At 32.4% G+C, this 72,089-nt stretch overlaps 1 protein-coding gene across 1 annotated transcript; it reads left to right on the top strand.

Moving 5' to 3' along the window:
- The first annotated feature begins 14,277 nt into the window (after positions 1–14,277).
- LOC129216958 (ras-related protein Rab-32-like) lies at positions 14,278–50,926 on the top strand. The gene is made up of 9 exons (XM_054851181.1): positions 14,278–14,397; positions 17,860–17,892; positions 20,419–20,515; positions 21,419–21,475; positions 21,568–21,600; positions 25,034–25,061; positions 28,245–28,319; positions 34,320–34,428; positions 46,462–50,926. The coding sequence occupies exons 1-9, from the start codon at positions 14,280–14,282 to the stop codon at positions 46,593–46,595; spliced, it is 684 nt and encodes a 227-aa protein (XP_054707156.1). The 5' UTR covers positions 14,278–14,279; the 3' UTR covers positions 46,596–50,926.
- Positions 50,927–72,089: the final 21,163 nt, after the last annotated feature.

The following is a 72,089-nucleotide window of genomic DNA, read 5'->3' as shown; positions in this document are numbered from 1 at the left end:
AACTCTTCACAAACTCTTTTATAATGTAGAATGTATATCAGGTTGTTATGTTCTGAAATAATGCTTAATAAACTAAACAAGAAAGAGCTCTTTGCAGATGCAAATTACATAGCCAAGCACAACCACTAATGCGTCTTCATTGATGTAACATATGCCAAATTCACCATAAGCTCCTTATAATAAGCAATATTCTTTCTTTGCATTGGTAGATTATTCAGCGGTTCGTCCGCCATACTTTTTCCGAAATATTACATCAGTTTGTAAGGCTTTAGCAGTTGTAAATCGCAAAAAACTTCAGAGAGAAAATTAAAATAAAATAAAAACGCTGAACGCAAACTTTCTCATTAAAGTAAATTTAAGTCAAATATACATTTTCTTCATTTCGCTTATGTTTTCCCCAAGGGAGGGATTTAACCCCTAAAACCCTCCCCTTGGATACGGCGCTGGTACAAACAACCTGCTTCTGATGTAACGTACGTCCCTCTAAAAGGTCGTCCTAGTCACATTACAACACTACAGTTTAGCTTGAAGTACCCTTCGACACACGTTTTCCCACTTGCAATCATAACCATCAGCGCATCTTGTATGCGCACAGCGCGCTTGCACTTTCCTTACTGACTCCGAAATTAAAATCATCACTTACCAAACTACATTCCTGCCGAGTTTGTTGGTTGCAGCTCAATTTATTCATGATGCATACATTTTTTTGTGACAAAGTGTACTTCAACCTTTGAAGACAGTTCAATTTTCGCTACTTAATCACTCCCAACAATTCAGATTTTCAGCTCAAAATTTAAATTTAAGTCCAAACATTAGAAAACGTTTAATGAGATTCAAAAATATCGGTAAAAAAAATAGTTGTTCTTTATTTCAAAGTCTGAAGCGCCCTCTATCGGCATTTTTTAAACTACATCCTCAAAATTTATTTCCAAGAAAATACTGACAAAAAGAAGAATTTTAGCGAAAACCGCAAACGAATTGAACATTTTTTCCAATTTTTTACGATCAATTGAAAATTTGGACCCTAAACTTTAATGGCGCCTATCTCCTTCGGAAAACGTTTGGGACCCCTATTTTTGGCTTTATCTTGTTTGTCCTGATATGTACTATCACCCCTTAAAGTTTTGCCCAAGAGTACAGAAACACCATGTATGGTTAAAATATTACTAGATAGCTGGTTTTAAAAGCAGAGCAAATATTTCACCATTTTGCTTTTCCCCGCTATTTCAGTTTGCCCCACATTCTCCTACAATGATATTGATTAGATATTTATTTCCTCACAATCCAAAAATAATATTATAATTTCAAAAATGTTCAGATTTCAGTCTGTATGTGGGGTGAGTATCGCTTAAGTCATTTTCTTTTGCACGATATATGAATATATTGTTCTACCCACATATGGCTAGATTACAGTGATAAACTAACAGATGAGCGAACACAACGAGCTCATATCACGAAGCTATCCAAATGGAGTCGCTTCCAAGGCTAATAATTCATTTCAGTTTATCACTTTGCATTGATTCTCAAACACGTCACTTGTTTCTCATTTCCCTAGATGGCAACGTGACTCATTTCTGTACTTATATATCGTCTCTTCAGAGCAACAGTAAGATATCCTAGTGTTATTTCTGGGTTTAAGTATCTTACTGTTGCTCTGAGGTGATGATATCATCAATGACAATACCTCCTCATCGCGTATTAAGTGCTTAAGTTTTATTCAATTACATATGTAAGTACTCATAAATAAGAGGTATTTTACTCTAACTTGTTTATCTACGGATTTTCGACTATCTTGTCAATATATTTATCTACCTGCGATATCCTCTTGCTTTGTTTCATTCCCAGCATCCCGGCTCTTATCTCTCAAAAGTTTAATGATACCATAACAAATATTTTGCTGTCCCGTCCTTCGCAGTGTGATGGAAAAACATATAGAGCATTGAAACGCATTTGTCTTCCGTATGTATTATTCCTTTCATTTTTAATACATTTTGATTCTTTAGGATATTTTTCTTATTTCTATCAATTTAACTAAATGGTTCCAAACCTCCATCCAATTCGGAGTATCAGGGGTACCCACAGGGAGTTATTATAGTACAAGTTGTGGCATCAAAAGTTTTGGTGGGAATTTTTTTAACTTTTTTATTTATTTATTTAAATTTATTTATTGATTTTTTTATTTTATTTATTTATTTTATTTTAATTTATTCTGTTTACATTTTATTTCATTTATTTATTTAGTTTATGTGTGTGTGTGTGTGTGTGTGTGTGTCATTGGCAAAACTGCGTTTTTAAGGTTCCAAATTTGAAAAAGAAATCCGGATATTTTTTCTGAACTCCCCAAAGTTTAAAAATGAGTTCTTAGGATTTCATCAGTTTAAAAAAAAAATACTAGTAGAACCTTCATACCCTTTTGTCCCTCCTTAAGTCAGAAGAAGAGAAATCTGAAATAACGATTTAAAAGAAGTTTAAAAAACATTTTAAGCTTTGCAAAACTTCGGGGAGTGAACCCCAAACCCCCTGCTCTAAGTTTGCTAAAGATGGCTTGAATTTGCGTCTTTAAGTCATCAGTTTAAGATTTTTTCCCTGATCCGCCTCCTTACCCTTACATTACCAAAGACAGTCCAAACTTCTTCGTTTTTATTATTAGTAGTAGTAGTAATTAGAGTTTATTTTAAAAAAAGTTAAGGAGACAACCCTGGAAACTCCTTTCCGTTCTCCAAACGTTGACAAAACTCTACAAAAAGAACGTTTTTAAAACTACAATTCCAAAACATTTACACGAAAGAACATCAGAAGCCCCCCCCCCTCCCCACAGTCACTCAAGATAGCCTAAAATAGCCTACAACTTCCTAAAAATATTTTGCCCACGCGCACTTTTAAGCCCCACTCGCCGCCTCTGAGAACATTCAACTTATTTATGCAGCTGATTTGAATACAGTTACGTAAAAGTTGAATTCTTGATTAAAATTTCAATTTGTATGCATGGGTTTATTTAGGTTTTTTTTTTTTTTTTTTTTTTTTTGATATTAGTAACCAAATTTCCCCGCGTTTATGCTTGCATCCAAATGAAAGCAGGGTTGGCAAGGTATTTACCGTGCTGTTCAAAATCCTTGTGTCCGGAAGTGTCTAAAACTACTTTTTGAGAAACTATGTTTTGTAAGAAAATATCAAGAACAGACCAAATGTGTCAAAATTATTTTTTTGACTATTTAATATATTTACTCAATGTGAACATTCAAGTATAAATTTTTATGTAACTTATTTATTCAGCTGATTTTAATCTAGTTACGTAGAAATTGAATTCCCAATTAAAAATTTCAATTTGAATGCAAGAGTTTTTTTTTTTCCATAAACCCCAAATTTTTGGACATTTATGCATGTGTGCAAAAGAAAGTTCAAAATATAGTGCAATAATTGACTTAAATGCAATAAATTTAAAAAATTTATAGTTACAGAATGTATTTTATCAAAAATATGAACTAAAAAAAGAATAGCAATGTTTTATAACGTAAGTTTTAATCATCAATTTCGTGTTCTTTAATCTATGATTTAAAAAATAATTTTCGTTAAAACATGATGTAAAACTTATATCCTTTGAGTTACAAATGGAACTGAAATTAATTCTCTTGGTAGTGTTGTGAATTTCCTTTCATAGCTCTACCAACTGTTACACAAGAAAGTTTTTATGTAATAGTTATTGGCAATTTTTTTCAGTAAAAAAATTTTTTAATGAACATTTTAGAGAAAAATGTTATCAAATACTAATCAACTAAACCTCATTAATATCTATATATTGATGTATTACTAATATTGCAGCAAATAAGAATTGATTAGATTACACCGCTTTAGCTTTAGCATAGTTTTGGACAGTTTAAGACAGCATCTGACAGTTTTAGACAGTTTTGGACGATAAAAACCACCTGTCCTGTCCTAAACCAGTTTTGTTCAGTACAAAACCCAACCCTGCAATAAAATGAATGATAACAATAATTAAAAATAAATAAGTGAACAAATAAATAAAAAACTTAAAAAAAAATTAATTAATAAAACATATTAAAAAATAAATAAAATAAAAAAGAGAGCTAGAAAATGAACAAGAAAAGGAGGATTGAAAAAAAAAATTTTGGAGAGGGGGGGAGATTTGCGCCATTGAACTTGGGGGAATGGGCACCCCTGCTGAGTAGTGGCGTAGTAAGGGAGGGGCGGAGGGGGCAGTCCGCCCCGGGCGGCACTTTTTGGGGGGTGGCAATTTCACACTTTTGATGCAAAAAATTCAATGTATTTTTCCAATAAGGAAATCAGACTTTTCATCTATTACTAAAGGAAAAAAAAGGCCGTTGAATTGTAAACTTTTGGTACGACTATGATAATAAAATTACTCCAATACAAAACATATGTTTTTCGTATGGACATCTCTGCACTATTCTTTGTTTTTTCTCTCCCTTCGTCTGAATATGCATACTGAGGGAAGCTGCAGTGTAAAATCAAAGTACCTAAGGTTTTTTTTTTTCACTCTAATGGTTTACTATCATAGGAAGAAGCAATAAATTTCATAGTCTTTCGTTATATGATTTATGTACCACTTAATGTTAAGAAAGTTCCTTGGAAACCACCTTGTTAGAAAAAAAAAATTAAAGGAAAGTGACAACAAGTGTGAGGGGAGAGAAGACTCAAATGGCGGGCAATTTACCGCTCAACTTCAGGATAACACTATCTATTTCGACAATTGCTTTGATTGATCCTTGATTACAAAATTTTCATCAAGACAGAATAAATTTTATGTTAACTTAAAAGCACTTATTCACAACTCAAATAATATGTAATGCTAATATTACTGTTTTGTATCAACAATATTCCTTTACGCAATGATTTTCACATTAATCATTTATTATAATGAAAAGTTTTTAATCAATAAAATGTCTAGGCAAAGCCTTTTACATTTAAATCAAAAGTAATGATTTTCGATGCACACCTATAGCCCCCTAAGAGCAAGGGGTGCACCCCTAAATATCGCGAAGACCCCCCAAAAGCAAGAGTCCCCCTAAAATTAAGAAAAATACCCCTCAAAAGACCCCCTCCTCTAAAAGTTTCAATGGCGCAGTCTGTGCTATGACATCCCCTAGGTGGGCATTGCACCCCTGTTTACTTCTCATAAATTACAGTATGGTTGATCGAATGTACAGGGCTTTTGTATCTTGTCATCCTCTATCAGTAAAGAAGAGAATCATCCAAATTTGGTAATATAGCAGTTCCGAATCTTAGTAAAGTATTCCTCGTAACCTGGGCGGCAACTTTTGAGTTTGTCAACATTAAGTGGTTCGTTCAAGCACGGATAAAAAAGTAACTATTCATAACTCCCTTTAAAAAACCAAAGAGACCCTAAAGTTGCGTTTCTAAAACTTAGGAAAATTTCCATGGCGAAGCCCCTTCCTTTACACTCCCTCCAACTGTCACAAAACTTCAAATGCATTTTCAAGACTTCAATTTGGAAAAACTTCAGGAGAACCACTTACTAGCCCTTCTCTCTTAACTTGACCAAACATAGCCTAAAATAGCATTTTGGGGGGATCTTTCAACCTCTACCCTCAGCCCCTTTGCAGTTTAACGTTTCCAAAGATAGCTTTAAAATGTGCTTTCAGACCGGCGAATTCTGATTCCTTCCCCTATAATAAAAATGAAGACAGCTTAAAATTGCGGTGTTAAAGTCTCAATAAATGTAACATTTTTCGGGGAGAGCAACCGAGCCTTCACATCCCTTTACGTCACCAAACAGCCTAAAAATGCAGTCTTAGACCTTCAATCCCAAAACATTTCTGTTTAAAACTTCAATATCAACAAATTCCTCAGAGCAGTCGAATTCTGACCGACCTGACCTTTCCTGTAACGTGATTAAAGATAGTGTAAAATGTGTGTTTAGGACATCAACTTCAAACTTTAAAAAACCCCATGTCATCCAATATCTTCAAAAAACGTATAAAGATGGGTTTTTGAAGCTTCAACTTCAGAAAAATGCTACGGAAGAGGCTCCAAATGTCCACGCAGTCACCTAACGTCACAAAAGCTGGCTCAAAATTTCGTTTTTAGAAATTTCTGAAGAAAGTCCGCGAAGTCTCCCCCCCCCCCCCCCCCCCCCCAATGAGGAAGAGATTAAAATGAACAATAATTTCAAGAAAGATTTCGGGTGGGAAACCTCCATTTCACTCATAACGTTGTATGTCAAACAACGCTTAAAACCGCGTTTTTAAGATTTCATTTGCAAAACGTTTGCAGGGGAGACAGAAGAGCCATCTCACTTTCCAACATCTTTAGAAACATTCAGAAACTCCCTAACGCTCACCAAAGATAGCCTACGATTGCATTTTTGAACTTCGGCAACGAAAAATTTCCAGATAGCTCCCCAAAAGTTCCCTATTATCCTTAGCGTCATCAAAGACTGCCAAAAATTGATTTTAAAATGATAATATTTCAGGAAGAAAATCCAGTGGGAAGCAATTACAACACTAAATACAGCATACATACACATTTGTGTTTTTCTCAGTCTAATCAAAAAACTTTTCTCCCCCGAACCTTCCCCAATCTCTTCACGCATCCAAAGATATCCTCAACTGTTTTTTTAACACCTCAATTTCTAAAAAATCCCCCTCGTCTAACGGCACCAAAAAAAGCCTAAAAAACTGATTTTTTTTTTTTTTTTTTGTCAAAATTAATCTAGAGGAAGCTCTAGCCTCTTTTCTGCATTACTAAAATTGCGAATTTCGAATTAACTTTTGGAACTTTTCGGTGAGGCCCTGCACTCTTTTTTTTCTTCTGCAAGAAAAATATGAAGGAAAAAAAATAGGTTCCCTTTATTCTTAATTAAGTTCTTATTTTTACTTTAAATACTTTTGACTTTTTAATGTATTAGCTATTTTTCATCAAATGGGCGGCAAATTGAGGAACCTCCCCGGACAACAGGAAGTGTAGCTACACCACTGCTGCTGAGTATTTCGAGCATCCAAGCAAGTCCACTGATGAGATGGAAAGGCGAACATCCGGTTTATACACGGGAGCAGGCACTATTTTTCATTGATACCAGTTTGCCGTTACAGAGGTGCGAGCTCCATCCATTTCGTCCTGTTTAGAAATTCTACAATGATTTCAAAATAAAATTTCAGATTAATATTTCGTATGAATTGAGTTTAGGGCAGAAATTCGAAGTAGGGTCGCATCGAAATGAACGAAACACGTGCATCAAAATCTCCTCACTATTTTCTATATCCCTGTCTAGACTCATCCAGATAAAATCCTCTGAGCTGCAGATTTGCCAATTTTCCACGGGAAACGTGTTTGGTCAGAAATAAGTACTTTGTCTAACCCTTTCGACATTAAACTTATCAACATGTATCGATGGTAGACACGAAGAAATACTTTGTCAATAAACGTCATCAATTATATTGTCATTCGTGTGATTATTATCAGTGTAAAACTGGTCCAAAACATTGAAAATTTTTAAGCAAGAAGATGATAAGTGACTTTTAAAAGAATAATGCATCTCCAATAATTTGAACTTCAATTAAATAAACGAGTTGATGTGTGCATCACATGACTTCCTTTTACTCCAATTTATGTCATTTCCCCATTATTGGCATTTTTAATGTGATTCAATAGTTTACTCTCCAAATATCACCAACAATGGCCAAATTGAAACCAGATTTTTAAAAAAAATCCGCCAAATTTGTCGCCAGGTTGGTGACTAAAATACTGGCGATATATTGCTTCTATTCTAATAACGACCTCATCCTGAATCATAAGCGGAATTTGTTGTCTCTCTTCGTATATGTATATTTCCGTTTGGAAAAGAAAAGAAAAGAAAGTGAGAAAAAAAAAAGAGGGTCATGAAAGTCAGACACCCTTTTTTAACCTTATATGATGCCCCCCCCCCTCAGTTTTTCAGAAATAGGGTCACCAATTTCATTTTAATGATGGGGGGGAAAACAGAAAGGAAACCTTCGTGATCTTACGAACATTGAATAGAAATAATAAGTGCACAAATAGAATAAGGGTGTTAAAAAGGGTTTTTTTTTTTTTCTGCGAAATTTTAAAGCAAATGCAATCTTTGAATATTATTTAGGAACACCCAAGGTTCTGAATCATAATTTACCCAACTGGAGTGCGCTCCAACCCAAACCCTCGAAAAACAGCCTGCCCCATCACTAAAGATAGTCTAAAATTCCGTTTTTCGGACCTACTTTAATGGATAGCAGCCGAGAGCGAAGACACATTGGCTCGTTTGGATAAAGCAGCATGCTAATGAGGGAAAGGGTGTAGTTTCAAATGTGGGCCGAAAAATAACGTTTTAATGGGATTTTTTCTTCAGCAGAATTTGTATCCAAGTTTCCATTAATATGCAAAATTATACTCATAGCAGAATTCTATGCTATATATGTGTTGTTGTTAAAATCAGTAAAAATAACATTGATTTTAACAAGATAAATCGCAGTTTAACTTTGTAGAGGCGTAAATTTCAATTTATTTTGCTGCTTTACTACGCATTGCTTTAGTCTATCTATAGCATCTCGAAGTTGCATTGGAATCAGAAAAGTCTTCCTTTGAGCGCGAATGATTCGTGCGGGTCAACTAGTCGTCTGAAATTACGTTTTTAGAATTTCAGTAACGGAAAATTGCTGAAGACGAGTTTCGAACCTCTCCTCCCAGTAACATCACCAAAGATCGATAAAAACTGCGTTTTAACAACTAACTTCGAAAATGTTATGAATGAGCGTCCGGCCCCTCCCCTCCTCCTTCGCCACTGTAATTTAAAATAGTTTTAAATTTCGTTTAAGGCCTTAAATTTCGAATAATTACTGGGGTAGAGCTCCCGGAAACTCGCCCCTAAAGCATCATTAAAAGTCGAATAAAATTGTTTTTGGAGTTCGAAAAAACAATCAAACAAAAAACGAAAAAACAAACAACGAAAACTTTCCGGTCCTCATTAACGATATCAAGATGGCCTTCAATTGCATTTTTTATATTGTTTACTTTCGAAAAATTTTCGTGGGGGGGGGGGGCGGATTTCTCCTATATGTAATGGTGTTTAAAACTTTTCAGAACAACAATTTGAAAAATTTTCGAGGAAGAACCCCCAAACCCACACTTTTTTAACATAATTAGAGAAAAATTAAAAAACTGTTTTTCAAGTTTCAATTTCGAAAAACGGTTGAGGAAAACGCCTCCAGACCGCTTTTTACCCTAGCAATAGCAAAGATCGTCTAGAATGCATTTTTAAGACCATACAAATTCGAAAAATTATACTCTTTTTGATTTTTGTGCTAATTTCTTTAAAATTCTGGGACAAAAGGTTAAGTGTCCAGCAAGTTGAGGGGGGCACGTGCCCCCTCCCCCCGACGCTATGCCTATGTGGGCCATGAATGAGATGCGTGAAATTCTTCCCCTTGAAAAAAATATTTTTAAGAGTTCCCTCACTCTTTGCTTTATACTATCTTTGGTGCCCTGCCATGCAAGTGAATCGGTAAGGCATTGGACTCGCAATCGAAAGGTCCCGGGTCGTTGCAACGCGGTCGAAGATACTCCGTGTTTATTATTGTTGCCAGGGCCGGCTAGTTTTTACCGCCCTAGGCGATATTGACAAGTGCCGCCCCCTCCCCCGATGTAGTGAATTATAGTGCTAATAATACTAATAATATAAAGTAATAATATATTAATGAAATAAAATAATAGTAAAGTGCTTAAAATTAAAGTGAGTTTCTAGTTAAACTCCAAACTGGATTTTGCATATCCAAGCACTGGTACACACTTTAAATTATCGTTTTCAGCTAGTGGCGTACCTAGCATGGGTGACAACCGGAGCGGCAATCCTTGGTGTCACCCCCTCCCCTCCCCTACAGACGCAATAGAAAAAAAAATTGTAAACATGAAATTCATGCAACAATTCAAAAACAACTACATTTGTGTTATAACGAAATTTTAAATCGGCTAATGTGCAAAAATCAGATAAAAGTAGGGGTTCCGTGGGTATACCTCCCGGAAAATTTTAAAATTTGTAGTCTTAAAAATGCATTTTAGCTTCATATTTTTCAAAAATTTGCAATTCTACTTAGGGTGTCACTCCCCAGACGGGTGAAACCTGGGGTGGCACTGAAACAAATATTCTTATGGCACTGAAACAGATTAATATTTTTAAAAAATCTTTAAATCACGCAATTTGCCGCCCCTAAAATTAAATTAAATTTCTAGTTAAATTACGAACTATGTCTTGCATATCCAAGCACTGGTACACACTCTAAATTATTATTATTTTTTTTAACATTGAGGCTGTGAATCTTATAGCACTGAAACAGATATTCATATTTTTAAAAAAAAATTCAACTTCGAAATTTTTCCCTTAAAATCTGCCGCCCTAGGCGGCCAGGTCGCCTACCCCTGGAGCCGGGCCTGAAGCTGGTTAAATATGTCGTGGTCATAAAGTCCTCCAGGTTCCCACTCAAAATCAATACCTCTAGGGGTGCTGAACCAGGGATTGCTCGGTTTCTGGTTCCCCCTAAAAACGGCTTAAAGTGGTTCTACAATTTCAATTCCGAATTTTTTCAGGGCGACTTCCACCGATGCCTCCCTACCTCCACCTGACGAAACCGGAGATATTTTTAAATTGGTGTTTCAAGACTTGTAACTTTTAGTACCCATTTTGCTCTAAAGAAAAAGTTGCACACACTTAAAGAATTTCTCGGTAATTGACTTTATCTTATTTTTTTTTATAATTATCCTCTTTTCTGAAATAAATAAAACTTTTGATGAAAAATATTGAAGGAATAGGGCGGCAGTATCACGTATTTGCCCCACTTTGGAAATGGCACTGCTGCTTCCCTCTCCGAAAAATTCAAATGACAAAAAAAAAGGGGGGGGGAGGTTGTATTGACCATCTCAATTCCAAAGATAAAAAACATATATACGCCAGCTATCAGCTCATCTTAATCAACCCGTTTCTCCAATTTTAAGCATCGAAGTTCGCAAGAATAAAAAATCTTTTCACAAAACACCCACATTCTTAAAACGAAACAAGAACCTTATGAATGAATATTGATTTTTTGCACTTTTTGGCAACATCGCGAAACTCAGGAAAATTTCGCACGATTTTTCAGAATTTCCGCGAATCGCTGGTGGCAATATGTGATGACTCATTCAGCAAGAACTTCCACTCTCCACAGTGCTATCGTGTTGTTATTGTTTGGACGCGAGCTATATAAAAGTTCCCCTAGAACCAAATGAGACTTTTAATTTATTGATTAAGGGAATTATTTCTGATCCGTCGTGAGTATTTCTACTTTTATTATATCTCTGGCGTTAGAGAGTTTCATAAAATAAATAAATGCCTTGAACTGTCAATCCAACATGTTGTTTTCCTTGTACGTCTTGGTACAGGCACATGAACAAGTTTTTACCAGCTTATTTTGAACACTTAACGCAGTAATATTTATGTTTATTTGTATGCTTAAAAGTTCAATATGATCTTCATATGTATTGTTGTTGATTGAAATGCATTTAAATAAAAACAATTTAATTTAAACAGTTTGTTTGAACGCTGCATTTTTTTCTATTTTAAATTCTGTCAAATGAATATTTGTTCAAATTTCTCTAATTTAGTAAATTTATCATCGAGACTTTATGTAGTTTGAAGCTCGATTTCTTCTTTCAACCTATTTTGATTATAAGCAATGTAGAATTGCATGTTTGTTTTAAAACTTATATTTTTAAGATAAAAGTGTTTAGGTATTTTTCTCAAAACACGGTTAAGAATAAAAATAGATTTTTTTTTCTATTTATTTGTTGAATGTGTTATAATTATTCTGCCGTGCTAAGCACAAATGTATCTGCACTTTTTATGTAAAGTGAGTTAAGGTTGCCAAGTGAATCTTTCATATTTTACCTAAATGCAATTTTTATTGTCATTTGTGAATGAGAAATATTTTTAAAAATATTCTGAAAAAGTTGCATTTGAATCAAATACACGGAAGCACAAAACATTAAACAGCAATTTCTCATTTTGAACTCGGCTGTGCATATGATTTTTGCGATTAGCATGACAGTATTGACATTCAACATTTGCCTTAATATCAACTACTAAGTACTAGAGCAGTACCGAGCACTCGCAACTACTTGGAACTCGGCGAATTCGCCGAGTACCAAGTAAATTCGCCGAGTACTCGGTACTCAGCCAAATTTTGATCAGATACTCGGCCAATACCAAGTAGTTGTAAAAAATTTAATATTGTTTGAAACAGATCTTACAAATAATAAAAAAAGTGCAAGCATATAACGTATTCCAATCATTTACAATTCAAGTTTAAATTTTGAGGATAATGAAGTATGCTTCAATGAAGTAAATCTTTATTTTAATGACCCCAAAGTTAATAAAACTTATTTATTAAAAATGGGCAAAAAAGGTAAGTATAGAAAATATGAAATTTTTATATTATAAATGGTTTTTTGCTACAAGCAAAAACTATCAGAAATATAAAAATACCTTAGTTTAAAAAATAAAAGCAAATTAACGTTGAAGGCACAAATGTGCAGGAACACTGCAGACACATGTTTTGGTGTTACAAGGAATGCCATTTTCAATGCACAAAATGTGAGCTTATGAAAGACGTTCCTTGTAACGCAGAAACATATGTCTACAGTGTTCCTACACATATGTGCTTTTAACTTTTTTTTTTTTTTTTTTTTGCTTTTAAAAACTATTTATGTTAGGTGGACTAGAGCTATGATTGATTAATCATACCTTTTATTCATTTGTTTATTTTAAATTTTAAAAATAACTTTTTTTGTAAAATTTTTGACACAAACAAGATCTTTTGAATAATGCATAATTAAATTTAATCTGAAATTTTGTTTTAAAAATTATTATGGTGTTATGAGGAGGTCTATACTACTATTCCAATAAGTTCAAAATTCATCGTGTGTGTGTGGGTGGTTCTCCTTAAAACATAACTGGTACTCGGTACTCAGTTGAGTAGTGAAAGGGCGAGTACTCGGCCAAAGTGCTACTCGGTACGTCTCTACCAAGTACCCTATTGTTTATCAATATTTTATGAATCAGATCAGTAATCTGAATTACTTGACACAACAGCTGCTGGCAGATAATGCTATTTTTCGATGTAAAAATGTGCAAATGATAGATTAAAAGTTTGCAAAATGATTCTTGTGGAGTACAAGTTAAAAGCACTAAATATTAACATGCTAGTTAAATCTTTATCAGCAAACATTTAAAAAAATTTAATAATAAAATGTAACATTTCAAATGAAGTAGGACAAAGGAATAAATTACTTGTACGTTAAAATACAATACAATATCAATTAAAATATTTTCGTAACATTGTTTAGTTTTCCACTTGAGTAATACAAAAACTTAGTAAGTAACATAATAATGTGAATCAGTAAGGATATGTTTATAATATTTTCCAAGCTATATGAAACAAAAAGAGGGAAAGAAAGGAAAAGAAACAAAAAGTTGTTTTGATTAGTAATGTTGCTTAGCTGAGTTTGGCCAAAACATTGAATATTAAGGCTTCGACTGCTATACATGTTGAATTTTAGTATTTAATGTACAATAAATGCGTAATATATTATAGGTACTCCATGTGGTTAAATATTCTTAGTTTCACACAACATTTTCAGCTTGCTGTGTATTTTTTAATTGAAATTACCAATTTAGATATTTTTAACAACCCATTTCATAGTAATTGTCTAAGTAGAACAAAATATGTGACAAAGTGTCCAAAGATACACAGCAAAAGTCATAGATGGTAAATTTTTTTAAAAAAACTTATCAACTACAGGCGTCCCTTGTGTAACACAGTTAATTCGTTCCATGTTGTACCGAAACCGTTTTGTACAAGACTTTTAAAAATAACTTTTTAACTTATTTTTGACACTAATTAATCATGTACATAATAAAAATCATGTCGATATGTACCATATTGTATCGAAACCGTGTTATACGAGACTTAGAAATAACATAAATCAAGGGATGTGTACTGTATTATATTGAAACCAAGTTTATTGAAAACAAAGTAAAAACTTATTACAGTTATCAAACATTCACAGAATGTATTAAACAAAAATGAAATTCCATCTGTTTTAAAGATAACATTTGTGTTATATCTAAACTATGAAGTATAAATACTACAATGAAGTAAGTTTTGTACCATGTAATATCTTAAAAAATATAAAGGATTTCTTTAAAAATATAGTATCATTATTCTTTGTTTGTAGGATTTAGAATGAATCACTATGTGCCTGCTTCTACTTATTCAGAGGATACAGAAGACCAAAATGGTTCCAGATATGAGATGAAGGAGCTGATGTTTAAAATATTAGTTATTGGTGACTATGGTGTTGGTGAGTTAAAGGGGAAATTTTTATTATATTTATTAACAAAAGATTGCTTTTCATCTCTTGTTACATGCAAATGTATTAGTATTAAAAGCTTTGCCTAGAGTCTGACCAAAATATATTTTCCAATGATCCCTTTTTCACTTTTTCATTATTTTTCATCAATGTCATGAAATTTATTTTTTATTTATATTAAAAAAATATATCCTAGTACAAAAATTAATATTTTTACGATGAGATAATAAAGGATTTTAGCCATTAACTGTTTTTATGTATCTAAATACTGTTAATTGTACGATGGATCCATGATTGCAATCTTGGATTTTACGAAGGATATATTTTGGGGTTTAGCTAGGGTCATAAATAGACTATTGAATATTAATACAGTAAAGTTGACCACCCTTGTAAATCACTTGTCTAAGTTGACCGCCTTTTTCAGGCACAGAATTAGCCTTTATCGTATAAATCAACCTCTATAAGTTGACCACCTGTTTAAGTTGACCAATAAAGTAGTGTACCGCAGGTAGTCAACTTACACAGGTTTCACTGTACAAGCTTTTAAAGTATCCTATTTGAACAGCTGTTCCTAACCTACAATCGGTGGACCTTAAGTGCCCTGCAAATCTGATCCAAGTGACTTGTTAAGTTAAATGCTACAAATCAAATACCATGTTCTAGAAGCTTTTTAAACAACCACAAAACTGTCTTTAGACAGTTTTAGCAACTTCTGGCTAATCACAGTCAATCAAATCACTTCTCATTGCTACTAGACTTTCTTTTTCTTATGTTTTCTTTTAGTTTCCCAGATGCAGCAAAAAAAGCACTATGTTACAAATTAAGAGCCAAGTATTTAAAAATTTGTTTTCCAAAAACAGTTAGGAACTTAATATTAATGAAATAAGCAAGTGACAGTATTTTCTCGTCCTGTTCCATGTTTTTTAGGGAAACGATTTAAATTTCATATGTTTTTGAATCCACGAGATTCTTCTTTATAAATATGAACATAGGCCCTACCGACAATGAAAGGTTGGGAACAACACTAGCTGCATCGCCCAGCTTTGCCCAGTCTGCCTCAAAAATAAAAGTTATGTCAAGTGACGCTTTTTCAACAATCTGTCTTAAATGAGCGAAAAAAGTAGTGTACATTTTCCCATGAGAATAATTAAAACAGCCCCATAAAATCCCTATTTAAGTTTAGACATTGATGTCAAAAATTTCCCTTACGAAAAGGAAACTTCATAAAGTTAACACTTCCCTAAAAATCTCAATTCCTGACAGATCTCAATCGTTGTATTGATCCATGCTGAGAAAAAAAACTATGGGCACTAACACCATGAGGCATATTTTTTTCTCCTGGATGAATAAAAATAAATAAAGCAACATAAAGTCATTAGAGTAAAGGCAACAGCAACAGTGCCACATTAGAGTCTATAGACCCTTTAAATCTTCATTAGAATTAGGACAACATCTGCCAAAAATCTCCAGCATAATCTCGACATTAGTAACTTATAATCTTTTATTGAGTAAGGACAACAGTTCTTACAGATCCCCATAAGAGTAAGGACAACAATCTCTAAAAATGACCATTAGAATGAAAACTATAGTCCCTCAAACTCTTAAATGAAAAAGAAAAATCTCCTTAAAAATCTCTGATATAATAAGGGTTGCAGTATTCAAATAATATCAGCAGTTGCTCCAAAATAATCTAACTGGAAAAGTAAAATAGTTCAAAAAAACCTTTCTCAGAAAAAGAAGAAATTTCCAAATAATGTCAAGATACTTTTTTTAACATGTTGACTGCCACAGCAACTTTCAGAAATCTGGCCAAAAATGACAATTTGATATAATCACATTATATTATCTGGTATATGTACCCAAGCAAAAAAAATGATATGAAACGCAATATTTCTATCCAGCCTGTAAAGAGAAGCCAGCCCCTTGTGTGATAGATTGTTTTAAAGAAGTTACACAAACGGTAAAATGTTATTTTATTTCTTGCATTAGAATTAATTTCTAACATTAAATTTTTTGGTCGTTTTTTAATAAATTTTCTGTTTGTGCAAGCCTGCATTGATTTTTTTGTTCTTTTCCCAGAAGCCATCTGTCGATACTAGCAATAATGTATACCGAGTTTAATCATAGCTGCGCAAAAATGGCAAGTAAACAAGTATGAGATAACTTGCATTGTAGTTGGCGTTCTAGAAAAAAAAACAAAATTCACGAGTTATCTCGTAGTTGGCAGTCAACGTCTTAAACCCCCATCAGAATTGGAAGAATAACATCAAAAAAGTCCCCATTAGAATAATGATGTCAGTCTCTCATTAACAGCAACAATTCTTACATGACTTTGACAAATCTAAAAGTCCCGATTAGATTAAAAGCTACTTTAAAAGCCTCAATTAATACAACTGAAATACTTAATTATCTTCTAATGGCTGAACACAAAAAATAAATAACTCTCGAAAGAAAACAATCAAAAAGGGAAAATTTTAATTCCCTCCTCTTACAAAAAAAAAAAGCCTCAAAGCAAATGCGAGTACTTTTTTGTTCACACTCAAACAAAAAAATGGTTACTGATATTTCTTCTCAATGATTTTTTCACACTAATTAAAACTAAGTGCAGGCAGACGATAAAATGCCTACTTTAAAATTGATTTTTCTCACTTAAAAATTCTTTTTTACACTTTTCCAGCTAAATTTAGTCTTTTAGAGTTTTCAAATTCCTAACAAGAAAATCTTTTGAGGGAGTATTCTTCACGGGCTTTCCAATGAAACTAAAATCAAGACAACCCAATAATTTTTTCGAGCAACACGAACCATTTTATGCCTTTTTTGGATCCTAAAATAAAAATTATCAGGAAGGGGCAGTTGCCCCTTCCTGCGCCCCCCTTTGGCTACCTGTATCTACCTGTATTTTTACCTTTTACCTGCATTTATCATACCTGTATTTTACTTGCCAGTCTTTTTTTTTTTTTTTTTTTGTGCTTCTCAAAATCTGGTTGCAGCCATTTTTGTGACAGTCAAGTTAAATGTTGTAATAAACAAGTTACCAAAATGTTTCGCTCTGTGATTCTTTTTTTTTTTTTTGTCTGTCCTGACATATTTCATAATTTTTTTGCTTGCATCATTAATATGTGCTATCTTTTAAGATGTCTTTAGTAAGATTTTTTTTTTCAGTGCAAGTATTCGTTATGTGCTCTTAATAAGTGAATCTTTTTTTTTTTTTCCTCATTACCTTGATTTAAAAAGGTTCAGAAATTGTCTTATGAAGAGTCTTTAAATGCAAAACAATTATAGTGAAATTTGACAAAGTAAAGAAAATTAGAAATTACAAATATTACCTCTTCTTCATATTGAAACTTAAGTAGTCAAATTGAGCTGCCTATGTTCATTTCAAATGTAAAAAAAACTTATCACTATAACTTTGCAGTTTAATTTTTCTAACATATTTTATTGTTTTTTCTCTAGGTAAAACAGCTATTATCAGAAGATATACCGAAGGTATGCTTCCTCACTACTTTTGTTTTAAAATTTAGATACATGGCAGTGTGTCAGCCAAGTTCAAAATATGTTACAAATACATGGATCTTACAAACTGCTTTGAATATTTGATAAGTTTGTTTTTATGATGGTTTTTTTTCTTACAAATATTTTAGTATAGCTAGATTTTTGATAATATTTCAAAAAAAAAAAAATTTTCAGATGGCATTCAACCACACTTCGGAGTTTTATAATCAAGTACTTCCACTGAAAATATTGATATAAGTACAACATGTTGGATGAGAAGCTATCATTAACTAATTCTCACCCAACCAACTTTAAATATTAGCAGAGTACAACGTTAAAGTTAATGACTTATAAGAATGACTGATGACAAATTGTAAATATCAACAACAATTTATTAACGAAGTTAAAAATGGCTCTAACAAATGAATAAAGAATAACTGTTGCTTCCTCTCATTTGCCTAGTTTTAAAGAATTAAGTAATAATTCAACTGAACCTGAAATTTGTTCATTGAAGGAACTGTTTTTCAACTCCAAATTAATCTTTGATCATGTTTTTTTTAATTTTAATGAGTATAAATTGAATACATCAGTCAAATTTGCCTCCTAAAAGTGATTAAGTAGCTACTACATTTCAAAAAAAGTAGTTAACGTTGTAGTTAACTACATTTAATAATGAAATAGTTGCATTTGTAATTTGCTAAAAAGAAAAATAGTTTTTATGACCACTGGATGGTGTGTTATTTGCACCTATTGACATTGAACTTATTTCAACATTCTTCTAAGCAGTGTTAATCAGCTCTTCCAGATAGCACTAAATGCAGTCGAACTGCCATATATCGAACTTCCATGTATCGAAATTTTCCATATATCGAAATCCCAGCAAACTTCTTTGTTTATTACATAGAAAAATTGTTTCTAATATCGAAAAAATCTCTATATATCGAAGAAAATTTCGTAGATTTTTATTTTTTCATTTTAGACTGTTTGTCTCATGAAAAATGAAGGTAACGGGAGAAAATTATGCTCACTAAAGGTTGCTACGAAACTCATAAGGAATCTGGGGTTGAGGGGTGTGTAGATAGATCGTTGTTCCATTCTGGAGCTCTTCAATTTCCTCAAGTTTATTTCAAGTCTTAGTTGTATCCAGTAGCACTGTAGTTCCAAGCAATCCCTTTTGTCTGTTGATTATCATTCCTAGGCTTTTTAGCTTCAGTAAAAATCATTCAAATTAAGTAGATTGATTTTTTTCTTTTCTCTTGATTACATTGTCAAAACGAAAATCCCCTAATGTTGTGGATCAAGTTGAATTGCCGAAGAATGAAGATGTATGAAGGAGCAAAAATGTAATTTCTGTTAATTTTTTTATTATTAATTTTCATTTAATCCAATGTTCATATAAATTATAAATAGGGTTTCATACACGAAAACTAGCTTTAATTTTAAAATTTTAGGAGATTTTTATAACAAAATAAGATTGTTTCCATATATCGAAATTTCTATATGTCGAATTTTTTTCCGGCAATTTGCTACTTTGATATATGGAGGTCCAACTGTATTTTTAACCATGGCATATATGAGGAAAAATAATCTCTGTTAGAAACCAGTTAATAAATCTCACACAGTATTGAATCCACAAGGTATCTCAAAAAGATTTATATAGCATACAGCTTAAAACTTTTGTTTAAACAATATAAAAGAGAAAACTGGACCTCTATGGGTCATTTATGGAAACCTAAGAAGAAGATGTAATATCACCTGATCAATGCAAAATCCTGCAACCAAACGAAATAAGTTACTTTTATGGTTATGGGAAAGATGTTGTGTTCCAAAAAAAAAAAAGGTTGAAAATACTATATAGTATTTTTATTAGTTAAAAATACTATATAGTATTTTTAACATTTTTACTTTAACTCTATACAGAGTTAAAGTAAGAGATCCAACTCAACATAAGTTTGATCTCAACCTGTTGAGATGTTCTTGGGTTGCCAAGATAGCCACAGATTGATGTCTTAAACATTATTCATGCCTCGAAGGACTTTAAACTTTATTCAAAAAACTGAAAGTTATTGTTGTAGACTTTTTTTTTAAGTTGTACTTTCTTTGTATGAAATCCCGTAATCCCATATTTTAGTGAATTAGCCGCATTTTGAAGTGCAAGCTACATTTTTTTTCTCTTGGTTTATTGGGTGGAAAAAGTATTGAATTGTAAATAAATTTTATTAATTGAATAGTAGAAGCAATGTTTTGTTCATAATTTTTACTTTAGTAAAAATTATTAGGTTTTTTATATTACAAATACTTTTGTGCAGAATTTCGATTTCTGCAAAAAAAAAAAATTTTTGTTCCTTTAAATTTTGTTTTTGCAAATTTTGGCTGTGTCTGTAATGTGATTAAGAAAAAATGTTACTACTACACTTTATCACTATGTAGAATTTTTGAGGTTTTGCTACAAAAGAAAATAGGTTTATCTAAATTCTGAAACGATTATTAAAATGAATTGGCTTTTTATTGTTTTTTTAGGAACATTTACTCAGAATTATAAAATTACAATTGGTGTTGATTTTGCAATCAAATCTTTGCAGTGGGACGAAAACACTTTGATAACTCTACAATTGTGGTAAGTTCATGTTTCTGTCTTTAATAATGTTTTTTTTTGGGGGGGGGGGGGGACATTGAAAATTTTCTATGAAAATATCAGAAGCAAAGTTACGACTTATTAAATTAAAAGATTATTAAATGTCTGCTAAGAATTATCAGGGAGCAACTTAGGCTATAATTTATTACCAAAAAACTTAGTTTAAAAATGTTATGATGGAAAACAGTAAATGTCATGTAATTTCCCCATTAAATGATTAAATATAAAACCCATTGTTACAAAAATTCGTTGCCTTACAACAGCAATATTAAAAGTAATCATAATGAAAATTTTGAATCAAGGCTTCTCCGGAGCAAACATGAGTTTAAAGTCATTTAAACACACACTGAAATAAACATACAGAGCTTTTTTTTTCTTTTTGTGTGTGTGTGTACTATTTAATTAAATAAAGCGCATGTTTTTTTTAGTGATCTTTGTTTTTGTTAGTTCATATTTTGGAAATTCCTCAAATTTTTATATGCTTCAATTCGTGCTTTCATTTCTAAATGAATACTTGTTTGTTCTTTATACTTATTGCTATTTTACTTTTATGGGTAAGGAAGAAGCTCGATTTTTAATCACATCAAAGCGGTGTGTTTTGAGTTGTTTCAGTTAAAACAGAAAACAAAAGAAAGTAGCAATTGTTTCGCACAATTATTACAGACCCAGGCAACACCGGGTATTTTCGCTATTGATTCATAAACTAATGTGAGATTATTTTTTTTAATTAATAAATTTATTAATGTCACTTATTTGTTTTTAAATATTTATACGTACCATGAGATATTAATCCTTTCTTTTTTCGTTAATATGCAACAAAATTGTAATTTGTAATGCATTTATGTTTAATATTTATTTGTAATTTAATATTTGTTTAAATTGTAGGGACATAGCTGGACATGAAAGATTTGGCTACATGACTGGTACCTACTATAGGCATTCGTATGTAAATTTATTTGTTGTTAATACTACGTTATTTGCTCTGAAAATATCTTGTAGTAGAAACATATAATTTTGTTTTCCTCTGATTTTAGGCAAGCGGCAATCATTGTTTTTGATTTGGTTAGGTGAGTAACAATCTGCTAGTAATTGAGGCGTTGACACAGGAAAGGGAAAAAGGCACAAATATCAAATTTTTTTAGGAAATATAAAAACTATTCAAAGCTTCTATAAAATGTTTATTGATGACAAATATACTGTAAAATTTTTCCTAAGTATAGTTGAATTCTGCCAGCATATAATTTCCACAGGGTTCGTACTTCCTTTTTAAAAAAAACCCCTCAAGAAACCCTTAATTTCATCAAGTTAAGGTCCCTAAAAAACCCTTAAATGTCCTTTTCTGAAAATGTCTTCATTTTTTAAAAACTATGCCATGTGCCGTCCCCTTTTTCTTATTTTTTCTTCCCCCCCCCCCCTCAAGTCTTCATCCTCCTTGATATCTGCCGAAAACGTATGTTCGGGAGACATGCCAACGACATCAAGCACATATTCCACCAAAAATTGCATACCTTGTTTGAGATTTCAATCTTTTTGCATCTTGAAAATATTGCAATCTTTTTAAATGTTAGATGGTTTTTATATCATATGATACTTTATATATGTTTATTTTAAGCATTATTTCAATAATAATTTTATTTGTGAAATTTATTTTAGAAAAAATGCAAAAGACAATTTTAAAAAATGTGGTCCAACTCCCGCAGTCTCGTATTGGATTGAAACTTGGTTACCATTTTATGTATTTAAGAAAGCATTCAAAATATTTCTGGTGAATCTCTAATGGTTTAGGTTAGGCTTTACAGCCTGTAAAAATTATTGGAATTTCATGATTAAATGAAACAATTTCAAGTTTTTTTTTGATCCTGATATAGTATGATGAATTTTTTCAAACCAAATTATGAGTTCTAATTCAAGGAAAAAGGATGATCAATTAAATATTTATTTTCAATTCTTGCTGTGAAAAGTATATTCTACTACATAAGGAAAACTTAGGTTTTTTTACTCTGCTGTAAATTTTTACTTTACAAACAAACCTAATTAAAAAATTTAGGTTCTCATTTTCAATATCTCATCACATTTTTTGTTAAAAAAAGATTTTTTTCTCCAAAAAATGTAAAACATTGATATTATTGAGTTATGCAGCCAAGATTGAACTCTGGCTCCATCAACCCCTTTATTCGAGGACTCGGGAGTTAAAAATTGCTGCCTCTCTTTCAGAATTTAAATTCATATAGAAATAAACAAACTTGTGAGAAATGGTACAATATAGCAAATTTGTACAAAATGGGATTTTAGTAACAATAACAAATTTAAAGCAATAATAATGAAACCATAGTTTAAATATCTTGAAGAAAAGAGATTTTTGTTATTTTCCTTTAATTTACCTCTCACTCCAATAATGTATGTTAAAAAATGATGCTTTAATACTTTAATATGCAACAAATATCTTCTACAGCTATCCCCACTTTCCTGATCTTTTTTTAAAACTGAAATTTGAGAAATAAATACTATGCTTTAAGAACAATACATGCCATGTACTGTATTGGTTACTACCCAATCATTTCAAGCAAAATTAATAGGGGAACAAATTCGTATTACCTTTGAAACTGGTTAATTAGCCATTTTTTGTTGAACTTTGGAATGCCATGAACTCCTAGGGTTATTTTGATCTCATCCCTTTTCTGTTTGATTTTAAGGATTCTTTTTCTTTTGGATTTCCTCCTTTTTACTCTCTGACCATTCTCATCCCTGTGATGTATGAAATTTTAAAATTTTATTCACGGATAATGGAACATCTGAGTCAATTGTGCCTCTCCCTGTTTTTTGGAAGCATTTGTGTATGTGTATATAAAGGGTGTCCCAAAATTAAGGCAAGATTTGAATTTGGCGCCATTTTTGCAATAAATTGTGGGCAATCTTGAAAAAAGAACAATTTGGCAGCTGAGGGTCTAGGGTTATTACAAATGGAGCGTTTTCGATTCTAAACTAATGAAAACGCATTATATAATGCGTTTTTATTATCGAACAATTTTTTGAAAAATAATGAAAGTTTGGGCGGGTCAAGCAGTTTACTGTTATTGGCGCTCGATATCGCAATTAGGTAAGGCGCTGGTGGTTGTGGGATTGTTGACATAGACATTTGACTTCAAATAACCCCATAGGAAGAAGTCTAATGATGTAGAATCACACGATCTAGGGTACAATTCGTATCACCGAAACGAGAGAGTACACGAACAGGAAATTCCTCATGCAGTGATTGAATTGTTTCGCTGGCTGTATAATAGCATAACACTCCATTTTTACTAACCCTAAACTCCCAGCTGTCAAATTGTTCTTTTTCCGTGGCTGCCAACAGTTTACAGCAAAAATTGTGGCAAATTCAAATCTTGCGTTAATTTTGGGACACCCTTTATAATATATGTATCAAATACTTTGAGCCCCCCCCCCCCCCCCTTCCCGGAAAACTTTTAAATGGTGTACCTAAAGTTATCTAATCATTTCTGATGATTCCTTAAAAGTCTTTGTGAGTCTTAAAAGGTCCTTAATTTTCACTTTTAAAAATGACTATGAATCCTGTTTCATAAATTTAAAGACTTAGATACATCTACTATTTGAAAGAAGAGAACAAGATGAAACCATTTTTGACTTATTCCCTTTTCCATGTCAATGCCTCAACTGTTACAATTTATAATTAGTTTGAAAGTTTTAACACATTGTGGACAGTTCAAATATGAATAGGCATTCCATGATGAAACACATATGAAAATATTTGAAACCTTCAAAACTAGTAAAAAGTTCGCAAAAATTATAAGACTTAGCATGGGAATAACCAATGTACAAAGTACAATGTTTCTCGTGAATGGTCATTTGAATAAACAAAAAAAAAAAAAAAAAAGATTCTTTTGACTTATTCGTAATGGATTAATAAACTTCAAAAATGATAGTTAATGATAATCAACTGTGGTGTATTTTCAGTTTAAACAGTGAAGTATTAAAAATCAAGATATATATTTATTAAATTAAAGACTGTTATCTTCACACAATCTGAACTTGTCTTAGTTAGTTCAGATTGCATGAAGAATCTTAGAATTTTCCAGATCTTAGAATTTCACAAATGTGTGTGAAAAGCTTTTTAAATATACTAATGTTAATCTTCAACTCTTCCAAGTACAAGAAACTCACTTTTGTTTTGACGTTACAAAAATCTATGTTTATCATTTGAGGTTTTATTTGATAAGAATTCTGTAATACATTTAAGTGACTTGAAAAATGTAGTGTACATGATGTTCATTTGTTTTATTAACAAATTTCAGTTTATGTAGCAATTCATATTGGTTAATTTACACTTTAGACATCATTTTTGCATTTCTCCTTCATCATTTTGCTTTTGTAAAAGTATCTCCCTAACTTTATTTTAATGCAAGTAAATATTGTCCTTTTTTTTTTTCTTTTTTTTTTTTTCAAACTATTGATGACTGTTTTTTTTTTTTTTTTTTTTTTTAGAATTGCTACCCTTGAATCAGTGATAAAGGTAATATTTTCTTGATTTCTGCATGTACATATTAATTGCAATTTGCCAGTAAACTTTGGATTATCCTTGCAATAAAATGATGTGGCAATTATGTAGGTAATTCGCAAAAATAGTTTAAAAGGGACACAAATCAATACAAAATGCTTTTAAACCCATGTAATTAATTATAACTTAGACATAAAGTTGTGATTTCATTATAAATGTTTGTAAATTTGTACAAAAAAAGTGTTGCTCAATTGTTTTTTCATTTTGAAATCTCATCCTCTTTGTTTATGATTGAAGTTTCTAAACAGCATATTTCCTCAAAAGGGAGAAGAGAGAAAAATACTTCTATTCAAATGTGATCTGAAGTAGCCAAAACGGCTAATACAACCCAAATTCAAAATGATAGAATACTTTTATTTTTTGAGGTAAAAGCTTAATCTAACAAAATATAAGAACAAAGTAGGTATTTAAATGAATGTACCACCTTTCTTAGACACTAAAGGGTATGTGACACTTCAAATAAACTTAATAAAAAATTATCTTTGATAGAATTATCCAAATGTTTATAGGGATGATGTTTTACATTGAGTCAAAAAAATAGAATGTTAAAATTAAAATTTGAAAAACATTTTTAAACAGAACAATATCAATATTCTGTAGCTTTATTTTTTGCGAGAATCACATCTTTAATTCTTTCAGATTTAAATTCCACCAGCTGTTTACATTCAAATCTATTGATACTGTTTCCATACCCTCTTCAATGGGGCAATGAGTTCAGCTTTGTTAACGGGCTCTAGGTCTTGAACCTTTTTCTTTAGATTTGACGATGCCACAAATTTTGAATGGTATTGAGATCGATAGAGTTGCTTGGTTAGTTTAATACCAAAATCTTTCTTTCTGCTTTAAATCTGTGAGTCGATTTAGAGATTTAATACAGTAAAACCTCGTTAAGTCGTCACTCAAGGGACCAAAAATCTTTGACCACTTATGCGGAGTGACTACTTATGTGGAGTGGGAAATTAAGGAAGAAAAAAAACCTTACAAATATTTATGAATAGCAGTAGAATTCTGTGAGAAAAACAATAGCTTATATAATCAATGTCTATAAATTAGTGGAAATTTTAAAAAGGAGGAAAAATACTAATGACAGTTACTTTGTTTTATTTTCTCTTATTTATACATTACTTAGTAACAACAACTTATTTTAATGTAGCAACTTATTTTAGTGTAGTGTACATTAATACAATCCTTCAATGTTGACTGATGGAGTTGTTGCTTACAGAAAAGAACTATCTCTTCTAACATACATCAAGCTTTAAATTTTGTGTTTGTTGTTCCTTGTGAATGGATGTTAAATACTGACCAACTTTCTCCAGGTATTAAATTTTGTCTGTCTTGCTGGAAGGAGTTTGATTCATATTCTCGGTACTTGGCAGAGTCACAGCAAGAAGTATGCTTTGAATGACCAGAACCGATGATCGAGATTTCAAGGAAAAATGACTATCAAACAGCCTCTCAACTAAGTCCGACACTATTTTCTAAGATCCGATAAGGAAAAGGAATTTTAGAAAACAATTTTTGAGTGACTAGTTAAGTGGGTGAAATTAAATTTGGTGACCAGTAAAGGAGGATCATTTTACATTACTATGAATGAGACCTTGTCGGGACCAAAGAAAAATGACCACTTAAACGGAGTGAGCACTTAACCGGTTGACTACTTATTGAGGTTTCACTGTACAAAGCAGAATCTTGGTGAAAAATAAATGTCACTGAATGTGTCCCTGCTGTGCCTCAGAAGAGAGTATTATACTGTAATCGAGTATATCTTGATAAACAGCTGAATAACCATTGTTTTAAGATACATACAATTGTCCAGTTCCAGCAACTCTCATTGCCTCCCCATACCATAAAGGATGTCTCAATTTGAGAGAAGATCTTACACAAGTTTTCTCATGCGCTTCGCTATTCTAATGCCAAACCCAAACACCTCTTTCTTCAACAGATATTTCAAATAAAGATTCATCACAGAATAAAATACTTTCTCAGACTTGTTGCCCTTAAATGAGCTTCTCTTTGCTCCATTAGAGTTGGGGACGTGGCAACCCTGGAGTCTACACAATGCCGGAAAAAAATTTTATGTGCAAGACAAATTATCTCTCAGGATCTTTAGGAAAATTCAGTATAACATGGCTTCTCAAAAATTCTTATTGTGAAAGAATTAATTGGCAAGGTTCTGAAAGAATTAGTTTTTTAGCCGACTTGAGGACCAGAGTATGACAGACACTGACTATAAGTGCATCAAATTCTCCAAAGTTGTAGCAACCCATATTGAACTTGAGTTAGACTCAGTGTGCAACCTTTAATTTATGTTGATATTATTTGTAGATTAAAAAGTACACTTTTTCTTACCTTAAATCTAAAGATGTCATATGAATATTGCATAACAATTGAAAGCATTAATGAACAAAAGTTTCCTTTTGCATTTATATTTGAAGTTTGAACCTTAAAAATGAAATTTTATTTCAAGATTTTTTTTTTTTTTTTGCAGAACAAAAATGCATTATTTTTATTATTTTAATTTGGAGTAGTTATAGCTCTACATAAGACTGAATAAAATATAATTGTCATTTAAAAAATTTCAGATTTCTTTTCTTTGAGTTACTATAACCTTTATAACTGACTTTACTTGGAGTTCTTATCTTTATATAGTCCCATTGTAGGTCTTAGATGATTCAGTCTATTTCTTTCTCTTTTTTAATGAAATGAATCTTTGCTAGCTTATTTTACAATGTATAGAAATATTTTGTATATAGACCTTTAACTGTCATATGTTAACTACTTCTGAAACTGTTAAGTATATTAATCATAATTGACTTTTGCAACTTTCAATATCTTTTATCACTAATCTAAAAAGTTTGATACTTTTTTTTTTTTCGTTTTTGAAGATGAAGTGGGGAAAATTTATAATTGAGCAAGTGTAACCCCCGCAAATTTTGTAATTAATGTCAACATTAGTTGTGTCTGTGTCATTGATTCTCCTTTTTAAAAATGTAAAAATGAGCTGTCCATACAACAAATTATAGTTGGTAGTTATTGTAACAATTTGTTTGTTGTTTTATCTATGTAATATTTACTACCTTGTTTATTATTCATTGAAACTTATTTTGCAATTTAAAAAGGTTTTAATCTTGCTTTTAGTGGCATAAGGATCTTAAAGAAAAAGTTGTAACATCTAATGGTTTGCCTCTTCCTGTGATATTGCTTGCTAATAAGGTAATTATTTTTATTTTAAGTTTGAAATCATCTTCATTTTTACTATATGGTGAAAGATATCTTTCAAGATAACTTATGTATAAAACATGGGCAAATGAAAATGTAACTGCATATATCAATTTATCATTCTTACACACTACTCTAATGTTTTCACATGGAGACTTAAAAGAAACCAATCCCAAAACAGTGTTCTAGTATGGCTGCCAAGCTCTGCAGATTTTCTGTAGAACTGCAAAGTTTGATCAGTTAGGGGTTGCCACAAATGAATTTTATTGCAAAAACGAAGTTGTTGCTTTAGAATATTCACTAACATGCTATGTTTGTAATTTTAATTCTGTATATGTTATAAAACAAGTGTCGTTAGTTTTATTGTGGGATATTTCGTCATTCACCTATAAATGTCTAACAGGTTAACAGTAAGGAGCACAGGAATGTTTGGGAATGGTTCAAGACTCAAGCAGATTATTCATCCCAATAAATATCTGGTTTCATCAAATTTGACTGTTAGTGGAGCCTGGATCTGATAAAAGAACCATGTAGGAATGAGCCTCTTTCAGTCTGCTGTCTATACTTGGAGATTCTATGTTTTAGTTCATCATTGCTGCACATATAAAATGCCTGCACTTTCACTTTGTGTCATAGTTTGGCTCAATCAGACATTTCTAATAGTACGAAGAGAGCTTATCAGCAAGTTATAAACTTTTGTGCAGTGGAATTCTTTTCATGATAAAAATCAGATGTAAGTGAAAAAAAGGTGTTTGATATTCTGTGTGAAAAACTAAAAATTTGTTGAAATAACTTCCTAAAAATATTCATTACTTTGCGTATCACCACTGAGATGTTATAGAAACATGACCTCAACAGAAAAGAAAAATTTAGAGGTCAGAAAACTGTGTATTCCAGTGCTTTAGAATGCACCAATCAGAAGTGCTCTCAAGAACTAAGAGGATAAACTTATCAGATATCCTCTCGCAGCCAAAAAAAGATAAGCGAAACATAAGTCCTCCTCAAAACCACCTGGCATGGCACCCCAAAGCTCCCCGGGCCTACCGTTTGCTTGTTTCATCAGTTTTAGATGTCCAGGATGATTCTGAAAATTGGGATATCAAGTCCACAGTGTTACATTGAAAATCCAGGGTCCTCCGTATCTACCACTTAGGTTTTTCCTAGTTTAATTAGGCCTTCAGAGCAGGGCAGTTTCGCCAATTGCCCCTGTAGAACCCATCAATCATAAGAGTGCCGTGAAGCATGAAAATACCGGCACACAATACTATGTACATCATACAAGTCAACATAATAATTCTAAGAACAGGGATCAAAGTCACCCTATATTTCCTATATACCCTATATTTTTACAAGTTTAAAAAAACATCCTATATTTCCTGTAAATCTTATATTTAAAGGATCCTATATTTTTGGTACCCAAAGAACTACTTTCCAAATTTCAAGATTTTTTTCAATAATCCTACTGTAACTCGTGATGTTCTGTTTTGCAGTGATATTCCCATCAATTTTTCTGAGGGTATACTCTCAGTAATCCATTATGCACAATATGTGTATGCAATCATATACATAATATGTCATAATATGAAAATTTTTGAAGCTTGAGGGTATACGCTATATGTCCAAAAAATGTTCGAGAATATACAGTGTATATGGAGTATACCCTATGGGAACACCCCTGCTGTTTTGACTTGTTGACACACATGGTTGACATTGAGTACCTGTGTACTCCAATGAGCAGCATAAATGTACTGATGGTTAAGATTTTCATAAGAATACGGCAGACAACCCCATTAATAAATATTGGGTTTTTGTATTCACACACAAAAATGGAAATATAAAACTGTGTATCCTCATTTGACATGATTTTCAAAGGCTGTTCTAACCTTTTCCCGTGGCCAAGCTTCCGTAAAAAGAGGTATTTCCATGAACAAGAGAATTGTAATAAAACAAATAAAGAACCAAACGTCAGTTTGGACATAGTAGTTACTCTGGTAGTAATAAAAAAATTGGTAAAAGATAATGCAGAAATTTTTGATGTAAATAAATTAATGAATTTTATTATAAAACAGCACATTCATGGAAAACAAAAAAAGAATGTCAGAAAAAAATGAATAATAATAATAATAATAACTTCCTAATTTTCCCAATATAAAAAATTTGGTTTTGTAACAATTTTTCTTGGCAGAAACAATGCTCAGTTGAGACAGTGAGAAGCAAAGGGATGTAAGTGGCAAAAATAAAAATTTGGAGATAAGCAGTGCAAATAGTAGGGGAACCTCTCCTCTGTCTTGGGGCAAGAAATATTACTAATAGCCCTGGTAGGTGCTGCTGTACAGCATGAAAAAAATTTAGAAAAAAAATTCAATGAAAGTCTACCTAGGATGTTATCTTTAATTGCGTTTTACTCAAAACTGAAGAATGTCCACTTACATTCCTTTGCTTCTCACTGCTTCAATTACAGTTTGTGTATGAAAAACCTCCTATTCAATTTATTTAATTAAACGCCTTGTAGGTGGTGCCATAGCTGTCTATTTTACTTGAATGAGTTGAAAATCTAATCATTTGCATATCACAGCATTTTCTTATTGTTGTGTAAATTTCAAGTTTGTAGCAAAACGCTTTCTTGGTGTTGCAATTTCAATGATCAGTAGTGTGTGTTTTAATTTTTAAAAAGTTTTGCCTCAAATAAATTTTAAAACTAAAAAACTTTAAAATAAATATAGTTTTGTTTTTGTTTTTTTTTTAATTCTAAAGACTTTTTATAAGCTTGGTTCACACTAAAAAGTAAGTAAAAGGATTGCTTGATTACTACTCAAAACTGGCAGTTAATCTTAATATCTTTGTATTCAGGTTAATTCTAAAGCAGCCAGTAAAATTTAATTAAAAATTGATAGAAGAAGAAATAGGAGGGGGTATAATAAAAGCTTTTTTATTTGTACAAAGCTGTATGTAGCCTGTTTCTTCTCCCAAATTTTTAATTTAAATTTTATTGGCTGCTTTAGAAATAACCTAAATATAAAGGTATTAAAATTCCTGCAATTTTTGTGTATTGTAATCAATCAATCAATCATACAGTGAAACCTGTATGAGTTGACCGCTTGTGGTGCATTACTCTAGTGGTCAACTTAAACAGGTGGTCAACTTATAGAGGTTGAATTATATGATATAGATCTAATCCTGTGCCTGAAAATAGCGGTCAACTTAGACAGGTGGTCAACTTACAAGAGTGGTCAACTTTATAGGTTTTACTGTATTTTATATCATACCTTTTAGTGCAAACCAAGCTTATAGAAATAATTTTCAGAATTTAAAAGAAAAAAAATCATATTATTATGATATTAGCTTATGTCATACAAGATAAGCAAAAACGTTTTATTTGTAGGTGTACATATTTTCATCAACTTCAGTTTCTTCTACACTCATAAACTTATAAGTTTTCTAATGTTCTAAACAGTAATATAAGACTTCGTAACATGTCATTGAGTTACACATTTTTTGTATACAGAATTAACTCTGAGATAGGTAGTATCGAAACTCTTGTCTACTTTATGATTTTTTGAAAGAAGTTTAGAGAAATGTGTGAAAAAAAAATGAATAATGGAGTTAATACAGTGAACAAGAACTTGCCTTAAGATAGTTCTGAAAGGGTACTCTAATGATCTTGAAGTGTATAATAGAAAAAGACTCATGTACTGGAAAGCACAACGGAGGGATCTTGCAAGTTACACAGTAAAGTTTTGGTAAAGTTGTTCTTGAATTCTTTGAATCAGGGCCGTAATTTCAGTGATCAGTGGGTTGATCAATCAAGATCAATTTACACCCCCTCCCCTTCCTGAATTTTAGAGACATAATGTAGGTATGCATGTTTGTATGAATTTTTGCTGCTTTTTTTTTCCTGTAAAATGTATTGAATACAGTCAACTCCCGCTACAACGCAATTCAACTTACACGAAATGTCTATGACACGAGTTTTTTTACAAGGAATGAATTTTAGAGCTACAGTGTTTTTCTCCCATGCAACATAAAAATATTTAGAAAAGAATCGTGATTCTAGTGTCGACTTCGTTATTGATTACTAAATATTTCATTCGTGAATGTACTTTCATCCTTTTAGCATCACTGACTACGCAAGTTCCCACACACTGCACTAGTCTAAATATTGCTTTGTTAGTGTGTATAACCGTCCTCATTTTTCAATTATTTATTCTAAATATTAAAAGATTATGAAATATTGTGGCACCTATTTAGGCACGCTGTTTCATCTAAAGTTTGACAATTTAAGAAAAGGTAAAGATTATTGATATGCTTTAGCAACTAGAAAGTGGGTCCAAGGTAGCACGACAATTAGATATGAGTGAATCTTTCATACCTACAAGTCAAGAGAAGGCAATCTGTATAAGACCAGAACTTAGTTTCAATATGAAGCTTGCAGAGTAGTGTCTAAGCAAAATGTAAACAGTATGAAATTAGAATCTGCTCTTGTGATATGGATTATACAGTCAAAGGGGGATAATGCCATAGATGGAAACGTTGTAAAAGCTACGGTATTTAAAAATATATATTAGAATAACGATCAGACTGCGCAGCACAAATCATCATCTTCAATTTTTTAGTTATAAATGTAACTATAATTGTATCTAATATACAATACTATTATCGTGCATCACTTTCTTCTTACTATACTATAGTATGATAACAGGGGCGGATTCAGGGGAAGGTCAAAGGGTCCACTGACCCCCCTCTGTAACAAGACTTTTATTATGTGATTACGATTACTTCCATTTTTTAGTTCCAAAAATGTAGCGGAAATAAGGGGGCTTTTTTTTTCCCCCTTGGTTCTGTAAAGAATTTCTTCTTTGTGCATCGAAACTCAAAGGATTGACTGGGTTCATTTACTGGGCTATTGCTGTTTTGAGATTTTTGTTTCTTTTCAAAATAACAATCATTTCAAATGAGTTAAACGTTTTTTTTCAGAGCACCCCCTTCCACCTGAAACCAATGGGTTTGCTTGTGTCTTGTTTATGCATTTCCAACTATTTTGTAACTGTAATCTCATCTGTTCAAAGCTTACGGAAACATGACCAGCCGGTCTGCCGAACGTAATATGACTTTTGATGAAAATTTGAAAGAATATGATCCATAGCGTCGGCTAAGCAATTGGAAAATTAGAAAAGGTTTTGATCTCATTTGGGGGGGGGGTGCTCCATCACCCTTGGAGGGAAGGCTTAATTGATACTTTTTATGTAGGAGCTATAGCGCTGGCCATTGAGACTTGACCCCCCCCCCTTAAAAAAATGTCTGAATCTGCCACTGTATGGTACATACTGTACGTACCGTATTGCTTTATTTTATGTCTCTCTCTCCCATTGATCATTGATTTTGTGCATCGTAGCAGTATTTTATGTTGAATTATGCAACTTTTTCTAAAAATACGATGAAAATTCAGCTTTTTATGTAAGAAACAGTAATATATAGTTCAAAAATGGTCTGAAATAATTTAAAAGGTGTTAAAAACTGTCTGAAGTACTTGGGTATGTTAATAAAAAAAATCATAAACACTACCTCTTTCCACAACATGAAATTTCGACTTATGCGAGGAGTCTTGGAATGCATCCCTCGCGTAAGTCGGGATCCAACTGTACAACCTTTTGTCCCCCCCCTAAAAATTTTTGAAATTTGACAGGGTTGCTTTGAATGTGAGTTGTTGCAATACATCTACCTGTGTCTCTAGAGAGTGGTGAATATTCCTGCGTGCCCTGGAAAGTTCTTGTTGTCATGATCTGTATTTGTACTTGATTGCTCATTTTTCTAAGCAAAAGCAGTGTTTCTAAAAGACTTGCCCAGTATAAAAGAATAAAAATAAACAGTTTTAAAAAAGTTTTCAAAAAACTTCAAATTCTATTATTTATCTTCAACATAATCAAAAAAAAGATATATGTATAATTTGTCATGTATCCATAAATTTATCTTCTAATCAAGTCATTTCTTTTATAGTGTGATGTTCATGGTGTTACAATTCCGTGTGATTATTTGAAACAGTTTTGTAAGCAGAACAACATACTTGCATGGTTTTTTTCATCAGCCAAAGAAAACATCAATATTGGTAAGTCCTCTATTTTGATTTATTATAACTGAAAGTTAAAATGTTTCAGCATTTCATTTATAATTTTAGAATTTAAATTTATGCATATTTCACACCAAGCAAATTATTTTTACTGCCGTTTTCATATATTCAGGGGTCAGTGCAATCCCCTGGTCACTTTTTTTCAAAAGAAGTATTTTACATTTAACATTGATCACGCACACCTATCAAAGAATATATTCTTCTTTCCTATCAGAACCTGTTGGATCATTTCCTGCTAATGCCCAACTTTCTGTGAATAATCCTATGATTGTATGTGTAATACATACATGAGTCAACCCATACAGGTTCGACGTATGGGTGCGCTCGACCACATTTAATTTTTTTGAAACTCATATCCCTAAAAGCTGCATATGAAAGGCGTTTAAAAGCACTTTTTATTTTTCTCTAAACTAGACCCCTTTGATTTTTTAGAGGTCATCAAAAGTGATTTTTGTAGTCAAAAATGGGACTTTTAGACCTTTGCATTTTGTCCAAAATCTATTTGAATTACATTTATGGCAGTTAATTTTACGCTTTGATGTTAAAGTGAATAAGATGATAGTCTTACATGCCGAGTAAGGAGGCTATAGCTTGATAATTAAAATAATGGCAACAGGTTAAATTTCAAGGTCAAATGAAAAAACTTTGCTCATTTCAAAGGGGGATAACTTGCGTCGGGGACGGAAACACAAAATGAAATACGGCAAAAACTAATCACTGGAAACATGCTAATAAGAATATGTAACTGTTGTGTGTTTTTTTTTTACCCTTTATAGAATACAGCTCCTCAAAAATCGGAAAAATGACATTTTTAGACCCCTGTAAACCAAAAAGGGATGGAATTAAAAATAAAATTTCTTGGCCTATTGAATATTCCTTTCAAGTACTATAAATGTTATATATATTGTTTTGTGTATTTGGTTTGTAAAAAAGATACAGGTCTTTGAAATTGAGCAATTTTGCTACGTAATTCACTCTAAAACAGAAATAAAAAGTGTGAAAACTTCATTGTACTTTCTTAAATTACGTATATTGTGTTCTATATAATATATTATACTGAAAAAACATATTGTAAGTATAAAAATAATAAATCCTATCCCATCTGCAAGCACTGTCCCCATTTACAACTCACCCCGGATCATTTTTTTATAATTGTCAGGCGATTATTTGCTCCCTCCTCCAACTTGGAGCACCACCAATTGAAATCCTGTACAGCCATCGGGCTCCAGAATTAGCTGATTTTGTTATCAAGACTTTTGGAGACATCTAAACCTTTCGCACTCAACACGTCATTAGACACAACAACAACAACAAAAAAAATAATTATTTTAATTTCATAACTTAGAAATATTTGAACAAGAATGAGTAGTTCATACTTGATTGACAGCTTAAGTGACTAATTTATAGACTCTACTGATAAACTACACACACAAATTTTCAATACATACAAACATACTCTCTGTACATTATCATATACAAATTGCCTTAAACGTATGCAAAAACAATATTAAACAAAATTTAAATTTCAAAGAGTTTGTTTTTTTATTTCTTGTTTAAGTGTAGTTTTGAAAAAAAAACGAACTTACCTAGTAGTCCTATAGTTGTAATGCCTCAAGTATATGACATATTAGAATGCTTTACTAAGGCACCTTCAAAATTTGATAATTTGAAACTGTACCAGGACCAAAACAATGACAGGGGTTCTAAATTTAGTGATCAGGACAAGCTATGTAATAACCTTTTTGACAATGATGGGCATTTTCTTTTGATAGTCTTTTTAGTAACACTCTATTTTTCATACTTATTGCTATGGGACAATAATTTTATTGTGATAATATTTAAATAGGGTGCCATAAAGCATTGATTAGGTGTTGTATTGGGAATTTTATTTGCAGAGTCAAACCTTTCTTGCAGCATATTTCCAGCTAGTTTAATATAGGGTAGACCGGAGCACATTTATGCCGATTTTTTTCAATGAGTTTTCTAATTTTTATGTTTTAACTTAGGAAATTTGCATTAGGAACATTGCGGTTTTATGAAGCAGTTACTAGAGTTAAAATTGGTATATTCAGTTGTTGCTCAGCTTGTGTTTTTAACTGTTGAAAAAAATATTTTTGAGTCCAAATCAGTTGCGTAAACTTGCCCCGACACAGGGCACGTTTACGCATATTTATTTTCACACCTAATGTGGCTCTGTCAGTGTTTTGAACATGTCGTCTTACCATCGCTAAAATAAAGCAAAATTTACAGACTGAATAGTGTATTAAGTTGAAGCTAAGGGGGTATGAAGACAGCACTATATGATTGTAAGCTGTAAGACACGAATGTGTAACTTGATTAAAAATTAAATGGTAATTTTCAAAACTAAATAGCCGGAAAATACTTAAAATGTTTGAGACAGTTAGGAGCAAAAAAAGTGTCTGGGATACAATTAAGAAACAGTAAAAACAATCACAAAGGTGCTGCGACGTTTAACGCTTAAACTTGCCCCTTCGCCAAGTTTGTTGGATTTATTTTTAACATGCAAAAAAATTTAATAACATTTCTGTTCATACAAATACAATTCTCAAAAAAGTATGAAATTCTGCTAATTTTTATATATTTGTTTTTTTTTTAACTAATTATTATTTATTCACAATAAGCTTCAAAACGTTCAACACAAAATTTACTCAACTTGGTAAAAAACAGATTATTCTTTCTGCATGCTGGACCGAAGCTGGACAAATGCTTAATAACTTGTGAGAATATTTGCTAGGGAGTAGCATCAATCTGTTATAACTGTTGACTCTCCACTTATAATTCGCTTTGAAAAAAGGGCACTGCGTAAACATACCCCATTCGTAAACATGCCCCAATCTACCCTACTGAGTACTCACAAGGATACATGTAATGTTTAGTAGCAAAAATGCAGAAGGTGTACATTTCTGTAGGAATTAAAATGTGATTTCTAGTGATTCTTTGCAAACTAGTCTTAGTAGCATCAATTCTTTTTACGGTTCCTCTGATTCCGTTACATTGTCCATTACCATGTGATATTGTATAGAAATGCCATTCAACTCTCAAGTTGACATCCTTTTCGTGATTACATAAATTAACAATTTTTTTCTATTTTTGTTGTGTATTTGATTTAAGTACTTCAGTACGCTACATGCTGTGTCACCACCAGATCTATACTACTACTGTGTGAGTTCATTTTCTTAAAGCTACATTGAAGCCAGAAATGAAAAACCCACTTTTTTTTCCCCTTTCAACTATGTAAATAATGTTTTTGCATATGTTAAGGCAAGTTACATAAGTTAATGTACTGAGAATATGTTTGTATTTGTGTGTGTAGATTATCAGTCTAGTCTATAAATTAAGTACTTAAGCTGTCAATCAAGTATGAACTACAGTCGACTTGCGCTACAACATGATTCGACCTAGCGAAATGGCTATAACGCGAGTTTTTCTCGAGTAATGAATTTTAGGGCTAACGCCAATTCCTCATCTGCAATACGAAGAATGTTTTCGGAAGGAAGTATTAATTTCGTTATTGGGTCTTAAATATTGATTTCGTGAATATATTTTATCCCTATAGCGTCACTGATTGCAGAAGTTCCCTGCACCATACAAGTCCATGAATCCCTTTATTAGTGCATCAAGTAACCACTCGGCGTTTTTCTTTTTTCTTTCCAAATATTAAAGTTGGTGAAATAAAATGGCACCTTAGTCCACTGTTTCATTTAAAGTTTAAAGCTGCTTGAACAACCAAAAAGTACGTCGACGGTAGCACAGCATTAAATATAAGTGATGTACGTGCCATGTAGTTTTATTTTATGTCTTTCCCTGCCATTGATCATTTATTTTGTGCATCTTAACAGTTTTTTTATGTTGAATGAAGCAACTTTTTTATTTTTTAAGTTCAGTAAAAGTACAGTTCTAAATTATAAGAAACTTTAATGTTTTGTTGAGGAATGCTTTAAAGCAGTTTGAGGGGTGTTTGTAAGTGTCTTAAAAAATTTGATGTGTTTAAAAAAAAATTGTATACATACCCTTTTCTACAATGCAAAATTTCAACTTATATGAAGTGTCTTGGAACATATCCCTCGCAGAAGTCAGGACTCGACTGTACTCACTCATGTCCAAATATTTCTAAGTTATCAAATTAAAATAATTATTTTTATACTCACAATATGTTTTTTCAGTATAATATATTATGTAAAGCCCAATATACGTAATTTAAGAAGGTGCAATGAAGTTTTCACACTTTTTTTTTCTGTTTTAGTGTGTGAATTAACTAGCAAAATTGCTCAATTTCAAAGTACTGTATCTTTTTTACAAACCAAATACACAAAACAATATATATAACATGTATAGTACTTGAAGGGAATATTCAATTGGCCTAGAAATTTTATTTTTAATTCCATCCACTTTTGGTTTACAGAGGTCTAAAAATGTCATTTTTTTTATTTATGTGGGGGCTGTAATCTATAAAGGGTAAAAAAAAACACACAGCAACAGTTACATATTCTTATTCGCATGGTTCTAGTGATTAATTTTTGCCGTCTTTCATTTTGTATTTCCGTCCCCTACGCAAGTTATCCCCCTTTGAAATGAGTAAATTTTTTTCATTTGACCTTGAAATTTAACCTGTTGCCAATATTTTAATTATCAAGCTACAGCCTCTTATCTCGGCATGTAAGACTCATCTTATTCACTTTAACATTAAAGCGTAAAATTAACTGCCATAAATGTAATTCAAATAGATTTTGGCCAAAATGCAAAGGTCTAAAAATCCCATTTTTAGACTACGAAAATCACTTTTGATGACATCTAAAAAATCAAAGGTTTAGTTTAGAGAAAAAATGAAAGTGGTTTTAAATACCTTTCATATGCAGCTTTTAGGGATATGAGTTTCAAAAAAATTAAAAATGGTCGAGCGCACCCATCCGTCGAACCTGTGTGGATTGACCCATATGTGTGTACAATCTTTCTACATCCTTTGCAAGAATCTTATTTCTTTCATTTCATCTATTTATTAAGGTTTTTTACAAGGTAAGTAAGCAAAATTTATTTTAATTTTCATTTAATGCCATAGTTTTGAAATAAAACTCTAAGGCTGAGATCTTTTGGATTACAGCTTTAAAATTAAAATTATGCTTTAAAATGGAACACAAAATTGATTTGTTCTTCGTTCTGTTTCTTAAGATTTTAAGTTCATTGCACAGTACTTAATATTAATTTTCAAACCATTTAAAACTATAGAAAACTAAATTGATAAAAATGTGTGTTATGTTTTATAAGGTTGATAAGCAGAAGTTTTGTGAATTATTGCTTCATCACAGTACTAATCATTTAGGAGATAGGGATAATTCTATTGAAATTCAATTTAGTTCTTGTCAGCTGCCTGGAAATCATAAAATTTAGTGCAATTTTTATGGGATTATAGAGTTCAGATTAAAAACTTATAAGGTGCTTCACAATTGAAAATTGTAATTATTGTAGTATTTTCTACAGATTTTATTTAAGCTGGGGGGGGGGGTTCAGGCTTGGGGTGCCCATCACAATGCATTTTGCGGAGCCCCTTCGTCTATTACTAAAACTATGTCAATATAGATCATGTACATTTTTGATACTTCAGGGCCCCCTATGGTAATTGAGCCCCTCACATTTGCAACTTGGTTAATCGGTTACTGGCTTTAAGTAACTTTTAACTCTAAAAATCAGGCATTTTTACTGAAAAATTTGACAGAATATTGAGTTCTTAACTGATAATAAGAAATACATTTTGGCTTTCTAGAAATGAAAAAAATATGAAAATTTACTTTTCCTTCTACAAAATATCAAAACTATTTATTAGCTTTTTGGTATTGCAGTTATAAAATTATCAAAATTTGTATTTACTGAGAGGGAATTTCCGGTGAATTTCTCAGATCCACTCAGAACAAGAGATTGAAATCTTTCTGTTCAAATGCATTGTTCCACTTCTTTTAACTTATGCTATCCTATAGAAAGGAAATTTATATTTGATTGGAGTTTAAAATGTTTATTAAATTTAAAATTTTTTGCTAATTGAGTGGTATGGAAGTAATCTACTTTTAATAGAATCAATTACTCATGTAGCAAGAAGAGCAACATTTGAAAAATAGATTTTATTTGATGATAAAAAGTTTATTTATGTCCATATGAATAGGTAATAATTTGGTTATATTTTTAGCCTTTTTTTTTTAATTATTTAAAAAATATCTACACCGTAGCATCTGAGATTCAAAATACATTTTTGACCAATAAAAGTTTTTAAAAGGTAATGTATGTGAACACACTCACATGTAAGGTGCTCGAAGACACACAGCAATGGGGATTGATATTCAAAAATTAAAACTTATTTTTATCTTAATATTTCTGAGCTTGACTCAAATCAAGAGGAGTTCCATAATAATGGGGAGAGGGAGCTGTAAATGTTAGTATCACACCAAAAGTGTTGGACACTTTCAAAAATTCACATTTTGTTGTCATAAATAAAAGACCTATTGTTCTGTCTCTTTTGTCACATGAACGGAGGTATGCTCCAGCTGTCATTTTCCAGTAGAAATTAAAGCAACCATCCATATGAAGGACCAGAAAGAAATTCAGAAAAAAAAAAAAACGTTTTTGATCATCCTTCATCAGAAATAAGTTTACTTACTATGTAGAATTAATTTTTATATTTTTGTGAAAGTGTTACTTTTATTTACAAAAATATAAGCATTTCTTGGAGAATTTTTTTTTTTTTAATTCTTCGCCATCTGCAGCATTTTTTCCCATAATTGATGAGCAGTAAAATTAGATTAAGAAGTATAAAAAAGTGAATAAAATGTTGCGTCCTTAGAGTTGTCATTTTAAAACTTTAAAATAATGGGGCAGTTCCTGAGATAATCACCATCCAGTGGCGTTCCGAAGGGGGGCGGGGAGGGCGGTCCGCCCCAGGCCCCGCTTTGACATAGGCCCCCAAATTTCAATTTTTTGTTTTCACCAATATTGTCGCATATCTTGGTTTGAATGCTTAAGCAAGTTGGCTTAATAAATCATAATTTTTTTAAAAACCAAATATTTGTTCAGGGATACAATCAATACCTCTTCGGGATCAATGGAGGGTTTATGATATCCAGGCCCCGCTTTGACATAGGCCCCAAAAGTTTAATTCGTTTTCTTTTTCGCCCGACGTGCCTTATGTCATGGTTTAGATAAATAAAAAGTTGACTTTCTATGTAGAATGAATATTTTCTCAGTGACTCTTGCCTAAACAAAGAGAGGGCAAATTATGTCCCACAGGTCCCGCTTTGACATAAGCCCCGAAATTGTATCTTATTTTTTCCAGTAGATCTGTCATATACATCAGATTAGAAATATTAATCAGTTACCTATATATGCGAGTATATATCATAAATTTTGTTAAATATGACTTTTTTTCATAGTGACCCATCCTAGTGTACAAAGGCACATGAGCGCTTAGGCTACGAATTTAATGATGGCCCCAAATTTTTAAATTAACTAAACCTATAAAAATCATTTGCTTTTATTTTGTTAAGTGCTTTCGACAAAGTTTTATGCATTTTTTTTTCAAACAATTTATAAAAAAAAACTAATGCATAACACATGCACGTTTATAATTTTTGATCAATACAGTATACAGCTAAAATATCTGTTTTATGTTTTGTTTTGTGTATGAAGACTACGATGGTCTAGTCTTAATTCATACACTATTTTTGAAACCAAATTCAAACATATATCCAAGAAAATCCATTCCTAAATGAGAAGTTGTCTATCCTTTGTGGCGTTGGAAAAATCAGTCAGATAAATTTTTCTTTTTACCAGCTGCACTTCTGTGGTTTTAAGTTTCATCTCCTGCCCGAAGTTGTAACTTCTAAGAACAAATCGGACCCCTTCTGACTCAAGCAAAGGGGACTTCCTTTTTGCTATGCCCCTTTTGACAGCGTAAAACTGTTTAATTGGTCAATCCTTCGGGACTTTTGACCTTGACTGCGTAATACCTCCTGCCATCCATTCTATACTCGATTGCAGGCTTACTTGACTATGGAGAAATGAGCTGCGGCCAAGCAAAAGAAATAGTTCCTAGCCCTTTGTCCGATAATCGGGGGAAATTACGCTCTTCGCTTTAGAAATCGAATTAGTTAAGCCCATGCATACGCAATTTTTTCTTTTTTTTTTTTTTTTTTGTCTTAATTTCTGTCAAACATGAAATATTTTCAATTCTACCAGCGAAGCCGCGCGGAGCGTTTTCTCCACTTCAATCAAACGTGCCAGGCAAGTATAGGGTCACACCAGAGTTTTTTTGTCTGAAGAACATAAAGAGCGTTTTTTTTTTTTTTTTGTGAGTGAGACCTAGCTGAAAAGTTTTATTTAGACTGTGAACGTGTGAATTTCCTCCTTATTTAGGTAAGCATGTTTCAAAAATATTTTCCTCTGAGATTAGGTGATGTTATCAGGTAAATAGTTCCCTGGTGTGTCTTACTCAAAGGAATAATAAAGGGTTTTTTTTCTGTAAAAGCCAATTTTTATCCTAAAATTAATTAAATCTGGAATGCCTAAACGTTTCTGTTCACTGTACTTGGATGTTCAGATGCAATAAATTTTTAAGATATAATATAATTTTAGGACTTTTTTCTGTTTTTGATATTTTCTGACAAAGCACAATTTTATTAAAAAATATAGTATTTACTTAATTTTACTTAAACCCATGTGTTTTACTGTGGTATTTACAGTAGTGTCCGAAATCAAACCAACACTACTGAAATATGTAAAAATGTATCACTTAAAATTGTAATATATGGTATGTACACATAGTTTGAGAAACTTCAGTTTTAATACCAGGTAGGCCCCCATTTCGAGTAGCGCCCCAGGCCCCCATCTGTCTTGGTACGCCACTGTCACCATCCATTTCATTCTGGCCACACAGAAGACAACAGTGCAAATCCTTTTCTCCAATTCTATGCAGATGTTTTTACAAACAATCATGTCCAGTAATAACATGAAAACAAACCGCTCCAATAGATCTATGCAATGTATTGTGAATTTTATTACTTTTATTGAGCAGGGAATTCCACTTTTTACCCACAGCTGCATCACTATATGAAGAAATTAAGTTATTTTTTAGTTTGTTAAAAATAATTTGTTTAATGTTACGCAGATGAGAATCTAGTTTGATCATCAGAGATCCAGCCTTAGCAAGATATTCCCCCTGCTCATTTCCAAAGATGTCACAATGACTCATAGTCCATTGGAGCGCAAAACTTTTCCTAGGTTTCTCAAGTTCAAACAGTTTCATTCTACAGGAATGGACATGAGCATTTTCATTATACTTTGTATTTGTCAGTGACTAAATAGCTGATTGTGAATCAGTAAGAATCTTTCAAAAATACGAATTTCATTTGAAAGTTTTCGGTTTATAACCTTGAGAGTTTACCTTCACCCCTTATCAACATTTCAGACTATTTGGTAAGGGCATAAAAGATAAGCTTAATAGTATAATTTGAAATTAAAATATTGAAAATTTGAGGAAATACGAATGTTTTGTAGCAATTAAATTTTCAATGTGCATGTGCCAAAGATAGCAAGTTAGGGGCCATTCATTAGTTATGAGGGATGATTTTGGCAATTTTTGCCCCCCCCCCCCCCCCTCCCTCCATGTAAGGGTACGTAAGATTTTTCACCCCCCCCCCCCATTCTTACGTAAGATTCCATTTTGTTTTTCAAAATAATAAAATAAAGAATCTTACATCACTAGAATCGAAATAAAATTCACTATAACCTTTAACCTTTAAATTAAACCTTTTTGTGATAAGAAATATGTACTAAAAAGATAGAATCTAGACTGAATCTTTTTTTTCCCCTTTTTTTTTGTTTATGATGTGATACTAATTAAAAATAAAACTTGCCATACAGAGTGCGATTCTTTTATTATATTTTGCACTATTCATTGTTTGTAAAACAAATAAAAAACAGCTCATCCTGATATGTTTTTTACTTTCCAGATACAAATGAAATATAATCCCTGTCAAAAAAATTGACTGTGCGATTTCAAATGCAAAATGTCGACTAGGAGAATATTATGTAAGAATGGGTTTTAACCCCCCCCCCCCCCGAAGTAACTGTATGTAGAGATTTTTCCACCCCCCCCCCCTCCTCCTCAGAACCCTTACATAATTAATGAATAGCCTCTTATAACTTTCATAATTTGACACTCAAATAGATCCCTTAACTCATAACAAAATTCCAGGTCAATATCTTAAAAATTGAAAAAGATATCAGCGATCTAATGTACCGAATGTCAATCATTCTTGAATAGGCGCTGAATTATGAAGGATTGTTTGCAAATAATCTGCTTTTATCCTGAATCGCACAGAACGACAGCAGGCAAGTTTTGAAAATTTGATAAATAATGATAAAGACATCAGTTGTGAATGATCCCTCACGATTCATTGATGATGTTTCCATCACTATCAAATTTGCAAAACTTGCCTGCAGTTGTTCAGTGTGATTCATCTTAAAAGCAGATTATTTGTGAACAATCCCTCAAAATTCATCGCCTATTCAAGTATTATCAAAATTTGGTTCAATAGATTGCTGATATCTTTCTCAATTTTTAAGATATTGACCTGGAATTTTATTACGAGTTGAGGGGATCTTGAGTTTTAAATTATGGAAGTTATAAATTGCTATCTTTCATGCATGCGCAGTGAAAAACTAATCACTTTAAACGTTCCATATTTCATCAAATTTTCAATATTTTAATTTCAAATTTTAGTATTATGTAAATTTTTTATGCTATCAAATAATCTGAGAGTTTGGTAAGAGGTGACGAAAAACTCTGTGTTTTATAAGCCAAAAACCTTCAAATAAAATTTGCAATTTTGAAAGAAATGCTTATATCTTCGTTAATATAAGAGATACTTTCACAAAACAAAATTAATGAAACGAAAATCTTGAATGAGAATACCAATTCATTCTCAGAAAAATACACTCTATTTTTATTTTGTTCTTAAATGGTAAATCTGCAGTAAGTCATATGAGACACAAAGTAGTTTTTCTTGCTCTTCTTGGAGAATCTTCTCTATTTTTTTTTTTCTTTTTCATCCTATTGAAATGTAGGCTCGTTAATTCAATTGTTTTATTTTTTTTCTCTTAATATATTTGATCCAAATTTCCATGAACAAAAAATCCAAACTCATTGCAGGATTCTGAACTACAGTTCTGTTGTTAAAATCAGAAAAGAAAGCATTTATTTTATGTTGATAAATCAAAGTTGTATCGATTTCAATTAATTTTGTTACGTTAGTATTTTGCTACACTTAGTCATGATGTTGGGCTTATCCCACAAGGGTTGTATATTCGATCTCCCAATGTGCCAAAAATGCACATGCCATCATTTTTGAGACTTTCCACAACTGTCTGCACAATAAAAAATAACAATTCACATTTTTCTCTTTTCCTTAATAAAATGACACTTAAAATAACTGATCTGCGAATTCTCGATGTCGATCATGAATGCTTTGCTTGGGACAGTTAGTGCATTATTGCTAGTGTAATATTTTTGTTGTTGTGCCAAAAAAATGTCATCCGACAGTTTATTTCTTTGACAGTGCATTTTATTTGTGTGAAAATGTCTACAGAACAATTACCAATGGTTCCAGCCCCCCCCCCCCCCCCCCCAATATTTGATGATATGAAGACTTAAAAATTGTATTCTACCCTTCTTGTATTCTGAAAAAGCTCTGTCAAGAATTTAAATATTCTATTTTCATTCTCAGAATTATTTTTTAACAATTGGATGTAAGAGATTTAGCTCTTATTTTTAAGTAAAACAATTTATATTAGGATTAATAAAAATATTTATTAAAACTCTCATTTATCTGCAATTTTCTCTGAATTTTGCCACTTTTTTTAATGAATTTTATAAAGTTTTTATATTACTTTTTGATGTAATAGATGTTCTGAAAGTAGATTTAATCCTTATGTATTTGTTTTATTCTAAAGGTGAAGCCATAAAATATCTCGTTGAAAAAATAATTCATACGCAAAAGCTGAACCCATATGAATCAACAAGAATCAACAGTACATCTTTCCAGCTAACAGCGAAGAAAATTGTCAAGAAAAAGAAATGTTGTTGAAGGAATGAAATGATTTAATCCTTATCATGTATTCTTCTACCTTTGCTAAAAGGTGGGAAATGGCTTCATAAAAGTCGAGAATGTTTCCAAGTTGTTGATATGGTGCAGATATTTATTGGTCTGAAAATGTGTGGTTGTGAATTTCTTTGTCTCTGAAAGATGGTGAGTTTCCAGTGATTGAACAAAATTGCCTGTGTCGTAGGTCATATTGTTGGCATTTCATTTTTTTTCCTTTCATGATTTTATCATTAAAACTTTTACTTAGCATGTCTGCATCTTAATATGTTTTGTGCCATGTGTAGAGCTGCAGAGCTTTAGTACGAGCCAAAGAAATTATTTTTTTTTTTGTTATCCAATTGCACCATTGCCATGAATTGTTTGAAAGCAGCTATACACAGTGCACATGAATTAAGTATTCATGTTTTTTTATTCTTACCGCATTGCTCCGCATCAGCAGATATGCCAATTCGGAGTTGATCAGGTTTTCAATAATTTTGCCTTGCATGCGACAAAAAACTAGTTTAGAAAAATATTTAATACTGGAAAATCGCCCGAAGTAATTGCCTGTTTCGAGATATTTTGATACTTGAAATCTTAACTCTAACTCTCTAACTCCAGTGGATTAACCTTAAGCTAAAGTAGATAGCGTTAAGCTGTTGACCACTTATTTAAACTTTTTTTTTATGTTCGAAATTGAAATAATTCTTAATTCAGATATAAAGCTGTTAAATTAATTTTTTGTTTGATTAATGCTATTATGAAAAATGCAAATATTTTTATTATTATAAAATAAAAAAACTGGGCATGTAAAAATTTTATTTGGGCATATATTGTTTATTTTGACAAATATACCCATTAGGGCATGTCAAATATTAAAGATTTTTCTAAACGTGGTGCAATTATAAAATACAATTCAGGTCCACAAATGCTTATTGAAACTGAGAAAGCAAATTTACTTTTTTTTTTCAAAATAAACCCAAAATTATCCGACATGCCAGATAATTCAAATTTTCCAGCGTGCTGGTCCACCTTACTTAATTCCGGCATGCCAGCTGGTGCAGGATAATACGGTACTTTTTGTGTGTGTATTTGTGGTGAAACTTTTTATCTTGTTATATGTACATATGTTTTTATCTCATTTTTTTTTTGCGAAATTTTATTTATTCTGATATTGATCACAAATCAAATCGTCTTGATAGGAACATTCTGTAAGGCAGTTGTAAATAGTGTTAGGAATTTAATTTTTCATTGTATGTTGTACTTAATTTTTTTACCTGTAATGTTATAAACTTGATCTCCAAACTTCTTGTTACGTTTTGCATCATTGTCAATTCAAATGAAGTTATTAATCCATTAACTTACGGAATAAATATTAATAAAAGATCATTTTAATTAAATTTTTATGCATAATTTGTATCTCATTTTGCCAAACTGGTGCTATGAACTACCTATTCAAATATTTTTTAATCTTTTGTGATGTTATCTGGTGAAGCTAAAATTATTAAATGTTGGAAGTATAAAATTAATCTTTAAATGAAATTGTTATAGAGGTATAAAAATACTTTTTGTAGCATAAAATACGTTCTATTAATTTAATTAAATTAAGTACAGTTCACTTAGAAATCTGTTTTTAATTATAAATGTTATGTAAGAAAAATGTTTTTTGTGTCAAAAAAAAAAAAATGAAAAGAATTTGTTAAGCAAACTAGTTCTATTAAATTAATTTCAACTGCAATAATGTTTTTAAAAAATAGCATGATTCTTTGCATTTGCTTTTGTCTGATTTTCAAGACTTAGGAATCTAAATATTTGATACATTGGCATTTTGCATATCAATTCTCATGGCACAAAGTTATCAGTTTTTATGTTAGGATACTTGTGAAAGGTTTCATCAAAAACTAAAGGATGCTATCTAACTATAGTCCTTATTTTCACATAATATTTGAAATCTCTACAATCTTACATGATAGCTTAAGTGGTTTCATTCAAAAAGAGTTAACAGTATATTTAAAACTAGAAGCACCTACAAGCGATGTCCATGCTAAAAATTTAATGGAAGTCTGTTGAATAAAAAAAACTTGACGCCCCCACCCCCTCTGATGTGAAATGATAATTTTTGTTTGTATAAAATGCATACACACCTTTTCAAAAAAAAAAAAAGAAACTATTGAAGTTTCTTTGGAATTAAAAACTTTTTGTCAAATCATTAAATTATATTTACAGTTGCTTTAAAACTCTATTTAGCGAGTGAAGCAGTTTTTACTGCAATTTAAAATTTTTCGCCAAATAAACAAAAAAAAAAAAAAAGACATCAAATAATATCTTTCAAATGTAAAAATAATTCCGCAGCTCTATTGTTTATCGCCAAACTTGCCCAGCAACCATACTATCATAATCCATCCGTCTAACAAAAAAAATATATGTATTGGAACATTCAAAAATTATCGTCAGAAAAAAAAAGTGTCTTACATTTCACTCGGATAAAAACAAATCAAGAGTTTCTTTTCTTTCTAAACAAATCGCCAAAACAATTAATTACACTTATGGTTGCTTTAAAACAATAGTCCTAGACTGAACTGCTTTGTGCCTAACGCGCCAAGGGACCATGCTACCAGAACCCAGTCCTTTTGCCAGTGAAGCGGGTGTTTTTTTTTTTTTTGGCAGTAATAAATATTTCGCCAAACAAACAAAAAAGTGTAAAATCACATTAACAGTAGCTTTCAAATCTTTATATATTAAGAGCTGCGTAGCTCGGTCTACCTTGAGAATAAAAATTGTGTCAAGTGACATATATTCAACAATCAGGCTTAAATAAAAGGAAGAAAAAAACACCATACAAAATTACCCTTCCAAACAATGACGACAGATACTACAATACTTTTAAAAAATTAAAATGCAAAAGATGGATTTTAAAAGCATAACCATGGAAACACAAAATAAAATAAGTTTAAGAAGTTAAATGCAAAATAAGAAAAGAAACAATGGATTCAAAAAGCGTAACTGTGGAAACGCGAAAATAAAATGGTTGACAACCTGAATCAAAATCACATTTTTCGAATTTGATTTAAAAATGCTGGTAACTTTTTTCCTTTGAAGGTGGAAGCTAAGTTTTTCGACCATTGGTCAAGAGAGATCTAGAGTAAAAAAATGTCACTTTTTCCAATGGTGTCAAAAAGAAAACTCTGGGACAACTCCTTCACTTTTTATTGATAAATTTAATGAAGAAAGTAGTGCCTAAATTTCAGCTAAGCCTAAAAAAGTTCGAGCTAAAAACGCAAATTACTCCCGCTGTAATTAAGTTAGAGCAATGAAAGAAATTGTTTAGAACGCGGAAAATTCTAGCTTTTTCAACGATATATTCTAATATGTGCATTGTGCAAGTAATTTTTCACTCCCATATTCTAGAATTTATGTGAAATTTAGGCCTAAATTAAAATAAAAAAAATTATCGGACTATTTATCGGATTTTTTCGAATTATAGCCTATGTCACTCTGTAAGAAAGCACCTTTCATATAGTGAAGGAATTTTTCAAATAGGTGCTACTCGAACATATAAACACACAAAAATCCGCCCTCTCTCTTTAAAATATTAATATAGATGAGCTTTTATAAATATATTTTCAGAGCTTCTTTAAATTAGCTTAATACATAGTTTCTATAAAATATTTGTTCTGAATGCAATGAATGTACTAAATGCAAATATTTAAATGCTTAATTTGCAACTTCTGTGAGAGTCATGTAAAATGCCACAAAATAGAAATAAGAGACTAGTTAGTATGTTTGAGCTTTTTACGGTTGAAACAACTTATAAATTTAAGTGTTGTTAGAACTTTAGGATTATATATATATATGTATATTTATAAATATATATCAAATATATGATAAGAATTTGCTTTACAAATGCATTGAACCTTTGTGCACCAGACAATATTCTGAGCTTAGTGATGCTTTCTCAATCTCTTATCACTTAGATTAAATTGTTATTACATGGTTATTGTAGTAAATCAGTATATGTGAGGTTCATTGTAAAATCAAAACTGTTGGTAGTGGAGAGAAGTTTCGATGTTCAAGCTGTTAGAATAAATAATACTTGCTTACGAATGCACTGAAGCTAATCAAAACTGACCTAGGAAAACTTCAGAATGTTTGTATGATTGTAGCTTACTTTTTTGTTAACCTTATAAACGTCATGTTCATGCGACAATTTCCTTACAAATCAAAATGTACATTGAGACTAGATCAGAGCGAAATTGCTGGGACCAAAGAATTTTTTTTATCTTCTTTCTGCCAAATATGAATTATTACCATTGAGCAAAATTCTGTTTTTTTTTTTTTTTTTTTTTTTTTTAATGCCTTCCTGCTCCGGTAACATTACAGCAGGCAGTAATTTTGAGATATAGAGTTGCAGTTTTATAAAAACTGAGCCTCAACAGACAGCCAAAAAAAAAAAAAACTTAAATGAAAATTCACTTAATGTGTTGGCTAACTCAGTGCCTAAAGTGTCATATCTATTTTGTTTCCCTTGCTATTATCTTTTCAAACATAGATCTTAAAGCACTTTTTCTTACAGTATTGTCATACTTTTATAGATCACACGTTTTACTTTCAAAGAGTTGAAGTTTTTTTTTTTTTAATTGGAATATCTATTCTTAGAGACTTTTCCGTCCTGCGATCATTCCACCCTAAACAAGTTTTACTGTACAATGTTTGCCGGTATGTGCTTTTTGCTGCAAAAGTAAAATTAATGTGCCTATAGGAAGTCAACGTTAGTGTTCTGATATTTTGATTATCAACCTACACTCAGTGTTATGGTGGTTCTGTAGAAGTGCCTGAAGTGTTTTGAATTAGTGTTTAGGCGTTTGCTTAAATGCATTCTAGAAATTTCAATAATCTGATTTGTGTACTTGTGGACGTAAGGGTTTTGGAGAGGACGGTAAATAACCACGGTTTTTACCGTAGTGTCGCAAAACCTTGCCAACCCTGCTCATAAGACTTAGTAAGTAAGAATTACTTACTAAGTTGAATGCTTAGATTGTCTTGTTGAATGCTTAGATTGTCTTATACATAGATTGAGTCTTAAAAATAGGAATACTTCTGGCTCTTTCAAATCAGAACTAAAAAAGGGCTCTAGTTCTTGGTGAAAAAATTCATATCGTCCTTAAAAATGCTTAAATTGTTTAGTCACCGAAGCGCTCTTTATTTTGCTCAAAAGATTCTGTTATTCTGTAAATGATTTTAACAACATCATGCTCTTTGACAGTGTGTTGTTCTCTGTCCTTTGCTATAATGTATTAAATCACTGCTGCCTTAAATTGTGCAACACTTTAGAATTAGCATTTTCCAACTGATGATGAATGCATTGAAAAATAAAATTGATTGTTTGGATAGGGAACTAATGTCAAAATTTTAAAAACATATTTTCAATTTCTACATGCACAACTATACAATGTTGAAGCGAGAAAAAAAAAGTATTTTTAAAATTATAACTAATGCACAAATTATTCTTGCTCATTTATTAATAGAAATTGTTGTCACAAAATCCAAATCTCAATTATAGCTGAGTCATATTGAATTATTAAGACTTTTATTGTGTTGTAAGATATTAATATAAACTGCTGGAATTTAAAAATTGTTGTGATGAGATCCGTCCACATTGAAATGTTATTCAAAAATGTGATCTTTATTCTTTACTGTTATTGACTATCTTATTTGTTATACAAATAAAATAAATGCATATCAGCTTTTTGCCTCTTTTTCTTTTTCCGACACACTTTTTTTTTAATCATTAGAACTCCTATCTTTTAAAATGTTTCTTCTGATATTAGTGTTTAATACATTCAGTTGAAGCAAAGTATGTTGAGGATTGTGGGGCTAAGTGAAATGGTTAAATATTTACTCTGTTTTTAGTGTTCACCTACCTGGTAATATTTAAGTATGTAGTAACACTCGTAGTCTATTCCAGTCATGAAAAAGCTATATTTGAAGTAGGGGTGCGACATCGATGTCGATGTTTTGGAAACATTGATGTTTTACTTTCGATGTCTTTGGAACATCCAGGGTTCGTACAGGTCATGGAAATCCTGGAAAGTCATGGAAAAAAGATAAGCAAATTTCAGACCTGGAAAAGTCATGGAAAATTGAAATTTTCATTCAAAGTCATGGAAATTCATTTGAAGTCATGGAAAAATGTCCTGGGCAAAGAGAAAGTAACAGTTGCTAAAAGAGCATTAAAAATCTTGAGTGATTTAGCAGTATTGCACATAAAAGCTATTAAAACTGAAAAATTGTATGATCTCAAAAACAAAACCAAATTTTGAAATATTGCATCCACTTCTGTAACAGACGCTCGTCTTTTTTCGCAATATGATTTTACATCACTCATTTTGAATTTATCATTATTTCCAACACTTCTTTTATTTTATATTGTGCAGTAGTGAACTTGTATGTTCTTCATTTTGCCACGCCTACTCAAAAAACGCAGAGGGAGTCCGAATTCTATTTCCATCACCCTTAAAAACTTTATTATTAAATATATCAGAGTTTATATTAATTTGTTGAAGGTTTTTGAAAACAAAGATCTTGAGTCAGGTGATAGAATGGAGAAATAGGGGAATTCTAATTACTCTAAAACAGTATGTGCCCAACATATGGCCCACTGCTATGTTCAATGTCATGGATCAAGCACTATGTTCTGGAACTACAGAACCTATTTATATGCATTTGAAAATGCAAATAAGTAAACAAGTACATTTGAATCAGAAGATTTATTCACTATTGAATGTTTTTTTTTAAATAAATATCTGGTTTAGAAACAGGAATTTAGTGGAGAATGTCACTTTACTTTATAGAACCTAAACACTCCTTGTCAAGTTATGTGGACGATTACATGATTTGTTGACACTAAATGGCATTTTTGAAGCGAATTTATTGAAACTTAGTTAATGACTCATTTAACCTTTGTCCCATTCATTATCATTCTGCCTGTTTATAGAAAAATTATTAGACATTTTAGCATCATTATATTCCAATCACTGTATTTTCACTTTATTTAAATTTATATGATGAAGAAAAGTAAGAATAGTTTACTTTTGTTAGGTGTATACTAATATTTTTTCAACCACAAGTAAGTGCTTCGATGAGGTAGTGGCATTCAAACAGAAGTTTTGCTAATGCTTATTTCCAAAAACTGGCAAGTTTGATATTAAATTGTACTATTCTCTTCATGTAACAAGGTCATGAAAATTTTTATGAAGTCATGAAAAAGTCATGGAATTTTTTCATCCAAATAGAGTATGAACCCTGAACATCGATGTTTTGGGTTCGATGTTCTTTCGATGTTGATGTTTTTGTATTTTAATTGAAAATTGTTATAATTTTTTTTTTACAGAGAAGTGGCATCGATTGAAAAACATCAATGATTCAAAACATCGATCTTCAAGACAAGAAAAAAAAACGATGGTATCTGTAAATTAACCCAAAAGCATTGAACTCTCGGAAACGTCTACATCACCTAAATTTGAAAAATGTAGGAACTGAGCTCCTGTCAGCTACCATGCAAAATAAGCTCAAACAGGGGTGCCAACTGCTCTGCAAAAAAGTTATTTTGCTCCTCATTTCCCGGCCGAGCGTTTTTGAGCATGACATAGTGTTTAAAGTTGTTTTTTATTTTTATGCTAGTGCTTAAAATGACTATCAAAGCTCAAAAACAATTTAAGACAAGTGGTTTTCGTTCTTTTAATTGAATTTTATGCAAAATACGGAGCTGCTCCGCCAAATTTCAAAATGCTTCTTAAAACCACCGCATATGCTCCTCAAAGGTTGGCTCAGAATCCTCATTGCTTGGAAAATAGCATAGAAAAGTTCAAAGAAAGTAAATTCGCTAATGCCGGTGTTTAGATTATCTGAATTTTCCCAAAACTATTTAAGCTTCAACGTAGTATAAAATGAATCTATTCAAAATAAACATGGATTTTTTTCCAATGGAGAGTATTATAAACATAAACGGCCACAGGAAAGCTTCCTCTGGTCTGATTTGTTTATTTTTTCTGTTGGGCCTTGTGAAATGTGGTGTTGTACCTAATTGGTTAGAGAATATATGTAATAATTTAATATTGGCTTTACTTAGAAATTTCTGAAAAAATAGCTATAATGAAATGAATTGATGCAATGCCAAAAAAGAATTTACTGATCCACTAAGAAACATTTGTTAGAGATTATCATATTTATGTCTGTAGTGTTGTACACTCAAAAATGTATGTTATATATTGATAAAAAGATCGATGTTTTAATTTCGAACATCGATGTTTTGCCATCAATGTCACACCTCTAATTTGAAGATCAAAGCAATTTTCAAAAATTGATTCTCATATTTTGATATTTTGTTTTAATTCAAAAATTTATTTTGTTATTCCAAAATCATAAAGTTCTTGTTACAGTGAAACCTGTGTAAGTTGACCACTAGCGGTGCAGTACTTAGCGGTGGTCAACTTAGACAGGTGATCAACTTATGAAGGGGATAATGGTTTTTTTTTTTTTTTTGTCATTTCTTGCACCATGTATTTATTTTTTGATTGATTGACACTCACTCTTTCTGTTCAACTCACTTTCATTGTTTAGCATTACTTTGAAACAATAATTTAAAATGTTATTCAAATATTTTTAGAGATTATTTTCCCAGAATGACGTATAATGTGTCATGCAAATTTAAAATTTCAGTAAATTGATCAAAAAAAATCTTATTGTTTATGAAAAGTTACTCATTTGATATTAATAGTTCCTAAAAATTCAGAGCTTCTCAAAAATTACAAATTTTTCTCATATACATTTATAACCCTATGGTGATCTACTTTTCACCAAAATAACTCCTTATTGAACTTGACGCACTTATTAGACACTAGTTTTAGAAATTCCATATGTGTCAGCTAATTTTCTCTGGCTTTCTCCCTTTTCAATTAATTTTAATATTTCATACTTTTTATCAATCTCAAGTTCAACTAGCTTTCTTTTTGAAGCCATGTTATGTAAAACTATAACACAAAGAGTAACAAGCTGGACTCTCATTGTTCTAAAAGGCAGTTGAAAATGAAAATGTCGTATCTCTTAATTCCTTGCACCAGAAATACTGCAATGCAAGTAACTTTACTCTTTAGCACAATTCCATTGTTGCCACAAAATATTGCAACTGGAAAAAAATACTTTGTACGTACTTTTCTATTGACGCATGTTTTCATAAAGAAAAACAAGTTTGGGGAATAAAAGGGTTCTTAGTAGTTTTCCCATGTGGATAAACTCAAAAGGAGGTTTAGTTATGCTGCTGTTTCTTGCTGGTCTGGTATCAAAAATATTCTTGGAAAGCTATGAAAAAATAATAAAATAAAATCAGTTTGCTAAGTAAAAATTTTTAAAAGTAAACCAAGTGGTCAACTTACAAAGGGTTTTTTACAATACTCCAAACCAAATTTGGTGTTCATTAGTGGTCAAGATAGACAGGTGGTCAAGTTACAGAGGTTTTCCTTCATTATATAACATAGGACTAATTCCGGTCCTGACAAAAGTGGTCAACATAGACAGGTGGTCAACTTACAAAGGTGGTCAACTTTACAGGTTTTACTGTATTAACATTTTAAATATTAATTGAGACCTACTAATATTATTTTCAGTATGTATTTATTTAATATCAAGCTCATTTTCATTTTAAATGTTTACTACAATTAGTCAAGTGCTTTTTAAGCAAAATGAAATAGTTCATTTTCGTTTGCTTATTCAGTCATATATTAAATGACTTATGTATTCATTTATTTATTAATCAATATGCATTCCTACATTTAATAGTTCATTTATTTTCTTTTTCATTCACTAATTTGTTTATATCATACATTAATATACCTATTTATTTATCATTTTCAACATCTATTCATTTATTCCCAAGTTAAATAACTGTTTCATTTCATGAAAAATGTTTCTAATAATCAAATAGAAAATAATGCGGTGGAAAAAAAATTTATTTTTTACTTTGCCCTTTGTAAAATAAAAGTAAAAAGTTGCCACTTTTTTCTTTTTTAATTTTTGAGGGTAAGAATTTTGCTCCAAAAATATATGTTTTAATGCAAGTTTTAATATAAAATACTGTTCTTTCTTTATGAACCCGTATTTTTCAAAACGAATTTCCAATTTGTTCATTTTCAAGAAGGTAAGTTACCTTTACTGTTTCACTTGGCCCTACATCAAATTTTTTGTTAGTGTGGTTCTCTTTTGAAACAAATGTTTTAAACCGTTTTTGAAAGGTGCAGAAAAACTTTTGATTATTACACTAAGTTTAACAAGAAACAATACCAAGATCAATCAGTTTAATGCAATAATTAAATTTCTGACAAAAATAGTGAGAAAATAAAATTTCCTAAACATTTAGAAATTTTATTTTTCTACTTTAAATTTGTGCAACTTTTATTAAAATAAAGTGACCCTAAATGACAGAATAGCTTTGGAACAGGCTAATAACTCATTTTAAATGGATTTAATCAGTGATGGATACAAGAGGGGGTTCCTGCCCCCCCCCCCCTTCCAAAACCGTCGACAATAGCATCCTTCCGAATTGTGTTCGAACATTTTATGAATAAAATTTTACGATTTTAGTGGTCTTTTAAATTTATTAATTATTTTTAAAGTAAAAATTTGAAATACTACTTTTTTCATTACTTATGACATTACAGTGAAGCACTATTTATACGTTTTTGAAGGGACTATGAAAAAAGCGTACAAACGAAAAAACTTATAATAGGTATAGGTTAATGTGACTTTGCAGGGACCAATTTTAAAAACATATAATTGACAAAAACGTATAAAATAGAAACATGTAAACGGTGCTTCACTGTATTTGCAACATTCAAGTCTTATTAGGTGCATTTTCCTTGCCGATTTTGGGCTTTTTATTGCCACCCAAGTAGTTTCAGAAATTTTTCGTACCCAAAGCTGTAGGTTTTTTCTTGGGAAAGAAGGGGTGGGGGGGTCATTCTTGAGCATGACCCCTCCCCCCTAAAATGGTAGTCTGTATCGCCCCTAGATTTAATAAGTAGTGCCTCCAAATTTTCGATAACTATAGTACATTGTAAAATTTTCTTAAGTTTCATAGCAGCAAGTACATTAACCAGGGCCGTGTCCAAGGGGTGGGTTTTAGGGGTTAAACCCCTCCCATTAGGGTAAAAATAATAAGCCAAATTAAGAAAATGTAAATTTGACTAGTTTTAAAGTAAAAGTTTGTGTGCAGCATTTCTTTAAAAAAAGGAAAAATAAAGAAAAAAAAATCTGCAATACGACTGTTAGAGCTTTACCAACTGGAACAATATTTCGGAAAAACTGGTGGAAGAAGCACTCAATGATTTGTCAGTATAAAGCCATAATTGCTTGCCAAAGTTAATATTACTTAAGGAGATTATGAAGGATTTAGCTTATGTTGCAGTTATGAAGATGCATTAGTGATTGTGTTTGGTAATGTAACTTGAATCTGCAATAAGTTATTTCTTGTTTTGTTTAACGTTTATTAAGCATTATTTCAGAATATAAAACTTATATACATTATGATGCCATGCTGAATTATAAAAGAATCTGTGGACATTTTGTAATACTAATTGCAATATACCACAGAGTAACCAGTTATCATTAAAAAGAAGCATGGTTTTTTTTCGAAACAAAAAATGTTTGATTAAAAAGAAGCAGTAAAATGAAGGTATATTGCGGTCACTTGTGCAGCCAGAATTATCCTTTGGGGGGGGGGGGAGTAGGGAGGGGGCATAGCAGTCCTTACAGGAATAGAAATGCCATACTGAGATTACGTAATTTTACGTGAAACTAAAGTTTGTGAGGGATTGAAGAATTGAACTCCCCCCCCCCCCTCGAGTTAAAATTTGGTAGCTTTAAAAACCCCTCCCTTTATGAAAATCTGAACACGGGCCTGACAATAACATTATTGAAATTTGAATGGAGCTGTTTAAAATAGATACGTTGTGGCTCGAAGTTACCCTGAATCGAGGCCGTATTTAAGGGGTGGGTTTTAAGGGTTCACACTCCCTCCAAAAATTGTTGATTTTTCTAAAAAGTGCTTTTTTTATTATACTTTTTTTTTCTGAAAAAAATATAACTTTTATTTTTAGTCATTTATTTATTTTTCAATTTCACTTGAAAAATGAAATTATTACTGAAGAATTATTTAAATCCAGTGCTTTATCTGCAGTTTTTTTATTTTTATTGTAGCTCATGCAGTTTTTTTATTTTTATTGTACTGATAATGAATGCATTGAAAAATAAAATTGATTGTTTGGATAGGGAACTAATGTCAAAATTTTTAAAACATATTTTCAAATTCTACATGCACAACTATACAATGTTGAAGCAAGAAAAAAATATTTTAAAAATTAGAATTATTCTTGCTCATTTATTAATAGAAATTGTTATCACAAACAATTTCTTACAAAACATAGCAATGTTTTCCTTCAAATTTTGAACCTGAAGCTAAATTAATTTTTAAAAAACATAAAAATTCTTTGTATTTGAAAGTGCCAAACTATATTTAACATTTCTTATGACCCAAAATTAAATTTAAGAAGTATTACTTCCAATACGCGTATAAGAGTACAAGCATCTATTCTATTGAGTTGTTAAAATGACATCGAATATTCAACATGGATCAAGTTATGTAGTGTACACATCAGCAGATTTCTTTCTTTCATTTAATAACCGTCGGTTTTTTTTTTTTTTTTTTTTTTTTTTTTTTTTGAGCAATTATGATTGCTTATTGTTCTCATTTGACTGTTTTGAATTTCTATGATTTTTTAAATTTCCGAATTTGGGGAGTGTCCCTGAATCGTAACTTTACTTTGGAGGATTCTTTGGCCAGCATTTCTGATGAAACCTGAAAGTTATACGTGACAGCAAAGACTTTCTCAAAACCAAGGTTAAAACTTAACGTGTGGTGACGTAAGTTCTACAAAAACGTGCTTGACCAACTTACGTTGCAATAACATGGAGACGAAAAAAAAATCAAAGAGACGTGATTTTCGAAGAACCTTCTTTGAGACACCTTCAAACAGGTTTTACACGGATTTCTTACAGCAGTTATTCAACTCTAATGTGTTGACCTTTCTTGTTCGGTACAGTCTTATGAAGGAGAATTTTTTAATTCTTTTTGAATTGTTGGTGTGTTTCATAATCATTATGAACCTGTTCTTGATTCAATTCACAGCACCCTCATAAAAAGCATGAATAGCCTGTTTCGTATTGGAAACTTCATTTCGTTTTAGTATAGTAATAGAGCTGGATTTTTCATTTAGATTTATAGAATCTCTATGGATGATTTTTTTTTTTTTTTGTGTATGTGTGGATATCTTATGTCTAGTGCTGCAGAATTCTAGAAGCACGCTTGTTTTTTCTTTTTAGTTAATTTTCTCTATTTATTTCTATTTATTTGTTCTGGGGGAGGGGGGAGTTCTTTAATATTCTTTTTTTTTTCATGAAGATAATGCAATCAAATGCGTTTTGAATGAAACGTGTCGAATAATTTTCATCTGCGACTTATAAAAATATTTTCATACTGGGTTTTTACAAAAAAATGATTCGCCTTTGAAATCTGGAATTGCTAAATAAATACCTTTGTGCATAAAAAATAAAATAAGAACTCAACGTCAAATGGCACAAAGTGCAGATTACTGCCAAAAAAGTAAAATGAGAAATAAAAATATCAAATGACAGAAATTACAGGTGACTGAAAAAAAAAAAAAGTAGAAGAAGAAGAAATAATAACGTCAAATAGCACAAATTGCTTGAAGGCAATTTGTGCTATTTGACGTTGTTATTTCTTCTGCTGTGTGCAGGTAAACGGCAGTATCTGCAGAAATGAGTTTTCGAGATATTTGAAGAAACGCGTTTTGGATTCAATACTAACAATGAGGAAATGTTGGAATTAGACGTCTTTTTTTTTTTTTTTTTTTTTTTTGCGCTTTTATTTTTCAGCAAAAACCAAATTTTTGTAAATTGTACAGGTTTGTAGAATAAAGATAACGTACAATAGATGACAAAAATGCAAAAAAATGAAAAATGAAAAATTTGTAGTTACTGCCCTTTACCTGCACGCGGCAGTCTTATTCTTGAAGTGTTGTTACTTGCAGTTGATGCAAAAAGCCTGACTGGGGTGTAAAATGCTGCGAAGTTGAATTTGGATTCATTTTGGAGAAAAGGAGGCGGGAATCGAAGATATTAAATTTTCAAGAGTCGGAGCAGACCCGGATCTGTAAATTTTGGGTCCCTGTAAATTGTATAAATTTGAGTTCCTAACTAACTCACTAGATTGCTCTACCCCCCGACCCCCTCCAAAAAAAATAGTAAAAGCAACTTTTTTAACGAGTGATTGCTGCACGTTTTTGACGGCTTCAATATTTCTACTGAAATTTTGAATTCATTTGTTTAAATCATTATTCATTTGTTTAATCATTATTGAATTCATTTGTTTAATCATTATATTGTTTTTTATTTATTTTAATTTATTATATTGTTTTGAAGGGTTTTTTTTTTTTTTAACTTACTTGATTGAACACTTCTGGGTAGCTTTGTGAGTTTTTCTTATCCTAATTTTTTAAACTCATTTTGTCTATAAGTTATCTCTGCAAGGAAATAAGTCTTTCATAACTTTATTGCCCCCCGTTTCAATTTTCAGACACATTTTTACCAAAACGTCACAAAAATATTTTCATCTGTTAAAACTTGAGTATAGTTTTTTAATTAACTTGTTAAAATGTATTTTGTGTTTTTTTCTCCCACTTTCTTGGGCTCAGTGGGTCAGTCAGAGGCGTGTTCCCGCCTCCCCCCTGGCGCCGCAAAGTCTGCGGGTCGGTGAAGGTATTGAAGGTTCCAAAATTTCAGAAGCCCGAGCCAAAGTTTTTCACTTTTCTTCCGACTCCGCAGGAAAAAGGGAAAGGAAAACAAGAGGAAAACTAAATCAGTCACAAAAAGAACCCTCTTGAAGGCAACAATATGAGTTTGGGATAAATGCATCCAAGGAACAAAAACAGTTGAAGAACCCTATATTATTGGAACTCATATTCATACCATCATACCTGACATTAATTTGCATTTTATTTTATAAGTAAAAAAATATCGTTAGAAAAGTACAGTTGCTCAGCTCTGAGCTTCCTTGCTAATTAAAGACCTCAGTGTGCCCCTCCCCTAACCTTTCCTTCAAAGACGGTTGAGTTTGATTGCGAAATTTAAAATGCTTGTCCCCACCCTCCAACAAGGGCAGATTCAGGGGAGGATCAAAGGGCCAACTGACCTCCCTGTGACAAGAAATTCAAAATTATTTAACTAAAAATAGTAAATGCACATAGAATCGATGTAAACCTTGCTTTGTTTGGTTCTGTAAGGTATTTCTTCTTAGCGCGTCATAATTCAAGGGATTGACTGGGGCTATAGCTATTTCGAGTTCTTTGTTCATTTTCAAAAGAACAATCATCTGTAATGAGCTTAACGTTTTTCAGAGTACTCTTCCATCAAACCATATGTCGTGTGTGTTGTGTGTGCTTTTTCTAACCATTTTATAGCTGTAATGTCATATATTCAAAATTACGTGACCAGCATGTTTGCCTGCAGAAATATGAATTTTGATGAAAATGTGTTCCATGGCGCAGGTTGCGCCATTAAAAAATTTAGCGGAGGGGATATATATATATATATATATATATATATAAAATATGTGTGAAAGGATTTTGACCTCATCTGGGGGGGGGGGGTCCGTAGCATGAGGGTGTGCGCCATTCCCTTTGTCGGCATCCCTGCTTAACTGATACTTTTTTTCGTATGAGAGATAATGTTGACCATTAAAAATTGACCCCCCCATACAAAAATTTCTGGATCCGCACCTGCCCCCCAACCTCTGCTTTTGGAAATTTACACACAAATGGGAGTATTTATTTTATTTTATTATTTATTTATTTATTTGGTACAGTTTGCATTGATAATATATCCTTTGCTCACATCCCCCCGAAAAATTCGAAATGAAGGGCCTGTATACAAAATATTTTCAGTCCTGCCCATCTTGATGGATCTTTTAGCCTGATTTTTTCTGGACGCCTTGCTTTTATTTTACCTATTTCTTCCTGTAAAATTCCAAATGCAATATGATCAAAAATACTAGACTTTCAGTTTGCAGGCTACAGAAATTTATCAGTCTGGAGAACAATCTAGTCTGGAAAGATCCGCATTCTAGTTTGAAAAGAGAAACATTGATTTAGCTGCCATCCCCTCTCCTCGTACCCCCCATTTCCAGTCTTCAAAGATCCGGTTCATCTGACACATTTTTCAAAGAACGCTAGGTTACTGAAGTGCAAACTGAACGCAACGAATCATGAATTATGGCCACGAATCTAATAATAATTTTCCCTCAGCGCAGAAAGACATAAAGTAAAAAAGAAAAAGAAGGAAGAAAAAAAGATGCCTATGAAAACAAAAGTATACAAGTTTAGTAGTCAAGCAGCTGGAGCAAGTAAAACTTTGTCGGGAATAGAACTCTGGTGACGTAATCGGTTGATGTACGGGCGCCAGTTCCCGAGCATAAACAAAAATGAGTTGCGTAACTCATTTTGGAAAATGAGGGAAGCAACGCGTTGTACTGTTCCTCTTTTAGTTTCAGTGTAAAATTTCATAATTTTACCAGTATAATTAGGGGGGCCATTCATTAATTACGTAAGGATGATTTTGCAATTTCTGACCCCTCTTCCCCCATGTAAAGGTAAGTAAGATATTCAACACCCCCCCCCCCCCCGATCTTACGTAAGATTCCATTTCGTTTTTCAAAATAATAAAATTACGAATCTTACATCACTGGGATCGTTTTTATCGTTTCGTTATTGAATTTTCTTTAAAAACCTTTTTGTGTAAAGAAATATTTACTGAACGAAATCTAGACAAAATTTTTTGTATATAATGCGATACTAATCAAAAATAAAAAATACCATGCAGATACACAGCGTGATTCTTTTATTATATTTTACACCTTTCATTCTTGAAAAACAAGTAAAAAACAGCTTATCTTAATGCGTTTTTTACCTTCCAGGAGCAAATGAAATACGATCTCTGCCAAGCCACTTAACCGCGCGATTTTTAATTTAAAATATCAACTGGAAAATATTACGTAAGAATCATTCGACCCCCCCCCTCCAAGTAAAAGCATGTAGAGATTTTTCCAACCCCCCTCCCTCTCGGGACCCTTACGTAATTAATGAATGGGCCCTAATGTTGCCATGCAACAACCCCAATAGTTTCTTTATCATCCTCACGCAAAAGAACCTTGAAGCAGCGAAATCCTTTTTTTCTCAGTAAAAATCAGAAAAAGAAGAAAAAAAGTTTAATTAATTTGAATTCTAAAATTTTGAATTCAAATTATATTTTTCGCAATCACGAGTTGAGACAGGACCCTTCTCATTGGAGTTATTGTTTCTAGAAACGGCTCCTGTCCCCCCAAGACTGCCCCTCCTCCTGGGTGGTTACTTGTGTACAGTTGTGCGTGTGTGTGTAGGCGCGCGTGCGTGTTGTATGTGTGAGTGGCTCGTATGTGTGAGTAGACCTGTGTGTATGCACGTAGGCGTGTGAGTATGTGTGTAAAGGCATGCTTGTGTGTAGGACATGGACGCCTCCGACCAGGAGAAGCGGATAGCTCAGGACCAGAGCAGCCGCGCCGCCTGCAGAGGACCCTGGTCCAAGCTGAAAGAGGAACCACAACGCCAAGGACGGTCAAGTGAGGACAATAAGCAATCGTAATTGCTCAATAATTACAAACATTTATTTGTTAACAAACACAAGATGGCAAGAGTAAAAAAGTTTAAATCACCGCGATTTTCTGGTCATTTTCCAACATTAAATTCACGCGAAATACGCAGACGACAGTCGTTTGCGATTTATCTTTCTTATTGTTGCATTTATAAAGCTATTTTTATTCATTAAAAAAAAAAAATCAAAATTAATTTGAATTCTGAAATTTTTAATTCAAATTATGTTTTTCGCAATCACGAGTTGCGACAGTACCCTACTCATTGGTTACTGCCCCACTCGCTTTTTTCTAGAAACGGTTCCTGTCCCTCCTCTTGGGCGGTTACGTGTGTATAGTTGTGTATGTGTAGGCTTGTGTGTGTGCGTAGAGCTGTGTGTATGCACGTTGGCGTGTGTGTATATGTGTAAATGCGCGTGTGTGTATGTGTGTGAGTGTGTATGAGCGTGCGTGTGTCTAAGACATGGATGCCACCGACCAGGAGCAGCGGCTACCGGGGGACAGTGCTCAGGACCAGAGGAATCGCGTGCTGAGGGCGGTGGGGTTGAAAAAGGAACCGGACATCAAGGACGGTCAAGTGAAAGCAATTAGCTATCGTGATTGCTCAAAAAGCATGAAAGAAGGCTATCGCTAAAAAAAGAGTCAAAAATAAAAAATTAACTTGAATTCTGAAATTTTGAATTCAAATTATGTTTTTCGCAATCACGAGTTGCGACAGGGCCCTACTCACTGGGGGCTATTGTTTCTAGAAACAGCTCCTGTCCCCCCAAGCCTACCCCTCCTCCTGGGTGGTTACGTGTGTATAGTTGTGTGTGTGTGTGTACAGGCGTGTGTGTATGGGTAGGCGCGCGTGCGTGCGTGCATGTTTAGGCTTGTGTGTGTGCGTAGACCTGTGTGTATGCACGTAGGCGTGTGTGTATGTGTGTGAAGGCTTGTGTGTGTATGAGTGTGTGTGTGTGTGAGCGCGCGTGTGTGTGTAGGACATGGACGCCATCGACCAGGAGAAATTGATTCCAGGAGGCAGTGCTCGGAGCCGCACCCGCAGAGGCCGGTGGGCGGTGGTGCTGGTGTCCCTGATCCAAGCTGGAAAAAGGAACCACAACGCCAAGGACCGTCAAATGAGAACAATAAGCAATCGTGATTGCTCAATAAAATAATTAGATAAATATTGAAAAATTAAAAATTGGAGAGTAGGGTATTGAGATGGGGAAAATGTGTCTGTCAGTCTGTCGTCCGAATTTTTCGTTCAATTTTGAACAGTTCAAGAAAACTTAACGTTAGCACTTGCGAGGAAATTCCAGGCAAATATAAATCCCAAACATTGAGCGAATTCGCTTTAAACAAACTTTGTTGGAAAAAGCTCTTGATAAAGAACATGTATAGGAAATATCTTTCTGATTTGAACAATTTTTTGGTTAATTTTGAACAGTTCAAATCCCATAACATTAGCGCCTACGGGGAAACTAGAAGTCAATATAGGTCCTGAACCTTAAAGGCGGATTTTCTTCAAAAAAATTTTGATGGAGATAGCTCTTGATGACGAACTCCCGACTACGACTCCGAGAATATTAGAGTCGTCGACTCCGACACCGATTTCTGTACCGAAAATTAGTCGGACTACGACTCCCCGTCTTCGACTCTGGCTCCGTAGTTTTGGCAAAAATTTAGACACGAAGGGAAAATGACTGACTTTGATTCTTGGAAATTTAAAGTCCTCGACTCTGACTCCGACTTCTTTGTCCCAAAATAAGTCCGACTCCGACTTCGCAAACATTAGCAGAGTTGCGGACTTTGAGAGAATGTAACCGATTCCGACTCCGGGTTCTTGAATTAAAAATCCCGACTCCCGAATCTAACTCCTTAACGCCAAAATGAGATGGACTCTGACTTCGCAGCCAAGGTTTTTACTTTGAAATAATTATTGTTGGTATAATTTGTTTTTATTTTCACTCTGAAGTTTTAATTTATGTATTCTTAGTTCTTGGTGGAGCAATTCGGAGTTTTTTATGTTTTAACATAAAAATAAACGCAGACGATTTTTTTTTATAATGAAAACTATTTTTTTAAGTTGACATTTTATTCGCAATTCCAATAAACTATAGGGGGGGCTGCAACCACTGTCTAATGGCGGATGAAAAAGGTAAAAGAAACAAATGCCGTAACTTATAACTTGCTTTGACGCTTAGTGAATGACAGTCATTTTTCATCGTGTTTGTGGGAAGCTTTCTTTTCTATTCTTCTGAAATTACAGTAAAACCTGTAAAGTTGACCACCTTTGTAAGTTGACCACCTGTCTAAGTTGACCGCTTTTGTCAGGAACAGAATTAGTCCTATCTTGTATAATGAAGGAAAACCTCTGTAACTTGACCACCTTTCTATCTTGACCACCTGTCTATCTTGACCACTAATGTACCCCAAATTTGGTTTGGAGTATTGTAAAAAAAACCCTTTGTAAGTTGACCACTTGGTTTATTTTTTAAAACTTAATTTAGCAAATTATTTTATTTTATTATTATTTTTTTATAGCTTTCCAAGAATATTTTTGATACCAGACCAGCATTTTACCAACTAAATAAAACAGCAGCATAACTAAACCTCCTTGAAGGTTTAACCACATTGGAAAACTACTAAGAATCCTTTCATTCTCCAAACTTGTTTTTCTTTTGTTGTTCTATTTGAGATTGCCTTTTTTACTCTCTGTTCAATGAAAACATGTGTCAGTAGAAAAGTACAAAGTATTTTTTTCCAGTTGCAATATTTTGTGGCAACACTGGAATTGTGCTAGAGTAAAAGTTACTTGCATTGCAGTATTTCTGGTGCAAGGGGTTAAGAAATAGGACATTTTCATTTTCAACTGCCTTTTAGAACTATGAGAGTCCAGCTTGTTGCTCTTTGTGTTCTAGTTTTACAAAAAATGGCTTCAAAAAGAAAGTTAGTTGAACTTGAGATTGATTAAAAAGTATGAAATATCAAAATTAATTGAAAAGGGAGAAATCCAGAGAAAATTAGCTGACACATATGGAATTTCCAAAACTAGTGTCTAATAAGTGCGCCAAACTTCAATAAGGAGTTATTTTGTTGAAAAGTAGATCATCATGGTTATAAATGTATTAAATGTATATGAGAAAAAAAAAATAAGCGAAAAATTTGTTATTTTTGATTAGCTATGAATTTTTAGAAACTATTAATATCAAATATTTTTTTATAAACAACGACTTTTTTTGATCAATTTACTGAAATTTTAAATTTACATGACACATTATACGTCATTCTGAGAAAATAACCTCTAAAAATATTTGAATAACATTTTAAATTATTGTTTCAAAGTAATGTTAAACAATGAAAGTGAGTTGAATGAAAAGAGTAAGTGTCAATTAGTCAAAAAAATGAATACATGGTGCAAGAAATGACAAAAAAAAAAACCATTACCCCCTTTATAAGTTGACCACCTGTCTAAGTTGACCACCAAAGTACTGCACCGCACGTGGTCAACTTACACAGGTTTCGCTGTACATTACACCACAAACGGTCTGAAGCCTGTAATTTACCCCAAAGAAAACACGTGGAATGGAATGTTTTACCTTTTTCTTTAGTATTGTTAATCACCGCAAGGTAGCGTATTCGAGCTCTGGAGTTGCGAATTGTTGTGAATTCATTTTTGAAAGTACATTTAGTTTTTTTTTTCCCCTGATATAATGTATCAATTTTAATGACCTTATTATTTTTAATTCTTTTTGAATGTGATTAAAGATTTTTTTTTTTTTTTTTTTACTGGAAAACAATTTATTAACTGCTTTGTTTAAAAGGTGCTACTACTTTATTTGTTCCATTATTTATATTTTTAAGCATCTCTTTCTTTAGATGAGCGCGGCATTTTTTTTTTTTTTCTAGAGATCAGCTTTAAATGTCAATAAGTTATGTTTGAAATAATTTGCAATTGTTGCTTATTTTGAGAATGTCGATCAGATACTAGAAAGTAGATATTCATATACGGAATAGGAGACTCGTTTAGTTCTTGACGAAACTTCTTGCTAGTTATTTTGAGATTTTTTTTCCGAAGTGGATCTATAGCATTAAAGGGCTGTACATAACAATTAATCGCAAATCTATTCCGTCTGTTATTTTGGAACTCTAGGCTTTCGCTTTTATACCTTTAACTCAGTGCATATCGGGTTTTGAAAGTTTTTGAGCCTTAAACCGTATTTTCTGAAGCTATAATATAGTTCTTTCGTCAAGACGCCATCGCCCCTTTGAATGGCATTTTTATCTCAAAATCTACTGTATACAAATTGGAAACAAAAGCATCAAAGAACTCTGTAAAAGTTGTTTCTGTGTCAGCCTAATATCAATGCAGGAAGCGCACACAACCTGTATTCGCTACATGCAAGAAAATATACTATTTTCGGGAGGGGTGAATAATTAAGATTTTGAGACGATTGTCAAAATCTTGGCCAATATTCGTTTAATTTTAACTACCAGCAATATGGATAAATACTAATCCCTAGTTTGTGGCAAATATAGAAACACATCAAAAAGTTCAGAGTCTCAGTTATCGATATCTTCATTTGTTAAACTTCGGAGAACAGGACAGGTCCGGCTATTGGGGTATGGGTGGCAAATTTCGATGTTGAATATTTTTTTTTAAATATGAATATCTGTTTTAGCGGTATAAGATTCTTAGCTTCAATGCTAAAAAAAAAATAATAATAATAATTTAGAGTGTACCAATTTTTGGATATGCAAGACATAGTTGGGAATTAAACTAGAAATTACATTTAATTTTAGAGTTGGCAAATTGCGTAATTTAAAAGTATTTGTGAAAATATTGATATATGTTTCAATGCCATAAGATGCACTACTTTAATGCTAAAAAAAGATCATTTAAAGTGTGTATCAGGGCTTGGATATGCAAAACCCATTTCGGAATTTACTTAGAAACTCACTTTAATTTTAAGCACTTTACTATTATTTTTATTTTGTTAATATATTATTATTTTATATTATTATTATTATCATGGCGGCACTTGTCAATATCGCCTAGGGCGACAACCTTACTACAGCCGGCCTTGGAACAGGACTCCCCCTCCCGATGCCCTCATCCAAGAAGTCTCTTTAAGTAGCATATTACAGTACAACCCCTCCTAACGGAAGCTTCTCAAAGGCAGACACCCCTCTTATGCGGACAATTTTTAATTCCCCATTTCCAATGCAAATAACATTATTAAAACCCTGTCCTGCGGACACGTCTCTATTGCGGACAAAAAAGTTTGTCCCGTTAGTGTCCGCATTAGAAGGATTTTACTGTATTACAAATGACGATTTTTTTTAACCGAATTTCTGTTCGAAATAAGAATTCTCTATGAAATTTGAGCTTCTACCTCAATTGGCGATGAAACGTCAATTTTAAATTGCTATGATATTTAAACCACGGTGCTGCTGTGTTGTCGCTGTGATTTGTAGCTAAAGATGGATAGAGCAGCTAAATGAAACATAAGTTTGTAAAAATTTCGTCGAAAGGTCACAAAAATTTAGTTCTCTTGTCCAACAACAATGTGGGTTTTTTTTTTATTATTATTATTTCCAATGTGACAGGTGGAAATTAACATTAATATGTGGGTACTAGATTCTGTTATTAAAATTCAAGTATTGATAAATGTACATTCATTTAAACAGTATATTTTGTTTTAAATCAAATGCACTTCGTAAAAAAACATATACCTGTTGTTTTATTTAATCTGTATGCGAACGTTAATTGGGATAATGGTTATTGCGTAAAGTTTTTTGAACATGTTACGTATTACGCTTGCGAAGGTTTGCATTTTTTTCCTGGCTTGCTGCTGCCTGGCTGCTTGATCCTGGTAAATAAATTTTAGACTGTGAGTTCGAACGCCTCTCTCCTTTCTCCTATTGATTTCCAAAGTCCAACCCTACGAGAATAGTTTAGTGCCAGGGTGGACAGGGATACTTAATCCTTGATTAAAGAGAAATGCCTCACAAATTTTTTAACTGTAACTGCATACAGTATAACCTCGATTTAATGTTTGTCAAGGGACTCGAAAAAGTTATCGTTAAGTCAAGGATATCGTTGAATCGAGGAGCATTGACATTCAATGCAGTGAAATCCGCAGGGGCGTACGCAGAACATTTGGGGCCCGCATAAATGACTTTTACGAGACCCCCTCCATATTGTTTACCCCTATACGTTCCTACATATATTTCACACCTCATTTTGAAAATCTCGAGCCCCTTTCAGGCTCAGGCCTGGGCCAACCCCATACACGCCGCTGAAACTCCGGACCACTGAAATGTATCATTCAATTGAGGAAATCGTTAAATCCGATATTGTTAAATCGAAGTTATACTGTATATGACTGAAAACGAAAGAAGTGCGTTTGGAATGTGTACTAAGCCCTGTCATATGTAAGATTGGTTATGAGTAGTTAGTGTTGGTCTGCGGAAGTTTCGAACTATGCTGATGGGTACGGCGTTTCACTTGCAACTAAAAGGTTGCGGGTTCGATGCCAGCCGGTCAAATATTCTCCGTGTACGCTGATAGTGGTTGGTGCACACAGGCAGCTAGATGTGCCGAAGGTGGCGAAGCAATGTGGCTAATTTTTATTTTGTAACAGACGAGATGACACGGGAAGGATTTACAGCACAAAGAAAGGAAATCACGGCCTCTGCACCGGTAAGAATCGAACCGACGACTTCCTGTTGGGCAGCATACAGTCAAGCACGTCAATTTTGCAATGGATTAGTTTATTAAAGGAAGATTTTTTTCCGCACATGTATATTTTTCGCAGAGCTGCGGAGCCGGATTGATTTTGGAGTGGGGAGTAAAAGACTTTTAAACTGCTGGGTGGGAATAGATCATTTTCTCACCGCGTCTGTAATCTGTTAAAGCTGCGGAGTCGGAGTCTGAGCCCGAGCCCGAGTTGGTCATTTTCTTTCCGACATCGCAGCCCTGACAATAAGAGTTGACAACGTCCGTCGAATAAAAACATTATCAAGAAAAAAAAATGCCGAAAGCATCCTAGCATCCCAATTCGTGAGAAAAAGAAATTATATCTTTTTCTTCATCTTTCTCGTTTCGGAATTGCTTTCGCCCTCTTCCTTGAGGCCATCCCGTGCACTGCGCAGCCGCGCGGAACCACGCATCGTTTGTTTCGAAATCATTGTACATCAGAGGACGGATTATAAATGGACTGTAACTGTAATGCCCCGAGTCTCACGTCATTTCTGACGTCACGCCGAGTTGTAGGTCGACTTTTGTTTCCCTGGATGTCGTGAGAATTAAGTACGCTTGGAATCTGTTGGGCGTGAAATCGCCCAGAGTTCTTTTATCCGGTTCTTGTAAGTTTTCATATCCTTTCCAACAGAACCGATACAAGTTTTTCTACTTTTTTACTTCCTTTCTAAGAGGCTATTTATTGCGATTTCATTTTCATGTGTGCTCTTTGTGCAACCTCTCAACAAACGAAAAGAGAGTAACACATTTCTCTTTTTATCAGTGCGAACTAGCACATTTTTCATTAACAACAATTTATTTTCTGTAGCTTCCCTCCAAATTTTCAAAAAATGCCATATTTTTCAGAAGGTACCTAATAGCATGGTGACTAAAATCGGACCGTTGTGTGACTGACGGTCACAAAAGTCCCCGTCCCGTGAACGTCACTGTAAAGTCATCA

Source organism: Uloborus diversus, chromosome 2 (assembly GCF_026930045.1).
Source record: "Uloborus diversus isolate 005 chromosome 2, Udiv.v.3.1, whole genome shotgun sequence".
Taxonomy (NCBI): domain Eukaryota; kingdom Metazoa; phylum Arthropoda; class Arachnida; order Araneae; family Uloboridae; genus Uloborus; species Uloborus diversus.
The sequence above is the reverse complement of the archived record's forward strand: the minus strand, read 5'-3'. Positions and strand labels throughout refer to the sequence as shown.

Bases quoted from the DNA above. Each gene is read 5' to 3' on its own strand.
- LOC129216958 (XM_054851181.1), top strand. From the start codon at position 14,280: ATGAATCACTATGTGCCTGCTTCTACTTATTCAGAGGATACAGAAGAC. The intron at 20,516-21,418 runs GTAAGTTCATGT...TTTAAATTGTAG, and splicing joins TTGATAACTCTACAATTGTG to GGACATAGCTGGACATGAAA. The intron at 21,601-25,033 runs GTGAGTAACAAT...TTTTTTTTTTAG, and splicing joins ATTGTTTTTGATTTGGTTAG to AATTGCTACCCTTGAATCAG.